Genomic DNA, 71,603 nt, shown 5'->3' on the forward strand with positions numbered 1-71,603 from the left:
ATCTTGTTGATATGGGTAGTACATCAAATCCCATTAAAGCAATAATGGACAATATTATATAATTAGTAAAAATCAGCTTACTTTAGAGAACAAATGTATAATAGTGAATCACTAAAAAAAAGTTTTACAGAGTAATCAAATTAAATATCTAACTTCAGTAAAATTTAATTTCAATTTAGTAAAAATGACTTATTTCAGTAATTATAATCTAAGATTATTATAAAAATAATTTAAGAGCAGTAAACATCAGATAATTAAAGAGAACATGGCTGTAATGAGTGAAGTTGCTAGTGCCCGAAGCTAGCTAGAAATCTAGAATACACCATGACATATGGCGAATGGATGGTATGGGATGATGATGTGATGAATTTCCTCGAAAAAGAGAGAGATCTCCTCCCATTATCGCAATCCTTTTCTCACTAATTGGTCGACATAACACTTGCTCGGCCTTGTTTTTTTTATTCGAAAGCTACATACTTCTCTAATGAACTACTTGTGTTATATAGAAAGAGGTTATTGTCCTATCGTTCGAGTGTTCTATCTTTATGCAAAATTATACCAAAAACTTCATCATAGAGCTATATATATTTGTCCATACTATCCATATTACAAAAAGATCGGAGTATCGTTATTTTGTATTTTTAGTTAAATACTCAAATGTACGAATATTTGAAAGGTTTTTGTCTTTAACATATACTAACATGTATATATATATGTTGTGAGAACGAACAATGATAATAGTAGTCGGGAGCAATTAAACTAGAATTTGAGTTAGTTATTTTTTTCTAAAATAGTTAGAAAAAATGAGTGGAATCATAAATCTATTAGTGATGGCTTCAATGCCAATAGCAAAGGTGCTATTACTTGCGGCCATTGGTTCCTTTCTTGGTTTAGACCGTGTTAATATCTTGGGTGAAGATGCTCGTCACCATTTGAACCAAGTGAGTATAAATACTTCAGTTTACGTCGATTTGTTGTGTATGTGCATAATTTTTTTTATTTTTTATTTTTTTTTATGAAATTTGCTCTTTGTTTTGGTGTGTTTAGGTTGTGTTTTATGTATTCAATCCGGCACTTCTTGCTAGCACCTTGGCAAAGACAATAACCTTTGAAAGCTTTCTTACATTGTGAGTTTATGCATATGAAAGTTAGCTTAGATTTAGCAATTTTTTATACTACGTATGTATATAAAGTTTGTACTATGTATTTATTTGATTTGTTTATGTGGTTGATGAAGGTGGTTTATGCCAGTGAACATCTTTATTACATACCTTATTGGCTCAATACTTGGGTGGGTACTTATCAAAGTTACAAAAGCTCCAAGGCATCTCAAGGGCCTTATTATAGGAGCATGTTCAGCGGGTAAAATCTTTACATTATTTATGATTTATTCGCTTTTTTGTTTTGTACTAGTATATGTTAATTGCCCTTGCTAGTTGGCCCCGTTAAGTCCATGGAATAGTATCCAATCTTGGAGATCAAATCCCGTATATTTTGTCCTTTGTGGCTCTTATTACACCAATATAAAGGATTTACTAACGCATAAAAATAATTTTTTTTTTTAATGAGATCAGGTCACTATGTTACATATGATTTCATTGTTTGTGTTGGATTGATTTGCGATAGGTAACTTGGGGAAACTTCCCCTCATCATCGTCCCAGCAATGTGTAGAGAAAAAGGCAGCCCCTTTGGAGATGTTGATGTTTGCCAATCATATGGTTTGGCATACGCTTCACTTTCTATGGCGGTAATAAAGGCTTGTTTATTGTTGTTTTAATACGCCTTATTTTGATTAATAAGCTACACAATTTTGAAATCTTAAAACCAAATACTGAAAACTGACTATGCTAGCTATTACACATTGTATGTATTCCAGCTCGGAAATTTTTACATATGGTCATACACTTACAACATCATCCGAATATCTTCAAGGGAGATTGTAGATGTAGATGCAAATCACTCTGAAGTTGGAGATGAAACATATGGGAAGAACACAGAATTCTTACTTAAACCTGCTGATTATTCTCTAATGACTCCTAACAACAAGGTTAGAACTTAATAAACTTAATTTACCATCACTTCATCATATACTGTGAATTACTGAATATTGACTTTTTTTTGTTTGATGATGATATATAATATTGGCAGATTCCAATGTCATTAAAGTTTCAGCAAATGTTATCCACATTCTCAGGAAAGATCAATCTCAAGCCATTGTTTTCACCTTCTACTATTGGTGTGGTACGCTTGGTTCCTTTTTGCTCTTTACTCTAAGTAGGTCTATAACCAGTAATCAATGCAACCAATTAGTGTTTAATCCAAATACTTGTGTTAGATAGGATAGTTTTAAGTACAAGTCCTTTTTCGACGTTGGGTAGGTTCAAGTACTGGTGGTACCACTAAAAATGAAAAGATTTGTACTTTGTACCCTTCTATACAAGTACTTGATTTTATTTTCCTTCGGGTTTTTAAAGATGGGCTCGACCCGATTTTGGTCAAGCTATGGATATAAATTTCGGTTTGAAGTCGAGTCCGGATCAACCTCAATTTCTTTTTGGCAGGCCAAGGACAAGTATTTTAAATATTTCTAGTTTTTCTTTTTCATTTGCCCAGCCCAAAATGGTTGGAAAGCCCGATTGGTCCGGTCAAAATTTACAGGTTTTGGGCAAGGTCTGAACCTTGGCCCGACTACCCAACTTAATAGGTTGATTCTTTAGCCTTTGGCCCAACCAAAAGCCAGTTAACTTTGGCCGACGTCTTTTTAGATATATAGTTTATTGACTTTAATATGATAAGATGTAAGTGGGGTAATTGAGGTATCAAAAAATCATAACAAATTATAGTGGAGTTAATAGTGTAATGAAAAGTAAAAAATGTATAAGGGGAAAAAATAATATGTAGTAATAAAATACAAAGTATAAAAGGGTAAAATTGTTGAAGAGATATAATATGAAAATGTAGTAATTTGCCAAATTAAAAAAGGTGTAACTCTAAATCGATCTAATCGTCATCACTTACCTCATCAAATGTGTCTTTTTAAAATAAATGACAACATTATTTTATATTCATTCTATGCTCATCATTCATTAATTATGATTTCTTGATTATACAGATAGTTGGATTTATGATTGGTTTAATTCCTCCACTGCGAAAGTTGCTGATTGGTAATGATGCACCACTCCATGTCATTGAAGATTCAGCCTATTTGCTTGGGTACCAACTTAATTAACTACTAACGCTCTCTACTCATCTTAATCCCCTTTACCATAATATATGTTGCTTAGGTTATTTTTAACTCGAATACTCCATCTGTTCGGAATTAATACAGGGATGCAGCAATCCCAACCATCACGTTAATCCTCGGAGCAAACCTGCTTCTAGGTACTTTTAAAAACTCCAATTCAGTTACCAATCAATATGTTTTGAGAATCCACACGCTTTGATAAATTGGATGATTTTTTATATTCAGGTTTGAAGGGATCCATAATTCAGTTTAGAATTGTAATTGGCATAGTAGCCATACGTTACATTTTACTTCCCCTACTCGGCATTCTTATAATCAGGGGAGCTATTCGCGGTGGTATTTTAAAATGTGACCCATTATTTCAGTTTATTTTGCTACTTCAATATGCAGTCCCGCCTGCAATGAACATAAGTACGTTATCTAACTATTGAATTTTTTTTCTTAAATACGTGCATTTGATCAACATACACCAATATAATTTTCTAGGTTACTCTAATCATGGTCGATATTATTTCTAATAGTAATACATACACGCATTTCACTATTTAACCCAAAACCCATTCATACTTCCCTATAAGTCCTAGAGAGGGTGAAATAAAGTTTCCCATAAGCCTTTAAGTGACACTTTTAATTTAAGGTCTTTTTTGAAGTTTGTCTAATGAGTATTAGCTCATGTTAAGTTTAATTGCAATTTTTTTTGATGACTGAAAACCTACATAAATTATAATTTAAGTAAATTTAAAAGGGAAATTATTTGTATTTAAGACCCTAAATAATATATTCAATTATTCACAACAAAAGTTAGGGTTCTTCAAATTTAGATTAGGGTTTATAGATTCAAATAAATTTGTACTCGTATTAAGGAAAAAAAATAAATATATATTACTGTATGAAACTGAAACAACACGGAGTATAATTTATGATCCTTAATTAATTACCCACCTAATAATTTGTCGTGTATATATAATAATCCTTGAGGTCCTTGACTGCCTAATAGTTTATCGTACGTGTATCACCTACCAAATGTTTGTTAGTACTACGTACGAGTAACTTCTAAATTTTGATGATGAGCTGTGAAAAATGACAGGCACAATGACTGAGCTATTTGGAAATGGTCAAAGTGAATATTCGGTGATATTGTTGTGGACGTATGGTCTAGCTGCGGTTGCACTCACTCTTTGGTCCACTATCTTTTTGTGGCTTGTGGCTTCTTAGTTACTCTTCATTTTGAACTACTTTCCCGCTCACTAATCACATATAGTACTACAACTCTACGGTTCGCATGTGAGAGGGGCAGAGGGCACTTAGAAGATCGAAGTCCCTTACAAGTAGGGGCGAAATTGAAGATCCCTCTAACAAGTCCTGAAAGGGAGAGCGTTGACCATTCGGCCAGCTTTTGGTTCTTTCTTTTACAAGTAAAATGTATACTATCAAATGCTATACTTTTAGTGTAATATACAGATGAATTATACACGTACAAGAGTACTCTGCAAATATAGTGCAATGAAGTAAATTTGTATCTTCAAGTTTTATAGAGATGTATCTAGACTAAATGCTAGCTACCTAGTTGGTTTTGTCTGTTGTATTCAAGATTTAGGATTAAATTTCATTGTATTATTTGTTGTTTGTGACTTTACGCACACACATACTGAACCAATTCTTTTGTGTGAAATTAATACTCCCCATGTTCCAGAATAACCGACATACTTAAATTTTGCATACATGTCGATGCACTATTTTGACTTATTTTTACATAAGTAAATGCCAATGAAAATTATATATATATATATATATATATATATATATATATATATAAAAGTTATATTATGAAACTTTATATTAGTACCTATCTAGCAACATAATTTATAATAAAATATGTTGTTATTATGTTAATAATAATAACTTATATATTAGAATTTTTTTTTGAAAGTTTAATGTTTTTAACTTTATGTATTAAAAATAATAAAAATACAAGTATATTTCAAACCAAATGTAATTAAGAAACCCAACAAAAAAATATAAAAGTGACTAGATTTTAGATTAGTAAAGGTATGTTTTGTTCATTTTATTTTCATTAATATCAGAGCTCATAAATTCAGATTAGTTCAGAAAAATTTAGGTAAGATAAGTCGAGGAAAAATAAGTCTTGATACTTCCTTTGTGATTTTTTAAGTGAAATGTTTTGGCTTTTTGCACTATTTACTACATTATCCACTTTGGATGATGTTAGTGATTTATTGCGTAGTAGTTGGAATCATTTCGATTATTAATATTCAATTGTTTTAATTTTAATTTATTGTTAATCAAAGATATTATTGGTCAAAGTTCTACATCGACATACTCACATACGTGCACAGGAGAATTATTGTTTCACGTAAAAAAATATGGAGGGAGTCTAGGTTAGTAAGAGTTATCCAAGTACATATTACAACTACGATAAATTTTATTAAGGTGTATTAATTTAAGTCTAGATAAGTTATGTTAGGTTGACTTAAATGAAAATTAGGTGAATAAAACATAGTACCCTAAGGCCTTGTTCTTTTGAGCTTCTAGGCAGAGAAGCCCGTAGACCTGGCAATCTTGACCCAGACCCGAAGACCCGACCCATGACCCGAAATCGACCTGAAAACAGTAACCCGAAATTGACCCGAAATCCGAAATCAACCCGACTCGACCCATACCCGACCCAAATGACCCGACTCGAAGTTGACCCGATACCCGAAGTGACCGGACTCGAAGTTGACCCGATACCCGAATTGACCCGACCTTAATTTAACTTGAATTAATTGACCTTAATAGACCCGAAACCCGAAGTGACTAGAACTAAAATTACCTTATACTTGAAATGCAGAATCAATTTAAGCCAAAGACTTGACCCGAGCAAACCGAAACAGAAAATAACCGCAATCAAACTGACTTATTTTTTTTTTTATTATTTTAATTTGTAATGTGTAACAGTGTAAGTAATTTACATATTTTGAGTGTTACTTTTCTCGACTTCTTCGGCTTTTTCTCTATTGAGTTATAAGTTATTAAAATTCGTAAAAACATTGAAAATTAACGTCTATTCTACGGAGTTTGTCCATAAGATTAAGAAAAAATTTACTAAAGCTTGAAATAAAAGTCACAATTCTCACAAGTCAGGAAAAAAAATAGTACAATAATAATGCGTACATAACATAATGTTCAATACCAAATGAAATAACAAGGTCTGATAGGCAAAGATAGCTACCGACCCGAATATGACCGACCCGAAATTTGGACCCGAAAATTGATCTGACTCGAACTCAACCCGACCCGACCCGACCCAATTATCCGTTGACCCGAAATCAATCCGAAACCCGAAATGACCCGACCCGAACTTGACCCGATAACTTATTGACCCGAACCGAAATGACCCGACCCATACCCGTCCCGAATGACCCATTTGCCAGAGTAGAGCAGAGCAGATTTCAGTAGAGCAGAGCAAAGCAAAACAACTCAAAAGAATATGGCATAGCTAATTCATTTCAAATGGAGGAAAATAGGGGATATGTAAAGCTAAAAATCACGTGCGTGGACTTAAGTATCCAAATACGCTGCAGTTTATATACTATGATTAATCATTTTTATGGACAATAATTGAGTAACTACGGTGTTATGTATCTTAGCTTCTTCAGTACACTTTCTGATTTTCTCTTGTATAAAGCTTCTTCTAAGTATATAGAATAGTCATAAGCTAGTTGGAAAAATGAGTACAATGAATCTATTTGTGATGGCTTCGATGCCAATCTTGAAGGTGCTTTTGATAACTGCCATTGGTTCATTTCTTGCGTTAGATCGTGTTAATATACTTGGCGAGAATGCTCGAAAGCATTTAAACAAAGTAAGTACTTCGTATACACTTAAAGATCATATCATATAATATCGTTTATTATTCGTCTTTCAATTTAAGGAATGATATTCATGTGTTTTGTAACTCATGTTGATCCATGGAGTTTTGAGTTATTATGACTTGTTTGTGGTGTGTTTAGGTTGTGTTTTTCGTATTTGGTCCGGCGCTTGTAGCTAGTAACTTGGCAAAGGCCGTCACCTTTGAAACCTTTCTCACTTTGTGAGTTTCTAAGCATCTCTCCTTATCTCCATTAGCTATTATCTCTATTTGATTGATTGACTCTGTACGTAATAGTTAATATATAGCCGTTGTTACACTTGTGTTTTTACTGTCTTTGATGTACAACTTTGATTATAATTGCATATTCTCTCCATATTAATTAGACCCTACATGATAATACGGGTGACAAACTTCAGCCTAAAATTTCAATATTTGACCTCATAAAGTCATATTCCAAACGAATGACCACTTTAGTAATTTTTTGTCTAATTAATTTTTTTTATTTGCATAGTTAATTACGGTTGTTTTTGTTTGTACAACTATAGGTGGTTTATGCCAATAAACATCTTCATTACATATCTAATTGGTTCAATTACTTGGGTGGATACTTGCCAAAGTTACAAAAGCTCCAAAGCATTTCAAAGGCCTAATAATAGGATCATGTTCTGCAGGTAAATCTTTACGTATACGTGTAGAATTGAAAATTGTACATATATCTAACAGATGATCATGAGATTAATGTATGCATAACATGCTCGTTTGTTGTGGGTAAACTAAGTTTTTCCGATTGCGGTGTTCTAATAGGGAGTTTGGGGAAACTGCCCATCATAATTGTCCCAGCAATGTGTAACGAGAAAGGCAGTCCCTTTGGTGCAGTTGATGTTTGCCATTCTTATGCTATGGCTTACGCTTCACTTTCAATGGCGGTATGATTATTAAACCCTACAGGCCAGCAATACTGTTGTTTGGAATTTGATCAAATTTACCATAATATCATTCGTCCTTGTACCAATATACAGGCTCACAATGTCATAATATTAGTATCATAAAACGTTGGAGTTAATGAGAGATTTTGGGACGATATGACAAGTATTAATAAATGGAGAGAGTACCATACTATGTAACTAGTGATTATGTTTACGAGTACTTATGTGGTTCTGTGGTTGAATTTCAGTTAAATGGTATATTTATCTGGTCGTACACATACAATATCATCCGGATATCATCAAAGGAGATTGTAGAAGAAGTAGATCAAACATCACCAAACAGAGAACCTCTGCTTCCATCACAGAACAGCCAGGTTAAATTAGAGCTTCACACCCTTAATTAATTAATTTTCTTGGAACATCCCTAATTTTGACATTTTCGTGTTTAATGGTATATATGTTGACGTGCAGACTCCATTATCATCTAAATTACAACAATTCTTAACTACATTCCCAAGAAAGATCAATTTCAAGGCATTTTTGGCACCTTCTGCTATAGGAGTGGTATTACTTAAACCCCTCAATTTTATGTTTTATCCAAAATCTAAACTCGAGTTTAAATTGGTGTGACGTAGTAGTCCCAAGCCAAGCTTCCCTAAACTCGAGTTTGGCTTGACTCATTAGTCAATCAACTACATTTTGATTTTCTTACAGATAATTGGATTTATGATTGGAATGATTTCACCACTGCGAAATCTGCTGATTGGTAATGATGCTCCTCTCCATGTTGTACAAGATTCAGCTTATATGCTTGGGTATAGACTTTAACCAATTAACGCTTTCAACTTTGCTAATTGCGTGCGTACGAGTAATTTTTAAACAAAATGATTAATTTACACATAACAATTCCATAATGCAGAGATGCCGCCATTCCAGCCATCACATTGATTCTAGGAGCAAATCTTCTACCAGGTAAGGTACTTAATATAACTCCGGTTTTAACAACCAAAAAGGCATTATATTCTATTAATTCACACAATTAAGTTAATGCTTTTCTTCAGGTCTAAAGGGATCTCAAATACAAGTTAGAACTATTATATGCATAGCAGTTGTTCGCTACATACTGCTTCCTCTGCTAGGCCTTGTTATAGTCAGGGGCGCGGTTCATGTTGGTATTCTACACGTCGATCCCTTATTTCAATTCATTCTGCTGCTTCAATATGCCCTCCCGCCTGCTATGAGCATAAGTACGTACCTTCACTATAGCATTTTATCTACACTATATGTAAAATTATTTAGGTGGTCATAAATGATTATTTAAGTGCATGAACGAACATAAGTGATAAATGTAACCATCAATTTTTTTTAAAGGACCGTTTAAAAGCTTGATGGTCCTCAACTACCCAATAATTTAGCGTGATTCAATTTGTCATATGTTATAATTAGTCGTGTCCTGTGATATTTGCAGGGACAATGACTCAGGTGTTTGGAAGTGGCCAAAGTGAATACTCGGTAATTTTGTTGTGGACATATGGTCTAGCAGCGGTTTCACTTACTCTTTGGTCCACGTTCTTTTTATGGCTTGTGGTTTCTTAATTCCGTATTTCTGTTCAATAGTCACTATATATTGTATTCCTACAATCCTACTCCATAAAATTGTGTACGGTCATGAACTAAATTATTATTGAATGTGTGAGTGTTATCTATGCCAATGTTGTTGGATTAGTTTCAATGTACATAATATTTCGTAACTTTCGCAATTAAAAAATATCATTGGGCAAGGTTGCTTTGACATTCTAAATAGGAAGTATAAAATGTTAGTGGGACATCTAAAGGAATGGAGTTTTTTGTCTTCCCCTTCCTACTTCCTACTTCCTAACCCTACTACATTCTATGGTACTACGTATATTTTAACTTCTGTGTACATAGACAAACTGTAGCGTCTGATTAGTCCTTTTTTTTTTTTTTTTTTTTTGACAATCAGAAGAAGAGATTTTATTGGATATTATCCTTGTCACCAAGGATAGTAGGCAAAACATCAGGAGTACAATTCTCCATTAAGACTCGTAACTCACTGTGGTCCAAAGAGGACTTAGCAATGAGATGAGCAGCCTTGTTACATATTCTAGGACAAAAAGCAAAACTACAATACTCAAAAATACTAGTCAGACTTATAGCATCAAGGACAGTAAGTTGGGCTGCAGATTTCTCTCGTACACTTCCTTGGAGCATCTTCACAAGCTGAAGGCAATCAGATTCCACCTCTAACCTTCTCAGACCAGCATCATACGCCAGAGTGAGACCAAACATAATAGCCTGAGCTTCAGCTTCTAATGGGGAGCACTCAATAGAGATACCCATACTTGCAGTCATCATGATATCCCTAACATCATCTCTGACGATCATCCCAACTCCAATCATATACCACTTTAGGGATCCTTATCTTTGCAATAGCTGCCACTTCAAACTCAGAGAGTAAATCTCTGAGGTCTTGAACTTGATGTAATTCTGTTTCCAGGGAGCAGGGGTATCCATTTGTCACCCCACAAGCGGACACTGCTCCCATTGCCAATAAGCCATCTTGAACCCTCAATAATCAGATCCCTTGCAGAGACAATAGAGCGCCAGGTGTAGCTTGCGTATGGGGATATTTTTGCATCCCAAAGTGTTTGAGCGCTGAAAGTATTTCCCTTTCAGAACCCGTGCTGCAAGAGAGTCTGGATTAGTGGCAATTCTCCAAAATTGTTTAGCAAGAAGGGCACTATTAAAAGATCTAAGGTCCCTAAAGCCAATCCCACCTTCCTTCTTAGATTTACAGCTCCCAAGATATCAGGGCCAATTTTCGCTCACTGCCTTTCTGACCCCACCAGAAATTCCTTCATAATGAAGTGATGTTTGCAAGGACAGATTCCGGAAGCTTGAAACATTGCATGGCGTACGTGGGTATTGCTTGTGCTATGGATTTTAGCAGCACCTCTCTACCAGCTCTGGATAAATATCTATTTCTCTTTCCACCCTTTCACCTTCTTCCATACACGGTCTTGAATAGCCTGAAAAACAGTTTTCTTGGATCTCCCAAGGTAAGTGGGGAGACCAAGGTACTTCTCGTGTCCTTCGACTCTCGTAAAGTTCAACTTAAACTGAAGAATTTCCTGCAAATTTGCACTAACATTACGACTGAAGGATACTTCCGATTTTTCAAGGTTAATTTTTTGACCCGAAGCTAGCTCATAGGTGGACAAGATATCAATAATCGCCTTTGCATCAGACTCACTGGCTCTTGTAAATAAGAGACTATCGTCTGCAAAAAAATAGATGTGAGATAGTAGGCACATATCTTCCCAGCTGCACTTCCTAGCTTCTGCATTACGAAGAAGGGCAGAGAACCCCTCAGCGCAAATCAAGAAGAGGAACGGTGAAATTGGATCTCTTTGGCGGAGACCTCTAGTAGGAACAAATCTGCCAGACGGAAAGCCATTGACCAGTAGGGAATAAGACACAGACGATAGGCATCGCATTATAAGGGCAACAAAATTCACATCAAACCCCAATTTCATCATCATCCCCTCAATAAAATTCCACTCCACCCTATAGTATGCCTTGCTCATATCGAGCTTTAAGGTCATATACCCTTTTATTCCACTTTTCGTTTTTTTCTCAAGTAGTGGAACAATTCATAAGCAACGAGGACATTGTCAGTTATACGCCTACCACTCTACCAGGGACAAAGGCGCTTTGAGGTTCACTAATCACACCTAGGGCTGGAAAAAGCTGACCCGACTCGACAGCCCGACCCGAACCCACCCGAAATAAATGGGTTTTGACAGAGAATTTCAACCCGTTTATGTAATTGGGTCAACCCGAACCCAACCTGAAGTTAAACAGGTCGGGTTCAGGTTGGAAATCCCAACCTGAAACCAACCCGCCTAAACCCATTTATTTAATTGGGTCGGTTTCAGGTCGGGTCAACCCGAACCCAACCCGCCTAAACCTGTTTACCACTCTGTTTTTACAACCTAATTTTTAAATATGGGCCAATTAAGCCCAAACTATCTAATGAAAAACCCTAAAAAAAAAATCATACCTCACGCCGCTTTTCATTCAATATTTACTCATTCTCTTTCTCTCTCCTCTCTCTTCTCTAGTTCTCTCTCTTTACCCTCTTGTTTTTAATTCTTTTCCATTAAAATTGTTGATTGAAGCTTAGCTTGCTGAATATTCATATCAACATTCCCAAGGTCATTTACTTGTTAATTTCATTCTCTTTACTTAATTTTTTTGTGTTTTGATACGTTTTTTTCGTCAATTTCAGCAATTTACATGTTATTATGCGTTTTGTTTCTTCTATTTCAATAATTTACTTGTTTTAATCTGATTAAAGTTTGTTTGTTTATGGGTTTATTTGTTTATGCTATTTTTTCATCACTTTGATTATGCGATTTTATTTGATTTTTTATCATCTATTTATGCGATTTACTTTGATTTTTTATGAGTTTATGAGAATATTTCAGCTTGTTCATGAGTTGATTTTTTCATCATGAGTTGGAAGCTTGGAATGGTGTGAATGTTGTTAACTAATTTTTTGCATTTTTTGTGATTTCTCTCTGCATTTGGCTTAATTATTTATTTAATTTATTTTTAATCAACCGATTGTTGACAACCTCATTCCTTCTGAACCCATTGAACATGCGAATCCGAATAAGATGATAAAGATACTGAATTATGTCGAACGCAGCAGCACCTGTTTTGATTTTATTGCCTAATTATTTATTATTTATTTGATAATACCCAGCCAGTTTATCATATTTAATTTTATTGTTGTAGGATTGTATGAAGTGTAATGGAATTATAATGGATTTATGTTTGCTTTGAATTTGTATTTTATGTTATTTGAATGATACATGTATAAATACATGTTAAACAAATTACAAGGGTATTTTTAAAATAAAATAAAAAAACAGGTTTAGAGGGGTCGGGTTCAGGTCGACCCGTTTAAAACCAGGTCGGGTTCAGGTTGATTTATTTAACCTGTTTAAGTAAATAGGTCGGGTTCAGGTTGGGGGGTCCTAACCTGTTTATGTAAACAGGTCGACCTGAACCCGACCCGACCCGACCTGTTTGTCAGCCCTAATCACACCCGGGAGCGTGAAAATACTTTTACATGCTAAAAAAAATCTTTAAATGAGAAAATTAACGTGATACCATCATTTAATAATTCTAAAAAAAAAGAAAAGAGATACTATGTGCTTCATTTAAACTAGGGCGTATGCACCATAGCTGGCTATATTTGGGAGCTCTCTTGGTTTGGCCTTATGCCATAAATTTAGTTTTCGACAGTTTATTAATGAGAAAAAATATATATAAATAAATATTTTTTAGGGTATAAATGTCCGCAAATTATTGATAAGACTTAAAAAAAAATATACATTAACATTAATGAGGTCAAATACGTAAACAAACATTTTTAGGAAAAATATCTCTAAAAATGTATTTATCTCTAATATCCCTAAAAACATTTTTAGGAAAAGTATCCCTATAAACTTTTATATCCCTAAAAATATTTATATACCTATTTCCCCTCGGTGATGTTTTTCCTAAAAATATCCATAAAAACATTTATACCCAAGCGCGTTTTTTGTGTGGCTGGCCACACCGTGTGGCCGAGGCTACTCGGTTGGCCAGCGGTCGGCCAAGGGTTATTTGGTCAGGGTTACTTGGTTAGTGATTACTTGGTCGGTCAGAGGTTACTTGATCGGTCAGGGGTTACTCGATCATTCAGGGGTACGGTTATATATCCCTAATAAGTAACCCCGGTCATACGGTGTGGCTAACCACATATAAAACTTTGTATATATAATAATTATTATTATTATTTGATTTAATTCGAAATAATCACATTAAATTTTACTAAAAAGTTGAGGTGAAAACGACCTTAAACATAGAAAATTTTGACTTTTACCACTTCTAAAAAATCATTATTTATTGGCTTTTACCACCTACATAAAAAAAAAGTTTTATTTTACCACCACATAAAAAAAATAAAAGTTGGCTTTTACCACCAATCACCTCCAATTGACGGATTCCATCCATAAATCCGTTAGTGGGGCCTACCAGGCTACCATGTACACGTGTCACTTTATTATTGGGTAAATTTTAAAAAAAATAAAAAAACTTTAAAAAATTAAATAATGTAAAATAAAATAAAAACGCAACCACCAACCAGCTCCCAGCCACTGCCGGGTCGGCTACCAGCCCCACCACCAACTCGACACACAACAACTACCGCGCCGCACAATGCACAAGCCAGAACCACGGATTCCGACCCCATTTCCACCAATTTGCAACCTTAAAACCCTAGCCATCGAATTTTGACCACCCATAAAGCCCCCTCCTACCGAATTCCAACCATTCCTAAAACCCTAGCCACCACCAAATTTCGCACTCCTAAAACCCTAGCCACCACCTAAGCTAATTCCGACCTCCTCCTTAGCCAACACTAAATTCTGACCTCTCCCTAGCCCCACCCGAAATTCTGACCAACCGAGGTGAGTTGATTTCGTTGCCGGCTGGTTGACATGGAAGATTGGGGGAGATGAAGAAGAAACGTCAAAAGGTGGGCCCTACTAACGGATTCATGGACGGAATCCGTTAGTTGGTGGTGAAATCCAATTTTCGGAAATTTTGTTGGTGGTAAAATAAAACTTTTTTTTATTTAGGTGATAAAAGTCAATAAATGGTTTTTTGAAGGTGGTAAAAGTCAAAATTTCCTTTAACATATTTTAAAATAACCCATGCCAACAATTGTACAATTATCAATATAAATTCATCATCATCATAAGCTAAATAATCGAAGTAAAAATAAACTACGTACAACAGTACAAATGCAACCCCACCGTGCATAAGTAATGGAAAATTATAACAGTAAAATAACTTCCTCCAATACATTTTAAAGCTTTTGAGATGTAGCTTCAATGTCTCACCAGTCGGGCGAATATTTAGCTATACAAAAGGAACGTGTAACTGTAAACAATCGGGCGACTGTTTATCTGCATGCTTTTATGTAAATTATAAAAGCAATAATTTTACCTGAACAAAGAAAATCAAACTATTATTAATTAGCCATTCATATCATAGACTTTTAAGACTTTAAAACAATTAAATTATTACAAATTAAAGGGAGCGAAGAAAGAATTTAATTTGTTGATTTCACAAAAGTTGGGGGAAAAAAGGAAGATAAAATGGGATTAATAGATTTGTTTGTGGTAGCATCATTACCGGTTGTGAAGGTTCTATTAATCACTGCCCTAGGCTTGTTTCTTGCTTTGGACCGTGTTGATATCTTGGGTGAAAATGCTCGACATCACTTAAACAAGGTTGGTATTGCCTATTGGTTCATTTATTTTTGTTATAGCTAGATTTTCAATTTTTGAAAAAACGAAGATTTATTCAAGGAAATGTTTCATTTCAACAAACGATCGAATAACATTATTATTATGCTGCTGACAATTGTTAAAATATCACTCAGGTTAAATTTGGCTAGTTTTGATGGTTTTTAGGTTGTGTTTTACGTTTTCAACCCGTCCTAGTTGCCAGTAACTTGGCTAAAACCGTCACTCTTAAAAAGTTTCTTACCTTGTAAGTTTTTATTTTTATCCCAAGTTTACGATTCGTTTAAACATAAATGATTTGTTTTAGATTTCTTAGGATTTATTTATTTATTTACTACTCCGTAGTAATTATTTATTTTTGATGTAGGTGGTTTATGCCAGTGAACGTATTGATAACGTTTATTATACATGATTCAATTCCACTTTATTTTTGGGATAACTAGTTTAAACAAGTCATATAAGTTCAATTTACAAAGTTCAATAATTAAATTCAAGTTTTGATGAGAACATATATAAGTGAAAATAAGGTAGATTGAACACACTAAGCTAGCCATTTCGGTCTAATCTCATCTCAATATGCATGAAATTTGATAAATTTGTATCAAATTCAATATACATGAAATTTGATCTAGCTAGAGAAAAAATGAATAATTGTGTAACGGAGAAAGTAGTGTTTTGGTTATTATATTGACAATAGCTGATTGAATTTCCTAATACAATTTCAGTTAGGGGCGGTATACTTGTGGTTGTATGTATACAACGTTGTACGAGTCACGGCTTGTGAGGTGGCGGGAGAAACTGATACAAATTATGAAGCCCTTCTTCCTTCCACCACTGATATAAGCTCTTCATCGGTGAAGTTCTTGCATTGTTACTTAAATGGTATTCTTCTTATTTATTTTTGCATTAGTAACTTGGATTTTTTTTTCTTTTTTATTTTATTTTTGGTGAAATGTAATTTGTGAATTTGATTGACTATATTTCGAATAAACTTGGACAGATTTCTTTTACAGGCAGGTTAAAACAATACGTCAGAATTCTGTTACAAAAGATCAATGCCAAAGCAATATTCGCAGCATCAACTATTGCAGTGGTACCCTCTTAACACTTTAATTTTTGTTACAACTTGGTCTCATTTATATTTTCGGTTTTGATTTATATATGCAACCTGGCCTACCCTTAAACCCCATTTGGTGTACTTAAACTTGGTCCTTTGAAGATTAATCATTATATTTGTATTTAGCCTTTATCAATTCATTTATCATATGATCCAAAAATTGTCATATATAGCAAATTGGTAAGGCAAACCATAAATCTATTAACTTGTAGTATTGAATGTAAGTACTTGGGTTTGCCATCGGAATGATGTCTCCAATCAGATATTTGATGATTGACGACAATGATGCTCCACTCCACGTTATCATGGACTCGGCTTTATTACTTGGGTATGCCATTTCCAAATTATATGCTAATAAAGGGGTCGATATTAGCGAGAATTGTAATTAGATTGTTTAAGTCGTACATCACACAGGTACTAACCTAGTTCAATTCATAATATATAGAGATGCAGCTATCCCTACGGTTACCCTAATACTTGGAGCCAATCTCCTACAAGGTTATCTCTTTTGCCTTCCAATCTTTTAAATCGTACAATCTACAATCAATATAACCCGGCCAATATACAAATTACGAAGTATAGGACTTGATTTTTTTCAATGTATTTTGTTTATTTTGTTGTCAGGTTTAAAGGATTCGAGTATTCAACCTAGAGTTGTTATTAGGATAGTTGTATCTCGTTACATAATTCTTCCTCTGCTGGGCATTCTTATTGTTAAGGGTGCGATCCAAGTTGGTTTTGTTCCATTCAACAATATATTATTTGTGTTTGTTCTTTTAGTTCAATATACCCTGCCACCACCAATTAATTTAGGTACGTACTTTTATACTACGTATATATTTCTCACTTAGTACCCCTTCATGTTTATTTTAATTTTTAGGTTTATTAATTTACACAACTTTAACTATTAATGATATATATATAATTATAAGTAAAAAATTACGTTTTATAAATAAAGTTGATACATGTTTTTTTTAAAAAAAAAAAAAAGTTGATACATGGATAATATACATTGAGAAAGATCATATATTCATATGAAGTACTATTTGAATATTATCATTTATTTTATATACAAAATATAATCAAAATAAATATACAGAGTATGTATGAATGACGTTAAAAGTCCCGAAGCAATTTAAAAAATTATATAATAACGGAGTAGTGATAGAGTATATACACTGATCCTGAGCTTCAAGTCTTCAACCATCAACTTAAGTTTTTGGTTGAGATGGTCTTCTAACATGCTATCAAGAGCTAGCGTGACACATATATTACGGGTTCAAATCTCATCCACCCTTCATTTTAAAGTGGAATATTAAATACTAGGTATGGTGGGCTCATACTAACCGATTATTAGTTTCAACCATCAACTTTAAATTTTAGTTGAGTTGGTCATCAAACAAGCAGAAACGTAACATTACCATAAATTATAATCAAACAATGCTTGCTTTTATATATTCTGATGTTTATCTTACCCGATGATTATGCTAGGAACGATGATGCAATTATTTGGAGCTGGCCAGAGTGAGTGTTCAGTAATTATGTTATGGACTTATTCTTTGGCATCTGTTTCTCTCACCCTCTGGTCCACATTATTTCTATGGATTGTCACTTGATTATATTCATACCTTGTAAGTTTCTACCAATCCGAAAAAAACTGATTTTTTTAATTGTTAAGAAATTTGTCCCATACTAACTTTGAATTTTTTCTCCTCGTTCATACGATGTGACATATATGGTACACAAAGTTAGTTTTAGGCTAAATCGGCCTCAAACCAACAAGATCAACGTCCAAATATGGATCAGAAATTTCTATAATTTTTTTTTAATTTTTTTTCGACATTGATTAGCCATTAGTTGATTTTGTATTACAAGGCAGAAATCAAGAAACGTGCATACTCCATTTAATTTTGTGAAGGACATCGATGATCGATCTAAAAGATGCAAATTTAATTTTGTGACAAATAAACTTTGATAGCCTACTTGGTTAGTGTATTTTTTAGATCGGAAACGGATTCGATTAAACTGATACTGTTATCGAGTGTTTGGTTAGAAGGTTTGGTAACTATTACCATTACCTAGGAGTAATGGTTACCTCTCATTTGTTACCACTAAAAAATGTAGGATAACAAATACCCTTACCCTCCTCAAAGTCTCAAACACAAATAAAGAGAGTAAAGTTTAACTAATTTCTTTCCATAGTTAAACCAAACAAATAAAAAGGTAATAGTTAAATGATTCCTCCCCCCTCTCTTATTTGTTTTCTTTCCATTCCGTTTTCATTATCCGAACCAAACGTCCCCTATACCCGAAGATGGAAGAATAGGCTTTGCCAACATTTAGTTCACGAAGTTCCGGAACTCTACTCTAGTAGTCACTAGACTCACTATACTAAACTCTAAAAAAAGCCTGATAGTTTCAGGGTGATGAAACAGTGGCAGTGTGGCTCCATTTGAATGAATTTGGGAGGCATATGTACTTTGGGAGATGAGTGAAATTTCTAGGAAATTATTTGAGTGATGTTTTTATTTTTGGACTTGTAACTTGTATTTTTTTTGTCCCTTATTTTTGTCCCATTTGACTTTTTACGGTTTTCAAGACACATTTTGAAATGTATATATCTCCATTTTTATACACACAAAAATTATTAATTAAAACTTGATATTAATAAAATATATAATGATACGATTCCAATAAAACCCCACATGAATATATTATCATTTATAGATTAACAAGACTTTAGGGTCAAACTTTTAAAAGTTTGAACCAAAATTATGCAATAAGACAAAAAATAAGGGACGGAGGGAGTAACAACTAACAAGGTAGTACTGAGATAATTTTAAGATACTCTTCACTCTAAGTTTGAATAAGAATGAGACAAGCTTGTCATTTTAATGTACATTTTTTTTTTTTTTTTGAAAGCAAGCTAGGAGGGAATTATATCAAATCAAGCCTCGCCAAAATTATGATACTTTGGGGGAAATCGGACATACAAACACGCTCAATCAAGCACGAAGTTTACCATCTAACAACACTATGGGCAACAATATTGCCTCCACGCTTAACATGAAATTAAAAGATCTACTGTCATTAACTCATTTTAATGTACACATATATCGAATTTGTACAGAATGATAATCTTTGATAGCAAAAGGAGTTTCTGGATATAAGATTTTTAATGATACACATGTTAATTACATGTTCAAAACTTCAAACCTTTGTAAGAACTTTTTGTTTATCACGCGTCTCCATATGATGTGATATTACTCGTACTTGTATTCGCCACTTAACCAGCTCTACTCCCAACAAAACAAATATACTCCTCCGGCTTCATTTGGACTGCATGTTTGCAATATAATATTTTGACCATAAATATTGTTAGTTGCTTACTAATAAAAAATATAACACTTGAATATTAATAATCTATTCATTGAGACGAATTAAAATAAAACTCAATATGACTATATTATGTTTTGTATATTAAGAGAAATTTAAAAAATTCTCCCACCTGATTAATAGCGTCACAATTACAAATAGAAAAATCAAATGGAGATGGCGGGAGTAGTAGTCTCGAACATAATTACCTGTAAACTTAATTCTGCTATCTATACGTTAGCATTGTTCAAACTTCGTGTAAAGTAATGAGCACAAATTTCAGTAATGCAGAATACAAGGAAAGCAATCAAAACTCCACAAATTCTGTAATCTTTTAGACTCAATCACATAGGATTCACATGTCTAATCTTAGTTGTCATTCTCAATATCTCTTCTCTTCTCCCTTATTATTCTCCATTCTCTCCTTCTCCAAATTCAAGAGAAAAATCAAAGGGAAAAATTATTAATCCCCCCCCAAAAAATGGGTTTTATACATCTATTAGTAGTAGCATCACTACCAGTTGCGAAAGTGCTATTGGTAACAGCCGTAGGAATGTTTCTAGCATTAGAGCGTATTGATTTATTGGGTGAAAATGCTCGCAATCATTTAAACAAGATTGTGTTTTATGTTTTCAGCCCTTCTCTTATCGCGGCTAACTTGGCTAAAACCGTCACCTTTCAAAGTTTTCTTAGTTTGTAAGTTGAATTTAATACGGAGTAATTTTTTATAAATATTAAATATTTGTATTAAATTTATTGTTTTTAATTAATTAATTATTATTTTGATTATAGGTGGTTTATGCCAATAAACATATTGGTTGCGTTTATAATAGGGGCTATATTAGGATGGTTACTTGTTAAAATTACAAGACCACCTAAGCATCTCAAGGGACTCATAATTGGAACTTGTTCTGCTGGTAATTTATCTTTTTCTTCTTCCATTTTTTTTAATTATATTCTCAGTAATTATAATTTGGATCGTGGAATTATTGGTGGTTAAGTCTGGCTTTAACATTTAATTTTCTTAATGTGTCCTTGTTTTCCTGGTGTTTTCACTTTATATTGTGCTTTATTCTTAACTAGTTTTCTGGCTCGTGTAATGCATGGATTGTTTATAGGTATACAATGCACAAATTGTTTATAGGTAGTAATATGTTTTTATTGGAAAATGAATAGTTTACTAAAGGAGAAGAAGGAGTAAAAATTGAATGTAGTTGTAGAATATATTAAGTTAGGGGAAAGTGAACCAAACAACATTATTCATACATGTATTGAATTAAAGGTAGGGTTTATTTTATTTTATTTTTATTATTAAAAAATAAGAAAGGGGATTAAAAAAAGAAAGGTTAAATGAGCTGACATGTGTCATTGGTTAAAAATAAAGTTTACATGTCGTGGCATGATGAGTATGATGATTTGTGTTTTTAAATGCTAAAGTATAGATTTATGTGGACTTGTTATTGATTTTTTTTTTAAACAGTTGTCTAAAGTTGTTTGTAACTTTCTTTTAAAAAAAGTTCTTTGTAACTGCAAATGAGAGGAAAGGTTTTTTTTTTTTTTTTTTTTTTTTTGTTTTTGTGGTGAAATGGAAAAGTTAGTATACTAGATTACCCCCGGGCGATGCACGATTTTAATAAAAAAATTATAGTATAGAACTTGTATATACAATGAATCTTTTCAATTTTGTATTAAATTTATTGGAAGGAGATTTCTTAAAATAAATACAATTTGAATATTTTAGGAATTTTTTAGACATTTGAATATTAGTGTTAAAGAATGGAGGAGAGAGAATGATATATCTTTAAATCAAAAGAAAGGAATACATTTGCTATTCAATTTACTATACTTCTGTTTTCTAGATTAAAGATCTTGAAACTTAATTAGCTTGTTTACGAAGTATCACACAAAAGAAAAAAAAAACTATCACAAAAAAATGACATCATCAATGGTTTTAGGCGGGAAAAAATTTCATAAGAAAGCGACACATATACAATTTTGAGGAGAGATGATGTCAACAATGTTTTGTTTTAGTAATAGTTAATAGATTATTTAATTTGCTTTTGGTTGAAAGAAAAAATTTAATGATAGAGCAAAAATGGTTGGACCAAAAATAATGGGTGTGAATTGTGATACTTGTGAGAATAAATGTGTGGTTCTTACATTAGGCTGTTAAAAACTAAGGAGAATCTAATGATTTGGCTTGATTTGAAAATCGATCTGGTGATCTTATCCAAAATTCCAAATGATCAACCCTAACCCAATGTTTTTGGGTTTGGGTTAACATTATTTTATTTAATTTATTTTTGGCTTTTTAACAGAAATATACTTTTTCTGTTTTTTTAGTTAACAACTTTTGACTTATGCACTATTTACAAACTACTCTTTGACTAGCTTTTGTGATTTATAGCTACGATAAAATATAGTCATGCGGATTTTGTTTAAATTGCCTCAATGTATATTTTATTAAATCCACTTTTTATAATTTTACAATGTCGATAATTAGAGATATTAACCATTAAAATAGTGCACTATGACAAGCATGATAATAGAAAAATGTCATGCTTGCCATAGTGATTTTACAATTGTCAATGTATATTTTATTAAATTCACTTTTTATAACTTTACAATATCGATAATTAGAGATATTAACCATTAAAATAGTGCACTATGGCAAGCATGATAATAGAAAAATATCAACTAAAAAAACTAAGGAAGTATGATTTTTCAAGCTTTTTTGCGTTTTATTTTTCATTTTGTTATTCGAACATATTCTCCAATATAATATTTAGCCATTACATTTCTACTTCATAATTTAAATTGTTACCAATATGAAAATAAAATAAAAAAAGAAAACTTGTAAAGATTACAAAATTAAAGAAAAAGGCCAACATTAAATGATTAAATATATGGAGAATAATATCTAAATATCACTTAATTTTCTTTTCAAAATCTTATATTTGACAATAGTAATACTTAAGTCTATATAACCCTTTTGATTATCTCTCCTTTACTTAATGTTACATCATCTTCACTGACTATCTTTGTAATATATACTCCGAATTATGCAAAGTTTATCGATGCAATTCAATACATCTCATTTTTAACTTACAAAATAATGATATAGTGTACAAAATGTTGGCTATATATATAGAACTCAAAGTAAACATCTTCTAACAGTGGTCGGTGGTGGTTGGTGGCGCAGTATGGGTTATGCGGATGCAATTGGTGCGGGTCTATAGGTTGGTTTTAATCCGAGAGAAAGATAGACGAGAGAGAAATGAATGTCAAATGGTGGATAGATGATCAAACTCATCAATCAAAAAACAAGTTTTCATTTATTAATAAATGTATTTTTTTTTTTAAAAAAAAAAAAAAAACTTCAAAAAAATGGGTTGGCGGGGCAGGTTGAGTTTCATCCGTAAATTTACAAGTTAAACGGATTTGGGAACTCATAGCCTTATTAATCCAAATACATTTGATTTGTTTTAAGCTAAAAAGAAAAAGAACATAGTTTTTTTCTTGTCATGTAACTAGAATTGAAGAGAGACAAAAGTGAAGTATTAAACTATCTTAAAGGTGTAATTAAGGCTTAGGCGCTACTTATCCAATAAAAGCGTAATACTTTTGCATATATTAATGTACTCCCTACATACATGTTTAAGATTATTTACACACTTGTCTCATTATAAATATCTTGCATATAAGAATGACACAAGTTTAATCATAAACAGGGAATATGGGAATCTTCCCTATCATTTTAATTCCTGCAATATGCAAGGAGAAGGGCAGTCCATTTGGAGCCATTGATGTTTGTGAGACGTATGCTCTATCCTATTCTTCGCTTTCCTTGGCGGTATGATTTCGAAATCCGATCATCTATTTGTTTTTCACTCATCAATCATGTTGTACAAAATTCTCCGAAACAAAAAACAATGCCATAAACTTAAGTCTTATATGATCAAACGGGTATACTAAGATAACCTGATTATTCATTTATCGCACCCACTTGCCATCCCTACATATATACAATAATACGACTCATAAGTAAGTTGTTAATATTTGATTAATGAATTGTTGTTATCAGATAGGGGCAGTATACATATGGTCACTTGTTTACAACATTGTGAGAATGTCTGCTGAGGAAATAGCAAGAGATAAAGAGGCAATTAATAGCTCAGGCATCCCCATTCAGGAACCCCTCCTTCCTTGCAGTGAAAATCATTGTCTCGCAGCTTCTCATCATCAGGTCATCATAAACTCTTCCTAGCTCTTGTAAAACTAATTACGTCCTCATTAGTATCAAAATACTTGCAACAATTTGACTTTAAATCATACACTATTTGAAAGTTTTTTTTTTTTTTAATACACTGATTATATATTTTGTATCACTGGCATTGACCACATTTTCTTACTAGCATATGAAAAATCAAATGTTGTTGTTGTGTAATACACTAATACATCATTAGGTTGGTTTTAGTGTATATTATTTTACAATGATATTTTTTTATTTACTAATCTATAACCGCATATGATCAAACTTATGCATTGACCTATTAAAAGGTGAGATTTTAAAATAGTTGAGTGTCCTTAAAGTTAGACAAATCTCAAGGTATTATTCTACTAATTTAATAACATTTGCTCGTTTTAATATATTCAAATGATCAAACAAGTTAACATTAAGATTTTTCTTGAGCAGGTTTCATTGTCAGTCAAGATAAACTACTGTATAAGAACTTTCTTAGGAAAGGCCAACCTCAAAGTAGTGTTCGCACCATCAACTATTGCAGCGGTATCCTCTAAACTCTAGCTCTTTATTTTGCCAATTTCAATCATAATATTCAATATTTCAATAAATACAAATTCTTAGGAAGTACCATTTAGTAGTAAAACTTTGTGCATTTCAATAGAAATTAATTAATTTTGAAGGAACACATTTTTCATAGTTATCCAATGTTTATATATACAAAAAAATTATTATAGTAATTTTATGTGCATTTCCTAGTACTACTATGAGTAGTATTTTGAAGTAATAATAGCGCCATTCTTGACATGATTTTAGATATTTGGTTTTGCAATTGGAATGATTTCTCCGATCCAAAAATTGATGATCGGCAATGAAGCTCCACTCCATGTTGTCACAGACTCGGCCTTCATGCTAGGGTACCCTTTACACTCTCTATCTCTCTTTCTCTCTCTCTTTTTTTTTTCTATAAAAAAGTTATGTTCATTCTATTACCAATTGCATTAAGAAAAATAAGTTCTAATAAGGTTTAATTTATAGTAAGATAAATTTATGAAACTAAATTATGCTAAGGGCTAAAAGGGTTAAATTTAAATCAAACATTTTGTTTAATAATAAGGCCTAACTAGTAAGTAAATTTCATATGAATAAAACGCACCTTTAGTTTTGTCATACATAATGCTCCATTGCTACCTCTCTCGGCTCATAACCCCCAGCAGACCCTATCACTATGGTGTTGTTTGTTTGATATGAGAATTTACTTCCCATGGGAATTTGTATTTCATGGGAATTAAATACCTACATCCAATTTCCAGGAATTGTCTAAACTTGTTTGGTTGAGATGAAGGAAGTTGACTTACCTAGGGGGGGTTAAGTAATTAACTTCCCATGTTTTGTGGGAAATCTCAATTCCCATATTTACACTTTTTATTATCAACCAAACAACTCATCCATTTTCAAATTCCCATGATTTTCTACTTCCACCATTTTCTTTGTGCAACCAAACAAGCCCTATAATTCTATAAAACAGGGGAAAACATCGTAACATTCAATCTAATCTATAACATGTATCCCAAATATACAGAGAAGCAGCCATTCCAGTTCTCACCATAATACTCGGAGCCAACCTCCTTCAAGGTATAATCTCATCTCCTTCCGATACAACCAATTAATCATACAAATTCAAACTTTGAATAACTTCCTAAATCTTCAATTCCAATCTTATGATGGTCAGGATTAAAGGGTACCGGCATTCAACTAAGAGTTATTCTTGGCATAGTTGTAACTCGCTACGTACTTCTTCCTCTATTCGGAATTCTCATTGTTAAGGGTGCACTCCAACTTCGTCTTGTTCCGTCCAACAATAAATTGTTCGTATTTCTTCTTCTTCTTCAATATTCCATGCCACCAGCAATAAACCTAGGTATGTAATAAACACCATTCTACTATCAATCTTGTTAATTATTTTTTACATGCCATTCTTCAATTTTGTTCCTTTACATGAGTCTAATGTCGTATTGTGTTTACGTAGTACATGAGTAACACGATGGAAGTGTATTATGTATCTCAAATGTTACAAACTTATAATATTCAGTGTCACAAAAGTTTTACTATCTCGGTCTCAAAAATATATTACCTCCTCAAAACCCTTTTCAGTTAAAAAGCCTCTATATAAATTATCTTACTATTATGCATCATACTTGTAACTAGATTATTGAGGGATCGACGTATAATTATTCACATTTTATTTATTAATGGTGTCTTATGTTTATGCCAGGCACAATGACACAACTGTTTGGAGCAGGCCGAAGTGAGTGTTCGGTAATTATGCTATGGACTTACGCTTTGGCCTCTGTATTTCTTACTCTTTGGTCCACTTTTTTCCTTTGGATTGTTACATGAAAAAAAAAAAAATTCATTCTCTTCGACCGAATTTAATAGTCACATTATTATAATTTAATTAAATTTTCACTATATTGGATATTGAAATTTTTGTAAGATACTCGCTCTACACCAATTATTTTTTATTTCTATGCAATACAAATATTTGTTGAGAAACTTGTTATTGAATGAAATCTCCTAGCGCTATGGACTTGTAACTTGTAAGTGGAATGAACTCTACTACTCCTTATTATGGTTGCTCAAGCCCGTTCCATATTCTCTCAAATTTTGTACTATAATTTTGTTGGTGACTTTGTGGAGAGGGAATTATAAAAAGTAAATGATTTGATTTCACGTTTTAGATACCATTTTTAAACATTTTAACCAATAAATTATATTAGCATCAACATAATATGTGGAGTTAAGTAAAAATCAATAAAAATATAACCAAGGAAGAGAGAGAAGAAAGAATTTGTTGATTTCACCAAAGTTGTTGGAATAAAACAAGATCAATAGATTTATTTTTGGAGATTGGTTTGTTCCATATATATATATATATATAGACATCAATCTATAGGATGCAATTTATTTTTGACAATTAAACTTTTATGGTCCACTAAAATGACTGGTAGTTGATTGTAGCCTTATGAAACTGTGGAAACATGTGAACGAAAATGGGAGGCATGCATGCTTTGCAGTATACGTATTACGTACTACATATGTAAGCGAGGTTTCTAGGAAATAGAGTGATGTATTTTTTTTTTTTTTTGTACTCGTAAAAGAATTAACAAGGTCCGGACAAAGAAGATATAGACAAGGATTGTGTTTTTTACTCTTGAAAGGTACTTTGTATATATATGTTCATATTTATTCCGTCTCTTTTTATAAGGTCACACCTCAATAAAGCAAATAGTTTGACACCAACCAATCCACTACTAAATATCCTGCTCGAAAGAAGGATTGGATGAAATTTAAACTCGTGACTTTTTTATCACGCTGACTTTGATATCATGTCAAAGGTCTAATTCAATCAACAACTTAAATAGTGGTTAACTTTAAATTGATTAATAGACGTATACTTTACACCAAACACTAATAAACAATACATTCGAAAAAAAAAACCACTAATAAACAAAATTCGGATGTCAAAACCTCAGCATCAATCGTTCACTCCATACACCATATAAAGTAACCATCCAAATTTTGACTAAAGACAGTATCCAAGGGATCTAATCACGGCTCCATAATATATGTACTATAATTGATTCATTCACTTTTCTAACCTTAGTATTTCAACCCAACTTTTCTTTCTCTGCTTCCTCTCTTATATATTTTCCTCCCCTTTACCAAATTCAAGAGAACAAGTTGTAAACTTTCCCAAAAAAAAAATTCCAAAAAAATGGGGTTTGTAGATTTATTAGTGGTGGCTTCAATACCAGTTGCGAAAGTGCTATTGGTAGCAATTGTAGGATTATTTCTGGCATTAGAGCGTATTGATTTATTGGGGGAAAACGCTCGTCATCATTTGAACAAGATTGTGTTCTATGTTTTAAGTCCTTCTCTAATTGTGGCTAACTTGGCTAAAACTGTCACCTTTCAAAGTTTTCTTACCTTGTAAGCTTATTTATTTACTTTTATAGTTATACGAAGTACATAAATTTTTAATTAGGATTGTTGATCGTCGTGAAATTGATAAAATGTCGAAGTAATTAATTATGATTTTGTTTATTGAAAATGTATAGGTGGTTTATGCCGATAAATATATTGATTACGTTTTTAATAGGAGCAATATTAGGATGGATGCTTGTTAAAGTTACAAGACCTCCTAAGCATCTCAAGGGCCTCATAATTGGAGCTTGTTCTGCTGGTATTTGCTTTTACTTTTATTTTTAGTAACTATAATTTGGATACTTGGTTTATGATCAAGCCTTTGACTTTGAGATTTTTATTAATGAACACTTGATCAGCAACATGTAATTTTCGTTAAATTGTCTTGTTTATCTGTCTTGTTACTTTAATTAAACTGGTACCGTAATGACATTGACTCCAACGGAGTAGTTACATGTAAGCTAGTGGTCATAATGATTTTAAAATAGTCATAAAAAGTTGTCACGACATTTCAAAATAAGTGTTCTTCAAACTAATTTAATTGTCTAAATTTATGAATGTATTTGAAATCATTGTAACTATTTTTGTATGAGCGAGATTATGTAATTGAGCTTATTTCATCAGTATTGATCACATCTAAAGTTTATTTTTCTAATCTTATCAAATTTAGATTTTACTTTGTAGTCCGTATTATATACGTAGTATATATCTTATGTGAATAATGTACTGCTTAAATTTGAATGCAATATCAAGTCATAATTACTAGAGTATGTAAATATGATAAATGGACAAATTGTCAAAGGGGAACTAAATAAAATGATAGATGAACAAACACTCCTGCCAATATGTTTGTTTATCCCCTTTGCGTTGAACATGTACAGTGTGTTTGGATAAAGAAAGAGGAAGGAAAAGAAGGGGAGAGAAGAATGGTGAGTTTTCCTTCCAAATCTATCCATTGTTGGAGGGATTATTTTCCTACAATTTAATCCCTCCATTTTTCTCCCCTCCAATTCCCTTCCTTCCTCATTTGTTATCCAAATGATAGATACTCCATCTCTCCGTTTCCCTTCCCTTCTTTTCCCTCCATTTCCTTCAATCCAAACACACCGGTAATTTTTGATTGTGTATGCACGCATAGTACTCTGAATATATTAATGTACTCCATAAAGCCATAATGGACTTAACGTTGGTTATAATTTTTTTTATAATGCCTTTTTCAACAGTGTTGATTCGTGTCCCTAATTAGCTTATTTATATAACAGAATGACACAATTTTTTAATAACAGGGAATATGGGTAACTTGCCTATCATCCTAGTTCCAGCGATGTGCAAAGAGAAGGGCAGTCCATTTGGAGCTACTGATGTTTGTGAGACTTATGCTTTGTCCTATGCGTCTCTTTCCATGGCGGTATGACTTTGGAATTCGACTAAAAAAATAATTTATCTTTTTCACCCACCAATCATGTTGTAAACTGATGTTTGTGACAATTTTCTGATACATATCCCTAAGAGCTATATTTATTATTTTCCTATAATTAACTAAAATGTTTTCAGATAGGGGCAGTTTACTTGTGGTCATTTGTATACAACGTTGTGAGAATTTCTGCTGAGGAAGTAGCAAGAGATAAAGAGGCAATTAATTACTCAAGCATCAATATTGAGGAGTCCAATCAGGAACCCCTCCTTCCTTGCAGTGAAGATCATTTGGTTATAGACTCTCACTCTAAATCATTGGCAAACTTACTCTTTCTAATTCAAATTATTTGCTACATTAATTTGACTGTTGCACTACGCCACTACTTATACATTAACTTTGACCACATCCTCATATACATATGTCTTAAACCACCTTTATACATATCTGCATATATTTATGGTCAAACATGTGCATTGACAACTGTCAAATGTGTTGGTCAATGATTGATACAGTACGTTGATAAAATAACTAGCTACTTCTAAAATTATTATTATAGTTAAATATATACATCGATATTGAAATAATTCTAAAGTGTCGAGATTTTATTGGACAGGTTTCATTACCAGTCAAGATACACCAATGCATAAGAACTTTCTTAGAAAAGGCCAACCTCAAAGCAGTGTTCGCACCATCAACTATTGCAGCGGTATCCACTAAACAAATCTACTTTAATTTGCTAGTTTCAATCATTTATATTCAATTTATCAATTAATCATATGAAATAAATGTAATATATAAATCACAAATTTAATTATCGTATCCTAGTTTAATAGAAAGAACAACTTTTAGAGATAGTTTGCATATATATTTGTATTTATTTTATTGGACTTCATCCCATGATAAATTATGAGCCTAATTATAGCGCGATTCTTGATGTAGATACTTGGGTTTACAATTGGAATGATACCTCCGATCCAAAAATTGATGATTGGCAATGATGCTCCACTTCATGTTGTCACGGACTCGGCCTTCATAATTGGGTAATCACCCTTCTATACAAAAAAAATTTATTACAGTTTTTGACTTTTATGTTGTAGACTTTTAAAATTTGCAAAATCTAACAAAATTAGCTTTCTTAATGCTCTATTGTAATAATCTAAAACTAGCTACTTCAACAAGTTGTTGGACTGCATGAAAATAACCTCATAATAGAATATCAACTAACCTTCAATCAGTTGGACAAACAAAACACTAAGTGTACTATAGTGTCTACTATATCAATTAATTTTGCCGAACATAATTTTATCATTAATTATGGTCACTAATCCCTATCCGACTCCAATCCACTCTAAAAATAAAATTTAAAAAGGGCAACATCGTAACATATGTATCCCTAATATACAGAGAAGCAGCCATCCCAGCTCGCACTATAATACTTGGAGCCAACCTCCTTAAAGGTATATATAATCTCATCTCTTCCTAATTTATTCAAACATTTAATAAATTAAACTTTGTTCAATAATCTTTTGGACTTTTGATGGTCAGGTTTGAAGGGTACAAGTATTCAACTAAGAGTTATTCTTGGGATAGTTGTAACTCGCTACGTAATTCTTCCTCTGCTCGGAATTTTCATAGTTAAGGGTGCACTCCTAGTTGGCCTTGTTCCGTCTGAAGATAAATTGTTCGTATTTATTCTTCTTATTCAATATGCCATGCCACCAGCAATGAACATAGGTATGTAAACATGCACCATTCTTTATTCTAATGCCATTCATGAATTCTTTAATGGTCTGATTTTCATATTGCTTGATTTTTAGTTGAAATTGTATCCAGAGAAGCAAATGTGATTAAGTAATTTCTGATTGTTAATCCTATTGTGCATAATCATATAATTTGGATTATACAGAGTAATTAACATTTTTCTTGTGTTTTATGGGCTTATGACTATGGCAGGTACAATGACACAATTATTTGGATCAGGCCAAAGTGAGTGTTCGGTAATTATGCTATGGGCTTATTCTTTGGCCATTGTGGCTCTTACTCTTTGGTCTATTTTTTTTCTTTGGATTGTTACATGATAAAATCATACGAGTACTACAATATCATTTTCTTTTACCGGAATTAATAGTCACATTGTAGTTTGTTTTATATAAGACCATAATCGAAATGAAATTTAATAGTAACAAGTATTGATATGGATACACAGAGTACATTTCTTTTAAAGGTAAGGTACATGGGGAGGTCCCCCCACCCTATCACAGGAATGGGAGGATGAGGAGTCGAACATCCTTGGATATACAGAAAGCCAAGTTGCAAACACTCAACGACCAAAAATGTACTATTTCAATACTCGTAGTATATTTTGTTGTGAAGAAAAAGCTACAAAAGGGATTTAATCTCATGTATTTTGTACAAGCCACTTCCATAAATATTACCAACTATACTAATGGAATTCGCTGGAAATGTACCTTAATGGAGCTGAGTAGCTTCTGGTAAAAAAAAACTTCTGGTCATGATTTTTCCTTTATAATTTAAGTGGTAAAAAGCAAGGAATTTGATAGCAATTAGGCAAATTACAGGCTATCTTTTTATTCTCAATTATTATTACAGAGTATTAATTTTATCTTTCAAATTATATTCAGTCAATATTTGCTATCATTGCTATGAGTCAAGATTTGATCATATGTTGATGACTCTTAAATCATCACTTTTTAACTTTTTTGTTATAAGAGTATAAGAATTCTGGAATGTGTTGTCATCAAATGAAATTAATTACTTGATTCTTCTCCAAAATTTTTTTTTTAATGTAATTACTTGATCCTAAATTCTCCCTTTTTTTTTTTTTCGGAACCAAATTAAGTATACTCAATTAGCATATTATAGAATGATTTAAGTTGTGTATATGTATGGGCAGTATGGTATACTATTTCAGAATGTTTGTAAAAATATTTCATATTTCTTACAGAGTTGTGCGGACAATAATGTTTCTAGTGGTTTTTATTGGACTAGTTCTTAATATTCCCCCTTTTAAATTATTTCTGCTCATTCAAGATTGATGTTTAATAATCTTATAATCAAATAATCATTTCATCAAAATAACCAATGTTAGTCAAAGTTATAAATCTCAAAGATGAGAAACTTTTTTTTTTGTGCTATCAATTGTCACTTCACACCTAATCTATTACATATACAAGTATATGAACATATTACATATGTATATATACATTACATGAGATTTACAACATGATATAAATGCTTTATTCCAAATATTTTGGTCACATAACTTCATTGTCTGCCCAATGGGTAGGGTATATAATCTCAGATCAGAAAGTGAGCTACTAGAATAAAGCATCAAAGCATCCCAATTCCAAAAAAAAGGTCGACAAATGCAATAATTTAGTGTAAGACACTGAGACTACAAGTTAGTCCCAAAAAGAGTAATAAGTTCGGAAGAAGAAATTCACTCGATCTCACAATAAATTACTATTATAAGATCGTCTCTCATCATACAAATTTTTAAATTAGTAAGTCATTACGTTAGCATGGGCATGGATTAACACCTCTAATCAAGTATTAATTAATCTACAATTGTAAACCCAAAGAAGGAAATAAGACAAAGTATATTCCAACTTCCCTACACCTCACACAATGTTGGACGAAAGAATATATAATTCAGTGCAAAGTACCAGATTCTATTGAAATTAAAAACATGAACTAATTGACATTATATGTTTATTACTTGATGGTTGTTAGTGCATGACAACATTAGATTTGACATTTTGACATGACAATAGATAAACAGTTTTAGCAACTTTAATTTATGCCATCTTTAATTTGGGTTCTTTCATTTCGTGCTATGACATCGTTGGGTTTTGATCTTTAGCTCAATCGGGTAAGTAGATTTTGGAATTTTATTGATTTCGAGTTGAAAATTGTAATTAGTACTTAAAGTTATTGATGATGTTTCAACTCGTTTGTCTGGTTAACCTCTATATTTTCTCTAATTATATACGAAGTATTTCGATCTTTCTTCCCAAATTACTTGCTAATGAAGTAATTTTATTCACTTATTAAGAGAAAAATTAGTTAAGGAGACCAACTTTAGAGAAATTAAAAAATGTGTTGAAAAACTACAAGTAGACAGTAGAAATTGTTTGTAAGTAGCAATTGTAACATCCAAACCCCAACACTTCTTCTGGCACCTTCAATCTCTTCATTGAGATTTTCTGTAATTAGCTATCCTTTACTGGTATGAGTTACGAAGTATTACAATAAATTTTCTGTAATATAAAAATTAAAAAGACACGTAAAAAATTGTTAATTATTTGACGACAAACCCACTAGTATTAGACCCTAAACCAATGATGTTAGTGACTACAATTTTACATAAAATATTATTAATAAAAGGACTTTTTGTCCTAAACTACCTCATAAAGCTAGATTTTGTGACAAACTACCTAATAAAAAAAATGTTGTGAGAAACTACTTAATAAAAGGTACTCCCTCCGTCCCTTAATTAGATGACTACTTCTCTTTATTATGTGAGTAATAAATGCTAGAAATAGGCATCTAATAAAGGGACGGAGGGAGTGAAATGTTATAAGAATCTACCTAATAAAAGTTAAAAATGTGTTGTAAAATACTACCTCTATTGGATTTCCACCGTTGACCCACCTCAAAACATCCCCGAAACCACCGCTTTCATCCCCAAAACCAACACAACTTGCTTGAAATTGTCTCCACCACACCGAAACCACCCTCCAACCCCAAAACCACCACCTCTAACCCCAAAAACCACCATTCCAAAGCACAAACTACCATCGATCACCAACTCGGAATATCCTCCAACTACCCCGAAATAACCTTACCACCTTGAAAACCAACCCTCGCACTAGTTTCGGGGGTGTTTTGAGGTGGATGAACGCCGTAAAATTAGGTCACTAGTGAAAATTCGGTCAAAATAGTATCGAACAACATTTTAACTTTTATTAGCTAGTTTCTTACAACATTTTTTTTATTGGATAGTTTCTCACAAAATTTAGATTTTATTAATTACGTAGTTTCTAATAAAAAAATACTTAATAATATGTGCTTAAAGTTACAGAGTAGTATATAAATGGTGCAATTAGTATGTCCAAACAACAATACATGTATTCAGAAATAGAAGAAGCGTAAAAGACAGATCTAACATCAACTTTTTTTTGATGTAATCAACATGAGCGGCTGAGCACACAACAGAACGCCGCAACATGAAGTTGAAAGAAAACTTTATAGGTGTGATTCTGTTTCTTAACCCCAACATTACAATTCATTCAAGCACTAATAAAATTTCCGTCTTAGCTTAGCTTAGCTTAGCTTTCTACCACTTGATATAAGAACAAGGCCCCTCTCTAGATGCTTCTGCCAATTGCCATACAAAGTGGAGTAGTTAGTGATTATATACTTGCATTGTATACTTGAATTAATTATGTAGCACTTTACAAAAGCTTTTGCCAAAAGATTGCACTATTTTTGCCTATATATATGTACGCAAGTGCATGCATGCTTTATAATTTTGTAGTTAACAATTTCTCTAACACTTAGCTAACTTAACTTTTTTTATTTTCAAGAAAAAAAGAAAACAATGGGGTCTTTGTTTGATCTGTTTTTTGTTGCATCAATGCCTATTTTGAAGGTTCTTTTGATCACTGCCTTAGGCTTGTTTCTTGCCATTAATCGTATCGACATCTTGGGAGAGACGGCTACACATCATCTTAACAAAGTTGTTCATCAAGCATTTCTTCCCTCTTCCTCTTTTATAATTATATAATTTTAGAGTTAAATTAAAGTATTAATTTTAAAATGTTTAACTGATGAAGTCATAGGTCCTTTGCTTTTCTGTTTGCCTAGGTTGTGTTCTTTGTTTTTGGTCCTGCACTAGTCGGTAGCAACTTGGCCAAGACAGTCACCATCAAAACCTTTCTTACTTTGTGAGTAATTTTCTCTTCTTGTTCAAGCCATGATACTAGTTTTGTTATTTCTCGTTTACACCTTATAAAAAATTATTTTTAACAGTATTACTAACGTGTGCATGTGTGTGCACTCGTTTATACCTTATAAAAGATTATTTTTAACAGTATTACTAACGTGTGCATATGTGTGCACACACGTTACGAATGTAATTAATGAATTTATTTTCGTTTCATGTTTTATGACAGATGGTTTATGCTAGTAAACATCCTCCTTACATTTATATTGGGATCAGCAATGGGTTGGGTACTTGCTAAGTTTACGAAAGCTCCAAAGCACGTCAAAGGCCTCATTTTGGCATCTTGTTCTGCTGGTAATTTTCGTTATTCTTCCCATCTCATTGCTTTAGTAGTTGTGTCATCGTTGTTCCATTCATCTTTTGGCCTTATATTACCTTTCTTAACTATCTCAGCTCGACAATAAATGAAATGAACGAATAAAATCAGCTTCTTCAATGAGCTATTATAAAGTATCATTACTATGGCGGAGTCGGATTATAATAAAACCTGCCTAATTTTCCTTCAAAATAAAAGTTAAAGAGTTATTACACAGGAGCTAATTTGAGTTAATTAGCATTGTACTAGTATTTGTTAACGATGCTTCTCCTTTCTTATTTTGATGGTTTAGGCTCATATGTTGCACGATTTATTTATTTATGTATTTTTTTTTTTTGAAGTGGATATGTATTCTATTTTATTTAGAAAACATGTAGGTATAATTACATTGTTATTATTGTTATTTTTTTTTAAAAAAAAAATATTCTTAAATTAGGAAAAAAAAACTAATAAAGTCATAAATAGTTTAGACTGAGAAAATTTTCATAATATGTTTACACATGTTCATCAATGACGCCATCAATAACTTGTTTTGATAATAGACAATGAGTTATAGTTTTTTTTTTTTTTTTTTTTTTTTTTTTTTTTTTTTTTTTTTTTTTTTTTTTTCTTTCGCTATGCAACGAATTGACAATTGTGATATGGAAACTTTTTGTTAACATAATTTTATAGATTTTTATAGGTTGTAATTTGAGTCTCTTTTTTCTCCACTATGTATAGGGTGTTAAATATTGAATATTGAATATTGAATATTGAATAATTAATCACCTTGATGATCAAGCATATATGTAACTTCTTTTCATTCTTGAAAGATTCTTGCTATTTAAAAATGACAATAGATGATGGCATTGTGCATTCAAAATGTTTAGCATTGTATATATATATTCAATTTTAAAATAAAAATAATTGTTAACCCACTGCAATTGCCCAACTTATGAAATTAATATATGCATTAGAGTATGCATCACTTACAAATGTCTCAAAAAGCAAGTTTCATTCTACTTACGACCATCTAGTCATATTACTTTAATTTCCCATGAGAAAACATGCGGTATACCGTATACTATTTTACTTTTTATTTGCTCCATTGAATACATATGAAGTACAAAGTACTAAAAGTTGTGTCAAACTTATCTAAAGAGATAGGAGAATTTACTAGTATTTCCTACAACTCACATATTCTTATGATTCTACTCCTAGATTAGCTAATAAGCTTTATTTATTAGAACAAATTTGTCTTTAAGTTTAACAATTGCATACTTAGAATCTTCTGTTTATTTTTATTTGACATGTTTATTTAAACATGTTTGCTAATTAACAATTAGAATAATATATATATAACGACGTAAATTTTCATATTGTAAAATATATTAACTTATTAAGACATACTCGGTATTTTATATTTAACAACACTCCAATATGAATATGTTTATTTTTTAGTGTAATTTAAAAAGAAAATCAAAATAATTTATTTAAATAGTTTTTAAAATTAAAATGTGTTAATTAAAAAGAAACGAAAGGAAACTTCTTTGCATATAGATTTTGGCCTAGAAATCAAAGTGACAATAGACCAAAATTAAGCTTTAACTATTTACTGTACTACCTTTGCCACCGGACCCACAACCTTGTTGTGGCCACTGCTTCTTTCACCCTGTCCCCCACTGTCTAGCTATTCATTAGCTGTAATTACCAATTAGTAGCCACATTCTCCTAATTTAATTGTGAGTTAATTGTAATTATTGTTGCTAATGACGCTAACCCTTTAGCTCAACATTGACTAACAAAATCCATTATTTAAAAGCTATATGCAAGCATGCAATTTTTTATTTATTTATTTTTTTTTATTGTTTTTTTTGGGTAGGTAAAGAGAAAGTTCTACTGGATTAGAACATCTCACAATATTGGGACTATTTATGGGTAATTCAGCTCTAATTACTACTACTTCATGTGTCTTGAATAACTTAGACTATGACTTTTATAATAGATTAATAGGTGTGAAAAAAAATGAACGAAACATATAATCATACATAGATTTACCATAAGTGGTTCACTAAGGCTCCGCCCCTGTTACTAACAATGTGTTAGGTACGTCTACAAACAATGAGAGTAAGTTTTATTAATTACTCTTGAGGATAGTACAGATCATTTACAATATAGGTAGGAGTGAGCAAAAATTCTAAGTACCCGAAATTGGAACCGGAACCGGCAGGTCCGGAACCGGAATTGGATCCGGTGGTTCCAATTTCGGGTAATAAATTAAGGAATCGGTTGCAACCAGTTCCAATTTCAATTCTCGATTTTTTGGACCGGCCCGGATCGGTTGGTTACCCGGTTGTCCAACATGTGTTACACTAAATAAGTTTTTAAAAATAAAATTAGGTTAAATGTATCTAGTTAATAAAATAAAAAAAAAATACTATTAATACCCAACATAAATAAAACAGCTTAATGTATATATAAATACAAGTGTTAAACGCTAAAAATGAAAATAAACTAAAATAAGTATTATAATTTATATTATATTTTAACAATTATATACATAAGTGGGTACCCGAAACCGGAACCGTTACCCGGTGATTCCAATTCCAAGTCCTAAATTTTAAGTCCCAGTTGAACAATTTCAATTCCGGTTCCGGATTTTAGGACCCGGTCCCAACCAATTCCGGGTCCGAGTCCTAAAATTTTGACCGGGTACCCGATTTGCTACCCCTAAAAATAGGGTAATTAATAACTAAAGAGTTATTATAGTACTCGGTACTTCACTACTTCTGAAAGGATACAAGTACATAATAAGCCCAAATATAGGCCAAAACTAAAAACTTAACCTACATGGAGTAACAAATATTGTAATAAGTATGCATTTTAAGGCATATTCTAACAATGACGATGAGAAAATATATCCTTTTCGTGTGCATCCGATGCATCAGATCACATGCTTAATTCCATGCATACCATGTTGTTAATATTCGTATTGGATTTTATTGCACGAATAAATGCTATCGAAATGTTGTGCATTACTACGCAAGCAAGTAATTTAAGAGGAAGTTCCATGCAAGTAAATATTACTGTCGATTGTGGAAACAGGAAATCTAGGGAATATGCCTATCATCATCCTCCCTGCAATGTGCAAAGAGAAAGGCAGTCCTTTTGGAGCACCCGATGATTGCGAGCGCTATGGTCTAGCTTATGCTTCACTGTCCATGGCGGTAATTTGCTACATTTAGCTTATTATTACTTCTATTTCTTTAAAATTACTATAAACTATAGCGACTTATGAAATACAGAGAGTGTATAAACTAAATATAAATAAGAAAATAAAGTTGCAGGGAAGGAAATAGCTAGAAAGTGTAAAAATGAAAAACGAACAAATTTACATTTAAGTATAAAACTGTTTCATGTGGTTTATTTGAATCATGTTTAGTTCATACGAAATATTGTACAATATCTGGTAACGAGTCATTCAAATTGTATCACATACGTATTAGTATCAAATGGACTCTGATCAATATTTGACGTGTTAGTATCCAGATTGGGTTTTAGGCTAATCGTCTATGTAAATTTTATAAAATTTCAGATAGGAACTATATACTTTTGGCTATATGCCTACAACATAGTTCGAATTTCTTCAAAGGAGGCAATAGCAAGTGCAGGTGTAATTGATGAAACAGTGATGAATGTGCAACCACAAGGAGAACCACCCTTACATTCTTCAGATAATTACGCTCTTGAAGATCCGGGCCTCTCCAACTCCTCTTCTAAATCAATGGTAATATTCAGACTAATTTTTCTCTCCTTCATTCAAATTTTTATGTACAATTAACATATGTTCTTAATCGCCATACCAAATTCGTGTTAGAGGTTAATATAAGACGGTTTTGTGTACTGTTAACAGGTTAAATCATCTTCCAGGGTAAAGCAATGCTTAAGGATTATCTCCAAAGAGTTCAACCTCAAGGCAATTTTGGCACCTTCAACTATTGGAGCGGTATCAACGTCAAACAATAACCATTTTTATAAACTAATATTATATCCTACTGAATATACTGAAGAAGTAACCCTTTTTTAATTTATTCATCCCCTTTTATTTTGATTTAGATGGTTGGATTTTTTATTGGGACGATTTCTCCACTTCGTAAGCTGCTCATGGACAACACTCTTCATGTTGTTGGAGACACAAGTTTCATGATTGGGTATGTATTAAGCTACATATAAAAATAACGCATCCTCAATTCTTTAATAATCGCTACAATTTGACTTTCACATTGCTACTTTAGCCAGTGGTTAAAGACTAATCTACATCCTAGTCATTAGCTTAGCATAAGTCCTACAGTTAAGTTTTAACTGTATGTCATTTCAATTGTGTTGCAATACTCACAGAGATGCAGCCATCCCCTGTTCAATATTGATACTCGGCGCCAACCTCCTAAGAGGTACTAATACTTGCACATCTCTTTTGCTTCACCACTGCACAATCTAGCTTGCTGGTAAGATTTTGATTAAAAGAAAAATTAATGGGTATCTTTATATATCAGGTTTAAAGGGATCAGGAATTCGAGTTACAACAATTATAGGAATAATAGCAGTTCGGTACATATTCTTACCCTTGTTGGGTATTCTTGTTGTTAAAGGCGCTGTTCTAGCTGGGTTTGTGCAATCTCATGATATATTCCTTCAGTTTGTTCTTCTGCTTCAGTTTGCCCTTCCTCCAGCAGTAAGCATCAGTAAGTATTCTACAGTATCATAATCATCCTACCAAACTATTCTGTGGATTTAATTTTTACAGAATCAATTAATACAACACGATTATGATTGTTTTATGTTAGTTTTCAGCATTTTTTGATTCAGTAACTAAAGAATGGTTTTGATGCTCATAACAGGTACAGTGACAGAGCTGTTTGGAGCAGGTCAGAATGAATGTTCAGTTATCATGCTTTGGACTAATGTTTTGGCTCCGATAACACTCACTCTTTGGTGCACATTCTTTCTCTGGCTTCTGGCTTAACGGGTCCGACCGCTTCTTAGAACCAAATCTTTCTCACTAGACAACATCAGTGAATGGCTAACAATGGAATTATGCAGACATGAAGACGTCGTCTTCAGAACTACATTGTTTGTACTTGTACAGTAGGCAATTTATCTTTAGAAGATCAGATTTATTAGAACATAGATAGAAATTTGAAGAGAACTCCAGGTCTCCTACAAACATTCTGGTTTTTACTTCACTATTTTGATGTAATTCCTTCATAAGTCCATTTGATCTTGTTTAACTGTCTTACTAGGAAAAATTTAAGACCAGAGGAATGATAATTAGGTTTGTTAAAAATATTGTCTCCACAACCTTTTTTTATTCCCATTTCAAGTTCATCTGTCTTCAAAAGTTCTTCCCAATTAAAATCTTAACACTATTCATAAGGTAAAAGAATTTAAAAATTTAGTCTCAGTATATGAATTATAACATATTCATGTTGGAGTTTATTTGATTCGTTTGATCTTAATGAGTAATTTACTCCGTATTCAATTATTTGATTCGTCTCAATGAATAGATTATAAGTATTCAATTATTCGATTTGTCTCAATAAGTAGATTATTAATATATTAATTAACTCAAGCACTAACAAATTTGCCATCTGACCGTTCTTCCACTTGATATAAGAACAAGGCCCCTCAATAGATGTCATTTCCAATTACCATATAAAGTAGTTATAAAATACTTTCATTGTATACTTAAATATCCCATATTCCCATTACCAATAGCTTTTGCCAAAAGACTACACTATTTTTGCTTCTATTACCTATATTATTATCATTGCTAACAAGTGCATGCTTTACTTATAATTTTGTAGTTAGCAAGAGTTAGAGAGGAAATATTCTAGCACTCTTAGCTAACAACCTTTTGTTCAAAAAAAAACAATGAGGTCTTTGTTTGATCTGTTTATTGTTGCTTCAATGCCTATTTTGAAGGTTCTTTTGATCACTGCCTTAGGCTCATTTCTTGCCATTAATGAATCGACATCTTGGGAAAGACAGCCACACATCATCTGAACAAAGTTGTTCATCTTTCATCTAAAGCATTTCTTTCCTCGATCTTCCTCCTTCATACATATATGTTAGGTTTTAGAGATGAACTCATAGCTCCTTTTCTTTTGTGTTTGCATAGCTTGTGTTTTTTGTTTTTGGACCTGCACTAGTCGGTAGCAACTTGGCCAAGACAGTCACTATCAAAAACTTCCTTACTCTGTGAGTAATTTTCTCTCCTTGTTCCACAATTTTTGCTATTTCTCCGTTTACATCTATAAAAAGATTATTTATGAACAGATAGAGCTATCGATTAACAACAGTACTTATGTGTGCATGTTGTGATTTTTTTTTCGTTTCGGGTTATATGCATGGTAACAGATGGTTCATGGTAGTAAACATCTTGCTTACATTTCTATTGGGGTCAGCAATGGGTTGGGTACTTGCTAAATTAACGAAAGCTCCAAAGCACATCAAAGGCCTCATTTTGGCATCTTGTTCTGCTGGTAATTTTTATAATTCGTCGCATCTCATTACTTCCATTTATTTATTTTTATTTATGAAAGAATTTATTTTTATGCAATTGATAGATGTAATAGTGGCGAGTAGCTACTGCTTTAGTAGTTGTGTAGTCGCACGGACTTTTATCTAGTTTAATTTATTTAGAGAAAGTCTAATTAATCCTGAGGATAATAAAGAATGTTTGATTTAAAAAATACAAGAAAAATGTGCATCGCACTTGCTTTTATCTAGTTTTGCTGTAAAACCAGGAAATCTTGGGAATACCATCATCATTCTCCCTGCAATGTGCAAAGAGAAAGGTAGTCCATTTGGAGCACCTGATGTTTGCGAGCGTTATGGTCTGGCTTATGCTTCACTTTCAATGGCGGTATATTACTACGTCTAGCTTCTTTCACCCTCTACCATATTCCCCCTAATTCATAGTGAATGCTCTCCTTTCCATTTTGGTATTTCTTAATTTAATCCAAAATTATTGTTTTATTTATTTATTCAATACTACATATCACTACTCCCTTTTATTTTAACTATTGCGATTAGTAGAATAAAGGGAGTATATAAATGAAGACAAATACAAACTATTGCGACTAATGGAATAGAGAGTATATATAAACTGAGACAAAATAAGAAAAACATAAATAGTAAGCACTTTTGGCTAGTTAAATTTTTTTTTTTTTTTTTTTTTATTTTATTGTAATTAATTTTCACATAATTTCAGATTGGAACCGTATACTTTTGGCTATATACCTACAACATAGTTCGGATCTCTTCGAAGGAGGAAACATCAAGCACAGGTGTAATTGATGAAACATTGGTGAATGTACAACCACAAGAAGAACCACCCTTACATTCTTCAGATAACTATGCTCTTGAAGATCCACCTCTCTCCAACTCTTCTATAACAATGGTAAGATTCAGATGATAATTTAAAGTTTATATGCGTAGTTCTTTGTATACATTTAACATATGTTCTTAATCTCCTTGGCAAATTCGTGTTAAAAGTTAATTATAAGACGGGTTTATGTTAACAGGTTAAATTGTCTTCCAGGTAGGGGTGAGCAAAAATCCAGGGTGCCCGGGACCGGGTCCAAAATTAAGAACCCGGTTGTAATCGGTTCCGGTTCCAAATCCTAAAATTTTGGACCCGGTACCCGGTTGTATATGATATAGTATGTGGATTGTTTGTGTTTTTAAGAAACTAAAGAGTTATGTACAACCCATTTTAATTTCTAAGCTCAATTGCTTATAAAACTCTCAACCCACTATCAAACAAAACCTTAAAACTTCTAGATTTTTCTCTCCGCTCTACTACACCGGTTACCCAACATATATTGTACAAAATATATTTTAAAAAACAAAAATATGTTGAACGTAACTAATTAGTAAAATAAAAAAATATATATTAATATTTAATATAATTAAAATAGCTTAATGTATATAAAAATATAAGTATTAAACACTAAAAGTAAAAATATACCAAAAAAAATATTATGATTTGTATTATATTTCAACACTTATATATATAAGTGGGTACCCGGAATCGGATCGGTACCCGGTGGAACCAATTCCAATTCCTAAATTTTAGGACCCGATTGTACCGGTTCCAATTCCGGTTTCAAATTTTAGGACCCGGTCCCAACCAATTCCGGGTCCGGATCCTAAAATTTTGACCGGGTACCCGGTTTGCTCACCCCTACTTCCAGGATAAAGCAGTGGTCAAGGATTATCTCCAAAGAGTTCAACCTTAAGGCAGTCTTGGCACCTTCAACTATTGGAGTGGTAATTTCATCAAATAATAACCATTTATGTAAGATAACTTATATCCTAATGAATATAATGCTGAGAAATTATTGCTATCTATTCCCTTTATTTTGGTGTAGATGGTTGGATTTTTTATTGGGACGATTTCTCCACTTCGTAAGCTGCTCATGGACAATACTCTTCATGCTATTGGAGACACAAGTTTCATGATTGGGTATGTTATAAGCTATGAATTCTCATTTCATCAGTCTATAATAAAAACGCATCCTCAATTCTTTAATAATCGCTAAAGTTTGACTTCGACATTGCCACTTTAGCCATTGGTTACAGACTAATTTGACTTTCAAATTGGCTTAGCATAGTTTTTAACAATTAAGCTTTATCAGTATCTAGATTTGAAACTCAATCTTTTCAATTATTTTGTATTCGATTCACAGTGATGCAGCCATCCCCTGTAAAACCTTGATACTCGGCGCCAACCTACTAAGAGGTACCTATTACTTAAACATCTCTTTTGCTTCATTGCTGTATATTTTAGGTTACTGGTATGTTTTTGACGGAATTCTAATTTTCAGGTTTAAGGGGATCAGGAATTCAACTTACAACAATTATGGGAATAGTAGCAGTTCGGTATCTATTCCTTCCTCTGCTGGGTGTTCTTATTGTTAAGGGTGCTGTTCTAGCTGGGTTTGTTCAATCACACGATATATTCTTTCAGTTTGTTCTTCTGCTTCAATACACCATGCCTCCAGCAGCTAGCATCAGTATGTATTAGTGCCATCATTATCCAACCAAACTGCCCTTTGGAGTTAATTATTACAGATTCAATTAATACAACAAAATTATGATGGTCTGTTAGTTTTCAACATTTCTTTTTTCTTGTTCATGTAGTTATATTTTTCGGTAACTAATGAATAATTTTGATTTGATGCTCATAACAGGTACAGTGACAGAGCTGTTTAAAGCAGGGCAGAATGAATGTTCAGTTATCATGCTTTGGACTAATGTTTTGGCTCCGATAACACTCACTCTTTTGTGCACATTCTTCCTCTGGCTTCTGGCTTAACGGCGTCAAACGCTTCTTAGATCCAAATCTTTCTCAGTAGACAACATTAGTGACTGGCTAACAATGGGATTATGTAGACATGAAAACATCATCTTCAGTTTTACGTTGTATGTGTAGTACGGTAAGCAATTTATCTTAGAAAATGGGGATCAGATTTATCAGAATATAGATAGAAATTTGAAGAAACATTTTGGTTTTACTTCACTATTTTGATGGTTTCCTGCAAATATTTTGGTTTTATTTCAGTATTTTGATGTAATTCCTTCATAAGTATTCCCTTTGATCTTGTTGACTGTCTTACTAAGAAAATTTTTAGACCAGAAAATGGAAATTACAATCATTTTGTTTAAAAAAAAACAAAAACATTGTCTTTGCAACTTATTCACCTTTTAACCAGTTATAATATGTAAATGTCATTTGGAATTTAGTACTACTGAAAGTTTGACAATTGCTGTGAGCTTTTTACTTTCAAAAAATACTTCTAAAAAAAAATTAAAAAAAAAATTAAAAACTTTCTTGACAGGAGTAAACAACACATCTATTAATAATGGCTTTAGCACAAATTAATGATACAATTATGGCATAATTTTAAAGGGCTGAAGATTACAACATCGGGACATTTTTTTGGCGTGTAATGTAATGTGTATATACAGCACAATCAAAGGACTTAAAGAATTCTCAATTGGAGTTTGGCATGGCCAACCCTTTCTTTGTGCCTTTCAAACAAGTCTTGAAGCGCCTCAACGTACTGGCTATGAATTTCCAAAATCTACCAAAATGTGGAAGAAACAATCTGTTAAAAAAGGGTGAAATCCACAAAGGAAATCCACATTTTAATAGCCAATCGCTTAGGACCAGGCACGTAAAGGGACCAGAGTGACTAAGGAAGAGCTATTACAGAACTCAGGCTACTGACCATTACAATAGTACTAAGTATTACTCGTACTTATTAGCGACTACATTTGTTCATTGCTTTGTATTACTGTTATTTGGATTTAACATGTGTGATTGTGTCGGAGATGCAAGCTAAAATTCAATATCAATCCAATGTGTTACCTAGCAAAGAGAGATTGCTTGGTGGGGGGGAACGTTTTTATAATGGCTACGGTGAACAAAAGAAATTAAAAAAAAAAAAAAAAAAAAAAAACTGATGATTTTGGAATGCAATAGAACCCATACCTCTTCTGCAGTGGGCTGTGGATTTTGTTTAACATCAATTGGTCGACCAACCACCACATGCATTGGAACCCGATAAGGTAGAGGAGAACTGCAAGTACAATTAAAACTTGATTATGAGAAAGCAGAGCAAAATGTTACACAGTGATAGATTTGAATATCAGCCAAATGTCCACAAGAAGATATTAAGCAATAAACTACATAATAATTCATCATAGCTAGATCCTTCCTAAAAAATATAGACGTATCAGATTCTCGACTAAGGCCTTGTACTTTCCATTATCCTTACACCATTCCTAATTATAGTTCTCCTTTTGCACAGTTATCAAGATTGAATTCTAGCTGATACTTAACCATCCCTAACCATCAACATTGTCACATAATCCAGAAAGAAGCTGATATATTTCTTTGTTTCATATCCCCAAAACATTATAGTTTTTGGGATTCTAGTAGAACATTTTCCAGAGCTGTTATCCCAGATTTGAAACATGCTACTATGCTAAATTGCTAGTCTGCAAGTGATACTATCCCAGGTCAACCAGCATAACTCTTAACAAACTTATATCTGTTCCACATCACTTATTCGGACTTATCATTCTCCGCTGTCACTAAAAGAAGCAAACAACATTTGACTTAAACTTGGGGATGTAGGTCCCCCTAATCCGTCTTTCATCATCGAGAATGCTGGGAAGTATAGATAATAGGGTGCTGGTTTCCCACATAGAATTTCGTTCTATAGCTACAAAAGCAACCAAGGACACTTGCAGAAATTGTGAATCTGCAATGGAAGGAGACAAGAAGTGCAACCCTGAACCACTTATAATTCCCTTTTGGAGCCCAGGTAAGGGCCATTGACCAGAGAATTTTATCAATGTATACACAAATTTTCCATTAAACAAAGAAAATAAACAAAATTTAGAACTTACCCAAAAAGTCCCCAGAAAAATATAGGAGTGAACCTTATAGCTCTGGAGAATTGCAAGAACAATACTCCACTGGGCTTCCACCATTTATAGACTTCTGACTGCGAAAAAATGTAGACAATACATTACTACTTTATAACTCATTATAGACCATAAAATAATGTTCTTTCTTATAAAACTTCAGCTGTAAATTTTAGCAGAGTACACAGTTAGTGAACAACACAGCACCTGACCAAAGCTGAAAACTGGAACCACTGGGGAGCCCATTTCCAAAGCTAGGCGAACAAATCCTTTCCTGTTCTTAAGAAAAATGACCTGAAACAACGAAAGTAGCCAAAGCTAAGCTATCACTAAAATCTAGCAAGCAACGATTGAGCCGGAAATGAAAAGGAGCAATACGAAGCTCGTCAAGTTACTATAAGGAGAGAGTCCCCCTCCAACAGACTTTGGGCATGACAACCACAAAACCAATATCACAATTAACAATCACAGAATACGTAGCATGCAGAACAATACCTCAGAACCATGTTCCATATGAAATGTCTCTTGTACTCCACCAGGCACTATGATGCAACTATAACCTGAAGACAGGCAAGCTTTAAAATTCTTTCTAGTTGCCGGAGATAGGCCCAACCATGTCCATATATGCCTCAAAAATGGAGTGTAGAAAACCTACAGCATAGAACGAGATAAGACTGCTGAAAGGAAAAGGCACAATTAGGTGACAAAGTCAGAGGTGGAGGACTTACAGCAGAACTAGCAAGGACCTTAATTTTTGAGAAAGGCATAAAACCCGTGAGATCAGCAAGCGCAACAACACCAATCGGCAAAACCGAGTGTGGCTCATAGCCAAAAACTGCATATAGCATACCACATAACATTAAGTTTGATGACTTAAAAGGGAGAACTTTGTTGCACAAGCAATTGAACTGGGTCCAACAATACACAGCAAACAATGTGTCATAACAACCATAATCATTGAAAGTCAAAACTTTCTCTTTTTTATATGAATTCCAATATCTATGTCATGCTTTTCAATTCTACAAAATAACTAAAACCGGATAAGTTCATCATCACCTTGATTCTCAACATTTACAACAACCAAAAACAAAATCAGACATACAATTCCTAACTCCCTTAAACAACTAGTATAGCACACAGACACACTATCCTATTTCGATACACGAATTTCCTTAATTAAACTATAATGATTAAATCCAAAATTAGTAAAACTTTGACAAAATTGGAAACATAATTTCTAAGCAGAAAATAAAACATATCTCCTTACTCACTCAATAAATCTCATACAAACTCCACTTATTCCATACAATTAACTATAAATTTCCAAATTTAATTAGCAAAGTACGTTTAACTGTCAACTAATTCGCTCAATTAATGAGAAAATAGCATAAAAATGAAGTTACCATAAGCTCGATTACGATCAAAGGCATTATAATCTTCAACATGAAGTGTGATCGGAAAATAACCACAAGCATGTTTACATATAAACCTGCAAAATGACCAAAAAATCATCAAACTCAACAACAATTTCAGCTCAAAATCTCGAATCTCAAATTGAATCAAAAATTAGCAATTTACCTAGCCAATTTCCGCCCAAATTTGTCCTTCTCATTGATCGGAATAACGATCAATATCAATAACACACAACAAACCCTACATATTCACAAAAAAACAAACACAAAATCAATCATAAATCAACTTCAAATTAATAAATAAATAAAAAAAAAATCAAAATGAAGATAAGAGTAGAATACGAACGTTAAGGCTTTAGAAAGAGAGAGAAAGAGGAAAGAAGATAAAACAATGGCGACGTTGAAATGAATAGCACCAAGCCAAATTGCGACGGCGAGAAACGTGTGAAACGTGGAGTCGCTTTTTCCGGTGAACGTCGTAATTTCCGACGGAGATGATGAGGTGGGTAGTTTCTCTCTCTTCGTCTCTGACACCTCCATTATTACTCTCTTACTTGCAGAGTACAACTTTGATTTCTCTCTAATTAAATATATATATATATATATATATATATATATATATATATATATATAGGGGAGGGATCCGATAAGAACCCACATCTATGTAAGAACCCAACCTTATATAAGAACTAATATCAACCGTAGGATTAGATTGAAATAAAAGGTTAAGATTATTAGAGATTATATTAGAGAGTAATGGCATTCTTGTAAATATCAAAACATTCCACCTATATAACATAATCCCTAATTTTCTCTCTTCAAAATCCCTAAAACTATGAGAAAATACGAAACTTTCTCTCTCCTACTCCTAGAAATCTTCATTTTTGCTGCAATTTGAAAGAAATTTTTATGATTTTCGGTCAAATTCTCTTGCAGTTTGTCAAATTAAGGTATGATTTGTTTGATTATTTTTGTTTGTTCGAAATTTTTTTTACCATTCGACTTTTTGTCCGTAAAATTTTCCAGATGGATGCAATTATAGTGAAATGTAGTTAACTAGTTATTATCAGATCGAATTTTGTTTGTTTGTTCGATTTTTATGAAAATTTGAGAAAAATATTTAGATTATGGTATAATGGCATTGCTCTTGGGGAGAAGGAATGAAGGATGGAAAGTTAAGGTTTCCTATTTTTTGCAATGGAAAATGAAGTTCATTTGTGGCCGTGGGAAAATAAAATGAATTAAGTATGAGTGTTGGAGAAGTTGTACAAGCCATAAATAAATTTTTGAGTAAGGAGATAATTACATATTTACAATAGCTAAGCCATGTGGAAGCTAGAAGGTTTTTTTTAGATTTTAGAACATAAGTAAAAGAATCTTAGAACACAGGGATCGGAGAAAAAATTTAGAATATTGGAAAAAAAAAATTAGAACATAAGTAGACTAAATTTATAACATAGGAAAATATACTTTAGAACATAAGTAGACTAATTTAGAACATAGGAAAATAAACTTTAGAACATAAGTAGACTAAAAAAAATTAGAACATAGCAAAATAAATTTAGAACATAGACAAAAGAATTTAGAACATAGGTAAAAGAATATTTAGATTTTAGAACATAGGAAAAAATTTAGAACATATGGAGAAAAAATTTAGAACATTGGAAAAAAAAAACTTTAGAAAATAAGTAGACTAAATTTAGAACATAGGAAAATATACTTCAGAACATAAGTAGACTAATTTAGAACATAGGAAAATAAACTTTAGAACATAAGTAGACTAAAAAAAATTAGAACATTGGAAAATAAATTTAGAACATAGACAAAAGAATATTTAGATATAGAACATAGGAAAAAAAAAAAACTTTAGAACATAGGGAGAAAAACTTTAGAACATTGGAAAAAAAAAAACTTTAGAACATATGTAGACTAAATTTAGAACATAGGAAAATAAACTTTAGAACATAAGTAGACTAAATTTAGGACATAGGAAAATAAACTTTAGAACATAAGTAGACTAAATTTAGAACATAGGAGAAAACTCAAAGTATAAGAATAAAATTTAGAACATAAAGAAAGCTCACAGTATAAGAATAAAATTTAGAACATAAGTTGAAAAAAAAATAAGAACATAGTAAAAACATAGGGGAAATTAGAACATAGGATAAATCATAGAAAAATGAGATTAAAAAGGTTTAAATCATAGGAAGTAGGTGATAAAAACATAAGTGAAAAAACTTTCGCACATAGGTAGAAGAAATTTAGAATATTAGAAAAATAAAATTAGAACATTAGTTAAGAACATAGGATAAAAATTTAACACATATGAAGAAAATAAAAATTTAGAACTTAGTAAATAATTAGAACATAAAAAAAAATTAGAACATAGACACAAAAAACTTAGAACATAAAGAAAAAAATTAAAACATAGGCAGAAAAAATTTAGAACATAGAAAAAATATTAGAACATAAGAAAATTTAGAACATAAGAAAAATTTAGAATATGAAAAACAAATTAAGAACATAAGAAAAATTTAGAACATCCAAAAAAAATTTAGAACATACAGAAAAATTTAGAACATATAAGAAAAAAATTTAGAACATAGAGAAAAAAACTTAGAACATAAGAAAAATTTAGAACATGGGAAAAAAAATTTAGAACATGAGAAAAATTTTAGAACATATAGAAAAAAAAAGTTAAAACATATAAATTTGGAACATAGAAAAAAAATTTAGAACATAGGCTGAAAAATTTAGAATGTAAGAAAAAAGATTTCGAACATAGGAAAAAAAATTTAGAACATAAGAAAATTTTTAAATCATAGGTTTAGTTCATAGGGAACATAAAATTGGAGTATCTGTTTAGAACAGAGAAAATAATTTAGACATAATATAAAAATTTAGAACATAGACAAAAAATAATTAGAACATAGGAAAAAAAAAATAAACATATTTTAGAACATAGGAAGAGAATTTAAAGCATAGTATAGGTTAAATTTCAAATTGGAGTACTCTATTTTTTTTTTTACAATGTATGGTAAAACCTATTAGCTCAAGTGGTAGAGCATTATGCAAATGCATAAGGGATGTAGGTTCGATTCCTACATAGGTTGTGTCTCTAAAAAAAAAAAGAAATCAAATTAGCACTAAGTATCCAAAAAAAATTAAACATTGGGTTAAATGATCAATTACTATGGAAATTACGTTACAACTAAACTTTTGTGCAAAACTCACGTCGTTACATTAGACAAATGAGCCTACGTGGGATTCGAACCCACATCTTTTGTGCATTTGCACAATGCTCTCTCATTGAGCTAGTAGGCTAATGTATATAAAACATTCGAACTTAAAAAATTAGTAAACAAGTGAGCAAAGCATTTGTACTATGTTGCTCTACAAAGCTATTTGAGACTACATACAAGCCAAAGTGAGGGATTTGTAGTTTCATACCCTTAAGCATGAAGCAACACATTCTCTGCAGTTAGATTTGACCACAATGCAAGTTTAACCTTGTAGGGATACTAAGTAGTACATACAAATGCACAATTCTTTAACAAATATAAGATTCATATACATACGCAAACCAAAGGGTGGAGAGATTTCATAGGTGCTACTTTGCATCCTAATTCATAAAAATATTGACATTTGTTTTAATGATCAAAAGATGAATGAAGGATCATTTTCCTTGTCTTGGTGATTTGAGGGAGCTTTAACACAGTGTGCTCAATGTGCTGTGGTGAACTTAACTGGTGCTTACCTGATACATATTCAAATCTGTAAAATATTATATGCAATCACTTAAAAGGATATATGCAACTAATGACTTTCTTGGACTATAGCCTACAAAGAAACTCAAGCTTTGTGAGAACAGGTTACTAGCATATGACTTCCCTCTAGTGACTCAAAGAAACAGTTCTTAGTTCTAACTATACTCCAAAATTCCTTCTAATCAAAGCTTAAGAAGTCAAGACTATTGTCATCAGTAGCACATCATTATCTCTTTGATGCAAGACACACTAGGAACCAAGTTGGTAAATTACAACAAAACTCACATAGAGAAGATACAAGTTAATGATATATATATAGGGATTGAATGAAGGTACAACTTGAGGATTTTTAAGACTATTATCTTTAGAAAAACAAGCTTATTGTTCATTATTCACAACACCAAATATAATAGAACATGAATAACTTTAGAACATTTGCGTAATAGTTTAGAACATGTGCACAAATATTTAGAACATGATCAATTATAGTTCAAAAAAATATGAAATGAAGGGTCATACATTTAACCAACGAGCTAGAAATTAACTTGATTGAAGAACATTGATGAAGAAGATGCCTATATTTGATTAACTTTAGGATCCAAAATAAGATATGATAAACTTGAAATTCAAAATAAACACACTTAGTCACACGATCAATAAAATGTAGAAAATTAGACTCAAAATTCAATCAAACGTAGAAAAATTAGACTTGATAATTCGATAAATGCAACATAATCATTAAAATATCATCAACACTATTGTACTACGTAGTCCTTGTTATAAAATGCTTAACAACCACAAAGCTAGATAACTCTTTAGAACATAAAGATCAAACTTTTGAACATGGAGAGAACATTAAGAACATACATAATAAACTTTGAAACATACATGTACAGTTACATTCCTCAGACACAAAGAAAACAAGAGCCGAGAACAAACTAGCATCAAAATCGCTTCAAAATCGAAAAAGAAAATCGAACAAAATAAAATCAAAATTAGAGCAGAAAAATTGAACAATCAAACTGATAAATAATCGAACAAAATAAATAGAAATCACCAAAAAAAAAAAAATCGAACCTATAATCGCCAAAACAAAATTCTTTAGAAATCGCAAAAATATTGACGAGAACCTTAATTTATGAAGAATTGGCACAAAATTCGAGAGTTCAAGCAAATTCAAATGAACAATTTGATGAATCTTGCTTTAAAAACTTTAAATAATTGCACAAGAGTTGCAAAATTGGGTAAGAACTTTAGAGAGAGAAATTGGGGAAGAACTTTAGAGAGAGAAAAATGTTGCACCAAAGAGAGAGAAAGAGCTGACTTATTTTATAAAGTTTCTATTATACCATAAAAATTTCATTAATTACAATACTGCCATTATTTTGATCCGGGTTAATGTAGAGCGTTAGATCTCAATAGATCTAATGGCTGAAAATAGTTCTTATATATAATGAGTTCTTATATAGAGGAGGGTTCTTACATGAGCCCCTCTCTCTCTCTCTCTCTATATATATATATATATATATATATATATATATATATAATATGAAAATGAAAAAATGTTAAACTTTTTGGAAAAAATTGATTATAAAATGTAGATGTAGAAAGTTCTGGGGAAGTAAAAATGAAAGGGAAAAGATAGGTGTTTGTTTGTATTTATAGCATTTGATGAGACGCAAACTAGTTCAGAATTTATTCACGATCGATTCATGGATATGCCACGTTTTTGTTTTGTTTGGATTTTATTATACGGGACGTCTTTGCTCATCTGAATGACTGAAACACATTACGTAGTATTAAAATAAAGTTTACGATAGTTTCTAAGTGTTTTATCGGACTCATATCCTACACTGATTATCCGACTCAACCTAGCAAGGTGGGTTTCTTAAGAAATGAGGATATGGAGAAAGTAAGAAACCAATTAATTAACTGTTGGTGCAGGGGTGATTGGAATTGTATTTGATAGGGACACGTGTATAATCTCTCGCAGTAATAATTAGGAGGGGATTGAAACCTAACGAGACATTTTAAAGGGAGAAAAGTTATGTATCTATTGGTACATGATAGGGGCATATGGTAACTTAGTACAACAAAAAGGTGATGGGACCACATATTATCATTTTAATTTTTAGGTTTTAATTGTACTACTATAATCATTTTAATACCATTACAACTACTATTATACAATTACACTCCAATGGCATAATTTCACAACCTAGTGGTGCATATATTAGCTTCAAAAGTATATCATTGTAACAGTCTTTAGTGTAATTTTAACTATTATCATTACAATTGTAATAACCATGATACATTTCACATCTCAATGATACTAATGTTAATTTTTAAAATATTTACGAATTGTCATGTTATGTACCAACAAATACATAACATTCCTCTATTTCTACTTTCTCAGAACCTAACCATCTAAAACTAAGCCATAAATCTGAATTAGGCCAAAGGGTAAATTAGGTGAGAGCAAAAAAAAAAACAAAAATAAAAAAAAAAACCCACCCTTAACTCCTTGAGGACTTAACAAATGTTAAGGTATATACCCTATATGATTCTTTTGAGATTTTACCTAATCAGCTAGTGAGCTACTTACTCCGTTTTTTTTTAATTGATATCGTTTAACTTTTACACTATTCATAAACTACACTTTGACTAGTTTTTGTGATTTATAACTATGATAAAGTGAACTGTTAAACATCGCCCGCAAATTCCTACATAAAGCCCACAAAATAAGAGTGAAATTACACTTTTGCCCTCATACTAAAAAACACACAATTTCTCTCTCTACTCTCTACTTCCACTTTCTCTCTCTAAATTATTTCCAGAGCTATGTCGAGGCGGCCCGGCAAGGAAGTGGCGGCACCGGCGGTGGGCGGAAGGCGGTTTGCCGGCCAGAAGGTAATTTTTTTAATTTTTATAATTTTTTTTTTTAAAAAAAAACCTCCGGCGACGGTGGGGCGCCAAGGCGAGACGCCACCACCACGGAGGAAGCGCCTAGGCAAGACGCCCGTATGGTGGTGGCGGCGCCTAGCCCAGACGCCACTACCACGGCGGCGGCGCAGAGGCTAGGCGCCACGGCCGTGGTATTGGCGTCTGGGCTAGGCGCCGCCACCACCGTACGGGCGTCTTGCCTAGGCGCCTCCTTCCTTTTTATTTTTTTTAATTTTTTTGTTTTTTTTTAATTTTAAATTTTTTTTTCGAATTTTTTTTTTTTTTTTTTTTTTAAAATTTGTTTTTCTTTTTTTTAAATTGTATGTTCCCTTTTTTTTTTTATCTTTTTTTTTTAAATTTTGTTTTTTTATTTGTTTTAATTTTATGTTCTATTTTTTTTGTTAAAAAAAAAAATTGTATCTGGTTTTAATTTTTAATTTTATGTTCCTATGTATTTTTTTTTTTTTTGAATTATATTTTTGTATGTAAAAAAATTATAAGTTCCCTTTTTTTTTTTATAAATTTTCTTTAAAATTTTGATGTTCTTCTTTTTTTAAGTTTTTGCAATTTTAAAATTTTTAAGTTTTGTTAGTTTTTTGTTTTTGGTTTTTTCTTTGCATTTTTGATTTTTTGTTTTTGTTTATGTTTTTCATTTTTTAGTTTGTTGTTTATATTTTTTGTTTTTGGTTATATATTTTGTTTTTGGTATATTGTTTTGTTCATATTTATATTTTGTTTTTATGTTTATATGTATATTGTCTTGTATATATTTATATTTTTTATGTTTATAATTTTATTTCCGTGACTTGTTTATTTGCTTTTGTGTTTATTTTCGACTTTTTTTAATTTGTTTTCGTTATTATGTTTCGTTATTTACTTGGAGTTAGGCATCGCAATTTAGACCTGGTGCGGGGAAGAGTATTGACGTCGTGAGGAGTACGATCTACTCAATGGAGAGCTCGGGGCCCAGACACGTTAGATCCCGTGGTATTTCGGCCTCGGCCCGCAGAGAACGGGTGCACTGTTCTGCGGACGATCAAGATGATGATGATGATGATGAGGAGGAGGAGGAGGAGGTCGAGGAGGAGGAGGTCGAGGAGGAGGATGATGCAGATGAGGATGTCGACGATCAGAGTGGACCATATGATGATTACGGTCCATTCAGTCAGAGGCTTGATGATACGTATGAGACGCATAGGGTAGATGTGCGTAAGGGTCGAGATGGTAGGTTTGTTAGTAGATCTGGCACATCATCTGCGTCCACTGTGTCTGCGGGTAGCAGAAAACGGTCGAGGGCCGTTAATGATTCTTGGATGGTGAGGGGTGAGGTGGCCGGGGGACCTATAGACGGGAGTGTGATTCCTAGCTTTTTAGGACACATCGCTACCCGTATTTGGGAGGACCAGGAGAGGGCTTTGGATACAGGCATTTTGAAATGCCAAACCCGGGAAAAGACTTGTAGGTTTTTGTGTAGCTGGGCTGATGCTTGGCCGGAGGAGAGCGAGATGGTCGGGCGATTGAGGGCCACTAGAGTGAGTCACCTTCCTGCCACCATGCACGACAGGATTGACTGGACGCTGATCACGGCTTTCGTTGAGCGATGGCAGCCGGATACGAACTCGTTCCACCTTCCGTTCGGTGAGATGACGATCATGTTGCATGACGTCGAGGCCATCCTTGGGATTCCCGTGGAGGGAAACCGAGCATCTGTCGTCACTGATGCGGATCAGGCAGATTTACTAGCGGAGCTGTTGGCGGTGGATAGGGCTGCGCTGTACACATCGGCACTTGGTGTGTGGGATCACGGCGGCGTTAAGATCGCAGCCGTCTTGCAGCGATGTTTGCACCCTACGGCACGTAGGACGCAGGACACACAGCTGGCTGCATATGTTTTTCTTCTTCTCGGGTGTACCTTGTTTCCGGATAAGAGCGGGAACAAGCTCAGGCCACGCGACATAGTTGACGCGTGTGAGCCCGACAGAGTAGGCCAGTTTTCTTGGGGGTCGGCTACGCTGGCGTATCTGTATCGCCAGTTAGGATTCTCGAGCTGGGCTGATGCAGCAGGTATCACTGGATGTCTGACGTTGTTACAGACCTGGATATACGAGTATTTTCCTGCGTTTCGACCACACCGCGACCCGGTTCCCATTGGTGATGGCCAGCCACGTGCCTGTGCGTGGAGTCCGCGTGTCGAGAAGAAGTCCGTTGACCGCCTGCGCTCCATACGGTTATCGCTTGACAGGATGTCCCCCTTAGAGGTACAGTGATTAAATTATTTCTACTTTTACAATCTGATGCTTTATTTTATGACTGTTACTGATTTTAAATAATGTGCAGGTGAACTGGATGCCTTTCGCCCAGAACCCTAGTAATAGGGTACCCAGGACCCTCTACACTGGACTGATTCAGTATCGCGAGATCGTAGAGGCGTACATGCCGCAGCGCTGTCTTCGCCAGCTTGGATTTGTCCAAGTTGTCCCACCTCCACCGGCATGGCCCAGTAAGGCGGTACGATCTGCGTCGTCGAAGGAGTACGTCGTCCAATGGCCGTCAAACATGATATCCATGTGGGAGCAGTTTCCGATGGTTGCCCGCCTATGGACGGCGGAGCTGCAGCGGCCGCCAAGTGGGGTGACTGCCATGTGTGACCAGCACTACATGGAATGGTACATCCGGCACTCGCACCCGAGGTTGATCAAAGACATCGACGACGCAGATGATGACGATGTGCCACCTGCCACTGCCTCTTATGCGGTACGTCTCATCTTTTATTTGTTGTTCTCTTATTTTAATATATATATGTATAATACGTCGTTTCATGTTTTTTGTTTTGTGTAGTGGATGGGCAAGATTATGTAGTTGGGACACCGACTTTTTGAGGAAAGGGACTGCATGACGAGTGCATCAGGCAGAGCTGTTATTGACGATCTGGAACGGACCCTTGAGCAGTGGCAGTGGGCGTCACAGAGGGATTACTGATATTTGAAATTAGACATTATCTTTTTAGTTTGTAATATTTGAAATTATTGTTCTTAGTTTTTAAAATTCAATATTATCTTTTTAGTTTGTAATATTTGAAATTATTGTTGTTAGTTTTTAAAATGAAACATTATCTTTTAAAAATGAACACATAGAAATGACATAGTATTGACAATACAAGGCCTCATAGTAAAAGGTAGGTGTACATCAACAAAAACTACATGGCAATTAAATTGTTCCACTGTTGCACGCGAGCATGGTACAAAGCATCCCAACCCTCCACGCTTGCTCTACGAATTTCATACCACTTCGGTATGATATTTGGGACTGGAAAATCGGGTGACATGTCTAATCGGATAAAATGTCTGTATGACGGCCCAAGAAATCCAATAGCAACGTCCCTTACCGGTCTGGTGACGGTCTCGCGCGAACACCAGGGCAGAACCGTTGTACATGGATAATAGGCTCGACTATGTAAACCAAGGCCGAAATGCATGACTGCACACTTGTAGATGTTTGCAACGGCAAAGAGATCAAGTGGCGCATCGAACCAATGATTTTGACCGCAAGGTCCCCCTCCCCACCGGATACGCTGCAGAGACCTATCCAAGTCCTCGCCGTACACATGGCCATACACATCTCGGTTTGATGCGATTTCACTATACATCAACTGCCGCACTAAACCGTAGTTGTCTTCACCCATTTGAAACACATCCGCCACAACCCGAAATCCGCAGTTACCATCTGCAATGACATCATTCCACCCGTCCAAGAATGGCATCATGATATTAGGGATCCTGTCCTTATATGGAAAATGTTCAATGTCCATTCTCCCTGTTACACACATCAATAAACACAATAAACAAGTCAACAGTAAACTAATCAAACAGTCAACAAAAGAAATTGAAGTCGAATGTCTTACCGGTGCCGGGCATATTCACCGACGACGATGATTGGCTGCCACTTGATGAGGATGTACGACCACGGCCACGGCCACGGCCACGACCGCGAATGTACTCAAACGCACTCTTGTTCCGCCGTGGTTGTCGACCCCTAGGTCGCTCGACCCCTTCCGGTTCCTCGGTATCCAAACACGATGTATTGAACATGTCATGAAGTATGTGTGTAGCACTACGAATGATCGAAGGGTGACTGGAGGACACTTGGTCAAACATCATCTGAAACTGCTCCAACTCCTCCTGTTCACGGTGAACCGTATGCGGAACAGCATGCTCTCCGATAACGAGCGTCCGCCAGAATGGATGAACCTGATCGACATGTAACGACGCCCTGTCTTGCGTAATTACGCGGTGAATGGTGCATGCACAAGGTAATCCATGAGTCATTGATATAGCACATCCGCACCGAATAGCCACTTCATCGCCCAACTCCCTCATCCTGGTATACTCGCTCAGAATCAACCCCAAACAGTGGTGTGACACACGACCGTGGAGAATCTTAAATATGAAATGGCCATACAACATGCCATGTCGTCGTCTGGAGTCCTCGAGATAGTTCTTGATGCCGTTCCTCTGAGTATCAATAGCCTTGTTTATTCTCTCGAACAGTGTATCCAGAGCAGCCGTGGAAGAATCAATCCAGTCCTTCAAAGCTCTATGAGCGCTCTCGACTCTGCATGTCGTAGTGTTCCCAAAATGAAGAACTTGGTTCGTCCAATATTTGACAAACTTTTCCCTCTGAGGTACCCACTGATGCATCACATAGTCTACGATTGGCGGGCACCACTTGTACGCATCCTTGAAGTTTTCCAAGGCTCGATCGTACTCTGCCTCTGTGGTAGCTTGCATGATCTTCCGCCACTTACCATTTACCAATGTCTCTGCTGTTACTAAATTCTTGTTGAAAAGATTGTAGGCTTTGACTTTCACGCAGTTGTTGATGTGCCATGTGCACAGTAAATGGCTCGACTCCGGAAACAGCTCCGCTATAGGGGCAAAAAGACCTCCCTCACAATCACTTACGATGGCCAATGGTTGTACATTTGGGCCGATGTAGTTTCTCAACTTTTCCAACACCCAACGGTAACTCGCAGCCGTCTCATCCTTCATGACTGCATAACCAATCAGAAAGTTCTGGTTCGTTGGAGCCATCCCAACCATCTCAACCAGTGGGAACTTGTACTTGTTTGTCTTGTACGTTGAATCGATCAAAATCACAGATGGCCAAGACGAAATCATATCAGCACAATCAGGATGGACAAGGAACAAATGAGTTACCTCCGATGTGTCTTCGTCAGATTCAAACCAGTAAAGGTAACCACGTGCTTGTGCCTGGTGCAGAAGCTGCTGTATAGGGTTCCTTCCCTCTGACCGTTCAAACCTCAATTTCTGTCTGACGTTGTAGATGTGTCTTCGGTTTGGCTGGTCTTCGGGGAATTTCTCTAACACAGACGCTAATATTTTAGCGGGCTTCACTTGAGCATCACTCATTTCTTTTACAACTAGTTTCGCAGCTGGACTTAGGCCGCTTAACTGCCGATGCCCCACTTTGTATGCTATCAGCTCATGGTTGTGATATCCCCATTTGCCGTAACCCTTCACTTCCCAACCGTCACGCCTTTGATGTTGTCGAACCTTAACTCGGAACTGACACCCACAACCTTTCCGCTTTGAGTCAAACCGAATCGCTTTACTGAAATCTCGTTCTTCTCTTTTGCGATAACGGTCGCATCTCAAAATGCGATCCATTCTACCATCCCGTTGAGATTTATGAGTTGCTACTACTAAACAAAAGCCTGATCTAATTGCAACCTGTTTTGCCCAATCAATCGCTTGTTGAGCATCTTCGAACAGGCCATCATGTACAAAAATCCCACTGTAATCATTTCCGTCTCCACCATAATCCTGTAACAATAACATATAACGTATAAATATAATTACATTAAGATTAAATTAACAAAAACAAACAAAAAAAAAAAAAAAGGGATTAAATTAAAAAAAAAAATAAAAAAAAATAAAAAAAAAAAATATTCCCCTACTGGCGCCTGGCCAGGACGCCGGAGCCACGGCCGGGGCGCCTGGTCAGGACGCCGCCGCCATGGTGGCGGCGTCCTGGCCAGGCGCCTTGGCCGTGGCTGCGGCGTCCTGGCCACGCGTCACTACTATGGTCGAGGCTTCTCCACCAGGCGCCGTGACCACGGTGGCGGCGTCCTGGCTAGGCGCCACAACCACGGCATGGCCTTTTGGCTAGGCGCCAGCCACCATTTCGTCCTTACGATGCGTTACGAACCTCGTTTTCCGATGACGACGGCGATTCTCCGGTGATCCTCGGCGATCCGGTGCTGCTCCACATTTTTTTAGTGCGAAAAATTTATCTTCGGTTAAAATTATAAAAAGGGCAAATTTGTCAAAAAATTATAAAATGTGGGCTTTATGTAGAGATTTGCGGGCGATGAATAACAAGTCCCATGATAAAACATAGTCAAGTGAGATGTTATTTAAATCGTCTCAATGTATATTTTATTAATATCCACTTTTTTATAATTTTATAATGTCAAGAGTTAAAGATATTAAATGTTAAAATAGTGCGTTGACAAGCGTGATAATAAAATGGTGTCAACTAAATAAAAATGAAGGTAGTATAAAAAGATCAATACCTCGCACAAGTTATCTTACTCAACTTAGCAAGGTACAGAATAGGTTTCTTAGGAGGAAAGAATAAGAGGGGAAACTAACACTTAAAATAATTCCTTATCCCCTATTGCTTTAATACGTTTTTAATTTTTTATCCATCTAACATTGATTGTTGATGGTTGTGTGTTTGTATCACGTATATATTTCCGCCTTTCTTTCTAATTGCTAGTTTGCAATATTTGAAAATTCACGCTATTCATCTACACTCATTTAATCGTAATTTGTGATTTAAAAATTGAAAAAAAAAAAAATTAATTATATAAAAATATTTAGATTAATCTCGATATCTACTTTTAAAATTATCAAGTTTTTATAAGTTTATTAAGATACTTATAAAATATGTATTGACAAATATAAATCTTCAATATTGTGATTAAAAAGAACGGATATAAAAACAAAATGAACAAATACGTAGTAAATTTTAGTAATAGACAAAAAATTGAGTAAAAACAAAAAAGATGCAGTACGAGACAATAATTAAAGATGCAGTGACGTAGTATAAAAAATAAAAATAAAAAATAAAAGTGGCTGGGACAATTACTCCATAGCTGTTATTGGCTGAAATGTGGGTGTCGGTTTCACAGGAGGAGTGACAGGGAGGTCGTAGAAATTGGGCCTTTACAATAGGTGATGTTGATGCCATTCTTTACAGTTACTGGTTAGGCCCATTATTCGACTTGTATGGTTTTGGTACAATCTTAGGATTTTATGGGACCTGGTGTTTTGCTCCACTTACTTCGATTTGGTAGTATTCTTGTTTTCAATTTTGCCTTAATCCTTTAGAATTGTCAAAATTCAAAAAGGCAATGCTAAGGTTATTTATTCAAAATGAAATAATTTCTTATTTATGGGATTTTAAACACAGATACATCTTCTAAAAATCAGAGACGATCTTATAACTTTATGTATTTATATAGACTAATTTCAAGTGATAAACTTTAATACATTTATGTAGTATGAAGCAATTTGTCAAATGAAATGAAATCTTTAACAAAATGAAAGTTCTATGTTTTAAAATAATTTTAACATCAAGGAATTACATATACTAGACATATAGACGATGTAGTAATAGTGCGTAATATATTATTACAAATACAACAAATATATTGTTAAAGTATGGATTAAATATTCAGTCATGTTGATTACATCATTAGATAAATGAAAATACCGTTTTAATTTAATGTCAAAATTGATTATTTGCCTAGGTATATATTCTAGGTCTTATATTATGAGCTTAAATTAAATTCTACATGCCAAACATAACATTAAGCTAAATTCTACGGAGTATAAAACAAACTCTACCAAATAAGATAATACATTATCATCAAAATCTGAGGAGGATCACAAAACTAACTAAACATTATTTAAGAAAAAATTGTAAAATTATGTTAATAATCGCAAACCGAAGCATTATAATAAGATCATGCCACCCTTCTAGAAAATCTTGAAAAATGCATGTATCATTTGGATCGCTTAATTACCTCTCATGCATTGCTTATGAAGAACACTATTATATTCATATTGTAAAATATATTAATGAATTTATAAACAGATAATGATGGACAGACATATTCACGTATACTTAGCTTTAAGCGAGGACATTAAAGCCTTATTATATTCCGTACTATATTCAACTTTCAGAATTTGTTAACACTTTGTTCTATTGCTAATAATTACGCTTTACAGGTTGGGTTGTTTTTTAATATGCGTGTAAATGGCCTGGATTAAACTAACACTTTATCATAAATTTTTATAAGGTGGTTGCTAACCACGTTATTTGGCTGTGATTCTAACGTATTATGAACTAATTTTATGCAATTTTTAACCCTAGCTAACATAATAGATATTTTGAGGCGTATTTAATGATGGCAAGCCTCTGAAATCTTCAATATGGCAACTTATTATACTACTCCTACCATTTCTAAATAATTGGATCGCTTTGACTTTTTCACTGTATATATACCGTATTAATTTTGACTTGATTTTTGTACTAATGAATATTTCGTACAAATAAATTAATGTTACTTAATACTCCCGGCCTCTAGCCGTTTTCAAATTAAGCGCTTGACTAACACAACCAAACTTTGACTAATAATTGATTAACAATAGATTTAAGCTATGAAAATTTGATATTTAGAAACTACACATTGAGACAATTCTAACAAATACACACATCACGATTTTTTTTTTTTTTTTGGTGTTTAGAAAGCCACAAGTACGGGTGATGAGAAACGATTCCAAGATCGCCTAGAACCAGGAGGGGAGCTCTAACCACTTGAGCTATCCCTCACTCACACATCACTATTAATCTTATGTACACTATACTTTGCATAAAGCATCATCATGATCAATAATGTTGTGTATGTTAATAGTGTAAAAGTCAAACTAAGCTAATTAAGACACTTACAAGTATTTTAAAATGGAGGAAAATTTATTTGAAAAATATTGTTGAGTAATCACAATGTAAGATCTCGTAAAATCAACTGTTTATGATATCTACTAAGATAAAAATTAAATATACAATTGAAACAGATAAAGTTATGCATTGATAACAAGTGATGTGCAAGTCAAATTGGAATATTTTTTCTAGAAAAAACATAACAAGTCAAAGTCAAACTAAAGACAATTTAGTGATCCTAAACTATGCAAAATTATCACACTTCATCACCTTAGGCTATGTGTTTAGTGACCTTATTTTTACTAATTTCAGAAAATAAAAACTAAAGAAAATTCAGTGATCTTTGTTTTATGTGCGATTTTTTTCCCATAAATATCTTTAATTTCGTAATGAAAAAAAATTGAAAATTACATAGTAATAAAATACACATAATTAGAATCTAACAAGACTCCACTTATATAATTTTTTTTCTTTATAAATTATCGTACACGTAAAGTCAAAGTTTGGTCATATTAGAAAATTAGATTAGACCAGATCATTTTAGAAAAACAAAATAAAGTGAACTAAACAATCCCTTAGTCATTACAAATAAAATAATTAAAGAAAATTGTATAAATTATAAAGATGAGGTATATACTTTACTAAAGCACATGTACTGTATTACGTAGTCAGTACTCGTATAAATGTAATGTGAATACACATTTTCGCAGACATAGCACCGAATCTCCACCTCAATCTTGGTTGGAATATTAACTTAGCTACACTTGTACTTACGTTAGATCCGAATTTACATAAGTTTCCTGAATTTTCTTAATGTTCTTTTGTTGGGTGTTTGTCGGGTGAGCGTATAATATAGCTACACGGATAGTATTTTGATGGTCCAAATATGAGAAGGAATAATGAATGAATACTATCATGTATATATATGTTGTGTATTTTTATATTTTTTTCAGATTCTATACACGAATAACACAAAATACCAAGTACATGTGACCATTAGCTGAATATCCGTCCATGGTAGCTAGCCGTTTGTGACGGTTGTGAGCCTAGATGGCTAAAGCTAAGGGTACGGTTTATTGCTTGATCTTGGCCTCACGGCGTGCAACATCTATCCTCGGACTAAGATGAACTTGTATTGTGAATTTGTGATAGTCAAATCATTATTATATACTTCTAACCGGAACCGTTAAATCCGACTGTTTCGAACCGATTCGAAAAGAAATTGAACCGAAAACCCATTTTTTGGAAATCAAAAACCGACCCTACGCAATTTTTTTCAACCCAAAACTGAACTGAACCGATTTTGTGCGAACTGTTACTAACCCGACCCGTTATCAAGCCCAATTGTTACAACCTGAAATTGAAAACAAACCAAATCGATTACGTCTGAACCTGATAGTAACCCTACCCATTTTAAATCGAAAACCATTTAAACCCGGGAAAAATCCGATAAACCTACCGTTCCAACGCGTAACCTGTTGTGACCAAACCATTTATAACCCGTAACCCGTTGTGACCGAACCGTTCTCAACCCGTAACCCGTTGAGACCGAACCGTTTACAACCCGTAACCCGTTGAGACCAAACCGTTCACGACCCGTAGCCCATAATGACTGAGTCGTTTATAACCTGTAACCCAATATGTTTATGATTTGATCCAATTCAACCCAGTACTTGATAAACCCAACTTATTTATGACTTAACTTGATTATAACATGACTTGTTCCTAGCTATTATCTGACTAACTCGACTCGATAATGATCCGACTTGATTTTAACCCGATATAATTTGAACTGAAACTCGCTTCAAATTGGGTAAACCCGTTTTCAAACTGACCAACTTCAATCCAAACTAATTATGACCTGAACCGATAATGACCAGACTCAATTTCACCCGATCTCTTTTGAACCGAAATCCATTTTCAAACCGACCCAATTTAACCCAAACTGATTATGACATGAACCGATTACCACACAACCCGATTAGGACCCAAACTGTTTTGAACCGAAACCCACTTTAAACTGGCTAAACCCGTTTTCAAACCGACCCGGTTCAACCCTAACTGATTATGACCCGAACCGACTACAACTTGACCTGATTAGGACCCGACCCGAATAGAAACCGCAATAAAAATAAATAAATAAATAAATAAACAAAAACAAACCAAACTGACTCGATAAATTTCAAAACCGACCCAAACCGATCTGCTAATCATTTCAACCCGTTATAAACCGACCTATTATTACCCGAAATGAGCTGATAAACCCAACCCAAACCTAAACTGTTTACCCGAATTAACACCCCTAACTATGTGTGTATATATTGCTGCAAGCTTTTTATTTGCCTCATGTATCTCTTGTGTTTCTCTATTCAAGATGGTACCATTAGTTTTCATTATTGGCTTACATTTTTAAAAATACTTCGTAGAAATTTACAAAGGTGGTTTTAACTTTTAAGAGGTGCAAAGTGCGCTACTGCACAAAACCCATCCAAAATTTAAGTCTCTCAAATTAGATACATTCTATTGTTTCGTCTATAATAATAACTACGGAGTATGAAACAAAATGCATCTAAGTTTTGAAATTAAGCCAAACTCGACCAAAGAATCTTATTATACGACATTTTTACGAGACAAAAACAATATTAAAATAATAGAGATGGAAGGAATAATTCACTAATATTGAATTATGTAATAAAGGTCCAATAATAAGAATCGAAACAAGATCTTATATGTCTTTGCCAATTATTTGCCCCACCTTTGACAATTTGATATACATTCACAAGTTTGACCATTTATAATTTGCATTCCAACTTGAGAAAGTATCAAGATTATTAGCGCACTTTGAATACTAAGTAAGCTCTACTATTATTAGTCTTGTGCTGTGTTTTCATGTAGATATTATTTGTATTATATCCCACGTACAACTGTATATTTGTATTATTGTACTTATATTTATAGCTTATTAACCAATCATATCATTATTATATCACTAATATATAAAACCGGTCTCGCAATTCAGGAGACAACGACACTTGGCATTCTAGTTTTTCGCCAAGTATTGCGCCACGTAGGCGAAAATTATGTATTATTGTGACACATATGATACTAAGTAAGCGATTTTTTGATAGATTTTTAAGATAAAATTGTTGTATAAATTTTTATTATCGATAGAACTCTAATATTTCATATATACAAAATTAATCATAACTTTTAATAAATATCCTATAAGTATGTTCTATTTCCATCATCAAATTCGTTTTAAGAAGTTCTTTAAAATAAGATCCATTTATAATATATATTTAATCTATCACAAACTTTTATACGTAGCTGGCCAAATCGTGTCACCAACTATTACAAAAGTTACTTCGTTAGTGCTATAAGGGTTACTTGGTCAGGTTATAGTGGTTACTCAATCAGTGTTATAGATAGGGGTTACTTAATTAGTCAGTGTTAGAGTTACTCACTTAGTATTACAGGGGTTACTCGGTCAGTTTTATAGCTGCATACAAAATGCGTTGTTATTTAACTTATTTAAGAAAATATTAAAGAATCAATAAAAATAAGTTTTAATCGGCAAAAAATAATTTTAATTTAATTTGGTGAAAATACTTTCAGTTCAGTGAAAATAATTTAAGTTCAATAAATATAATTTCAAGTTAATAATAACATAAAAGTACACAATTATATAAATATAAGACATACGATATTGTATGTTTAAATATCCTACATTATCCGAACGAATTATTTGATCGTATTTAACATAAAAAATATTATTTTAATATTTTATCAACCTGGGCATCGCCCGGGCACAAAGCTATCATATCATATCACTAATAAATAAAGCCGGTCTCGCAGCCAGCCCACGAGACAGCGACACTTAGCATTTCAATTTTCGCCAAGTGTTTAGCCACGTAGGCGACAAATATATATTAATTGTGATTAGATTAAATGCTACGTTAGATTAGATTGGATAGATATGTTAGGATAAAAAAACGTATACATAAAATAATTTATAATTCTTTTGAAATTTTTTTATCTTTTTATTAACAATAGAATTTTACTTATAACAACACACCATATATTATAATTAATATGAATATCCAATTAACAATAGAATTTTACTCCTATACGAATAACCACGTAATTATAATTATAAATATGGTCATGTATCACAATTTTTTTTTATTTTTTTAGTGTACCATTGATTACCTTCAAAACTTTTAAATCAGATATTTTTCATATTCGCTTGTAATATTTTTGTATATGTTTGTGATTTTGTTGATGAAAGTAAGGAAGTAAAAAAGTACTAAAATTAGGACACAACAGAATATACTATACAAGGAAATCTTGAAGTGAATTCAGATCAATATTAGCAAAGTCTTATAACTTTACAGATTTTACAAAGCCTCCGTCACCCATTTACCAGCCATATATTACAAATGGTCCAATTAGGCCAATAATATAATCTATTGATTTTACGTGTTGGAAAAATTTTAACTTTATATATATATATATTTTACCGACACACTCTTCTATTCACAAAATTGTCACTACAAGAAAACAGCTGAATTCCGAGGGACTTTTTCCGTCGGAAACAGGGGAAATTCCGTCGGAAAACGGCTTTCCGACGGAATTCCGTCGGAAACTGTCTCTCGGAACAGCCCTTGTCGGAAATTCGACGTTTTCCGAGGGAAATTCCGTCGGAAGCCACTTTTTCGACGGAATGCATTCTGTCGAAGCTGGTTTTGACCTTAACCGAAATTCCGTCGCAAAGTTCCGACGGAATTTTCCGTCGGAGGTGAAGTGGATTCCGACGGAATATTCCGTCGGAAAAGGTATATTCCGACGGAAATTTCAATAAAAAAAAAACGCCGCCTCCCCACCAGCCCCTTACCACCAGCCAAACCACCACCCACCCCTGACCAAGTGACCAGACCCCCACCCTTCCCCACCATGTCGAGCCACCACCACCCACCCTGTCCTGTCCAAACCTCCACCACCCCCCACCCACCCTGTCCAAACCTTCACCACCCCACCCACCCACCCCTGACCAGACCACCACCACCCCACCTAACCCACCCACCCAGAAAAACGAAAAAAATAAAAAAAATCCAAAACAAATCCAAAACACAAATTCCCACAAAAACAAGATCTAAACCAAGATCTAATAAAATTACTAATCTGAATTTCAATAATAATTCGAAACAAAAACAACCCATAATAATTCGAAACAAAAAAAAACTAGAAATAATTCGAAACCAACAAATCCAGAAGTAGATCTTGCAAAAACCAGAAATTTCAAAACAAAAATTTCAAAAAAAACAAAAATAATTAAAATCACGAAACTTACCTCAAAATTTGAAATAAGTTCGAACTTCACCTCAAACTTGGTTAATAAGGCCAATTTCGACCAAGAAAACTGTAGATTTAGAGTTTTCTTGGTCGAAATTGACCTTAAAAACCTTTAAAAATGACAATGGCGGACCTTAATGGCGGCTTCGTTTTTGGGCTGGTGGTAGTTGTGGCTGATGAGAGAAAAGAGAAAAGGAGGAGGAGAAGGAGAAGGGGAAGGAGAAGGAGAAGGAGAAGAGATCAGAGGAGGAAGGAGGAGAGAGAATAAGGGGAGAACGAAGAAGGAGGAAGGAGAAGAGATTACGGGGAGAACGAAGAAGGAGGAAGGAGAAGAGGAGGAGAGGAGAGAGAAAGGGAAAAGCGGCAGAAGAGCGGAGAGAGAAAAGAGAAATGAAAGGGGAGGGGGATTAGGGTTTTCGAGTTTTTAAAAAAAAATTAAATTATTTCCATCGGAAATTTTCGACGGAATAATAATCCGTCGGAATGTTTGGGATTTCCGAGGGAATATTCCGTCGGAAAATTCCGACAGATTTTAATTCCGCCGGAAAATTAATATTCCAACGGAAATTTCCGTCGGAAAGTTCTGACGGATTTTAATTCTGCCGGAAAATAATATTCTGACAGAAAATTCCGTCGGAAAGCCCATGTATTCCAACGGGTTTAAATTCCGTAGGAAATCCGTCGGAAATATCCGACGGATTTATATTCCGTCGGAATATACGGGATTTCCGACGGAATATCTTGTCCGTCGGAAATAAGCCTATTTCTTGTAGTGTGTACTCCTCTATTATTTTAGTGTCCCATTGAAATATATATATATGTGTGTGTGTGTGTGTGTGTGTGTGCGCACGCGCGCGCGCGTGTATATATGTGTGTGTGAGAATATATATATAATTCACAAACATTGCTCGAAGTAGAATAAGTGAATATAGTGCAACTTACAAAAATAGAAAATAATAATAGACGCTCAAAAAGAATAATAGGTAGTGTTTCTACTCTCTTTTTTTATCTAACGTTTGAAATAAAATATAAATACTACTAATAATAATTATTATTATTGTTATTATTATAATTATGATACAAAACATGCCTACAACTACGTACACTCTTTAAAATGGGTTCCAGGGCAATGCGCGGGGCACGTACTAGTAATTGTTTAAACGTATCTGAACTTATTGGATACGTAGTATCGAATTGGGATAACTATTAACACGCATAAAAACTTATGACATCTCATTTTCGGTTGGGCTTATCTTATCTGGATTATCATAACTCAAGTGAAATATCTCGTGAATTAAAACTTAATTGAGTAGTTTTCGTAATTAATGTTAAACACGTAAACTAATTCCTTATATGCGTTGATTAAAAAAATATTTTCCATTGTACCGACCACGTAGGATTGGTAAAAGTTTCTATTTTTGAAAATGTCCGAGCTTTAAACCTGCTAATAATAATGGTGGTCTTTTGATAACTGAGGAAAATGGATAAGTGCAATAAAATGAGTTCAAATAAATTTTGATGGGGATAAGTAAGTTAAGATAAGTGCAATATCAGACGATGAATAAAATGCACTTACTAAAATTCTATGAAAAATAAAATCTGAAAAACACAAACTCGTCACTAATAAATAAAGTCGGTTGATTAAGGGATTTTGCTCCCACCAATCGGAATGCGCCACGGGGGCCAATCAGGTCCTGCCAAG

At 33.4% G+C, this 71,603-nt stretch overlaps 8 protein-coding genes and 3 pseudogenes across 8 annotated transcripts; 8 read left to right on the top strand and 3 right to left on the bottom strand.

The window, feature by feature from the left end:
• Positions 1–214: 214 nt before the first annotated feature.
• On the top strand, positions 215–4,932 carry LOC110694748 (protein PIN-LIKES 3-like). Its single transcript, XM_021871924.1, has 10 exons — positions 215–941; positions 1,048–1,127; positions 1,238–1,362; positions 1,627–1,748; positions 1,878–2,048; positions 2,150–2,242; positions 3,114–3,214; positions 3,330–3,382; positions 3,471–3,656; positions 4,333–4,932. Exons 1-10 carry the CDS (start codon positions 804–806, stop codon positions 4,458–4,460), a joined length of 1,197 nt encoding a protein of 398 aa, XP_021727616.1. The 5' UTR covers positions 215–803; the 3' UTR covers positions 4,461–4,932.
• A 1,970-nt stretch (positions 4,933–6,902) lies between these two features.
• LOC110694750 lies at positions 6,903–9,832 on the top strand (annotated as a pseudogene).
• Positions 9,833–10,040: 208 nt separating this feature from the next.
• On the bottom strand, positions 10,041–10,466 carry LOC110694792. Its single transcript, XM_021871963.1, has one exon. The coding sequence runs from the start codon at positions 10,464–10,466 to the stop codon at positions 10,041–10,043; it is 426 nt and encodes a 141-aa protein (XP_021727655.1).
• Positions 10,467–15,278: 4,812 nt separating this feature from the next.
• On the top strand, positions 15,279–18,166 carry LOC110694793 (annotated as a pseudogene).
• Positions 18,167–20,406: 2,240 nt separating this feature from the next.
• On the top strand, positions 20,407–26,669 carry LOC110694794 (protein PIN-LIKES 1-like). Its single transcript, XM_021871964.1, has 9 exons — positions 20,407–20,621; positions 20,718–20,842; positions 23,657–23,778; positions 24,010–24,171; positions 24,622–24,714; positions 24,985–25,085; positions 25,751–25,803; positions 25,901–26,089; positions 26,444–26,669. Exons 1-9 carry the CDS (start codon positions 20,407–20,409, stop codon positions 26,566–26,568), a joined length of 1,185 nt encoding a protein of 394 aa, XP_021727656.1. The 3' UTR covers positions 26,569–26,669.
• A 546-nt stretch (positions 26,670–27,215) lies between these two features.
• On the top strand, positions 27,216–32,035 carry LOC110694751 (protein PIN-LIKES 1-like). The gene is made up of 9 exons (XM_021871925.1): positions 27,216–28,161; positions 28,290–28,414; positions 29,442–29,563; positions 29,710–29,862; positions 30,186–30,278; positions 30,512–30,612; positions 30,977–31,029; positions 31,118–31,306; positions 31,526–32,035. Exons 1-9 carry the CDS (start codon positions 27,947–27,949, stop codon positions 31,648–31,650), a joined length of 1,176 nt encoding a protein of 391 aa, XP_021727617.1. The 5' UTR covers positions 27,216–27,946; the 3' UTR covers positions 31,651–32,035.
• A 2,952-nt stretch (positions 32,036–34,987) lies between these two features.
• LOC110694752 (protein PIN-LIKES 3-like) lies at positions 34,988–41,299 on the top strand. The gene is made up of 10 exons (XM_021871926.1): positions 34,988–35,333; positions 35,462–35,541; positions 35,770–35,894; positions 39,001–39,122; positions 39,491–39,682; positions 39,809–39,901; positions 40,012–40,106; positions 40,294–40,346; positions 40,449–40,637; positions 40,794–41,299. The coding sequence occupies exons 1-10, from the start codon at positions 35,196–35,198 to the stop codon at positions 40,916–40,918; spliced, it is 1,212 nt and encodes a 403-aa protein (XP_021727618.1). The 5' UTR covers positions 34,988–35,195; the 3' UTR covers positions 40,919–41,299.
• A 359-nt stretch (positions 41,300–41,658) lies between these two features.
• On the top strand, positions 41,659–45,563 carry LOC110694754 (annotated as a pseudogene).
• Positions 45,564–45,796: 233 nt separating this feature from the next.
• On the bottom strand, positions 45,797–49,385 carry LOC110694753 (diacylglycerol O-acyltransferase 2D-like). Its single transcript, XM_021871928.1, has 9 exons — positions 49,156–49,385; positions 48,976–49,050; positions 48,801–48,886; positions 48,126–48,232; positions 47,893–48,048; positions 47,605–47,691; positions 47,380–47,477; positions 46,457–46,544; positions 45,797–46,046 (listed from the first exon to the last, which is right to left on the bottom strand). Exons 1-9 carry the CDS (start codon positions 49,347–49,349, stop codon positions 45,945–45,947), a joined length of 993 nt encoding a protein of 330 aa, XP_021727620.1. The 5' UTR covers positions 49,350–49,385; the 3' UTR covers positions 45,797–45,944.
• An 8,536-nt stretch (positions 49,386–57,921) lies between these two features.
• LOC110694755 lies at positions 57,922–58,820 on the top strand. The gene is made up of 2 exons (XM_021871929.1): positions 57,922–58,273; positions 58,358–58,820. The coding sequence occupies exons 1-2, from the start codon at positions 57,953–57,955 to the stop codon at positions 58,376–58,378; spliced, it is 342 nt and encodes a 113-aa protein (XP_021727621.1). The 5' UTR covers positions 57,922–57,952; the 3' UTR covers positions 58,379–58,820.
• On the bottom strand, positions 58,716–59,822 carry LOC110694796. The gene is made up of 2 exons (XM_021871965.1): positions 59,421–59,822; positions 58,716–59,332 (listed from the first exon to the last, which is right to left on the bottom strand). Exons 1-2 carry the CDS (start codon positions 59,674–59,676, stop codon positions 58,716–58,718), a joined length of 873 nt encoding a protein of 290 aa, XP_021727657.1. The 5' UTR covers positions 59,677–59,822.
• Positions 59,823–71,603: the final 11,781 nt, after the last annotated feature.

This window comes from Chenopodium quinoa, unplaced genomic scaffold, assembly GCF_001683475.1.
Source record: "Chenopodium quinoa cultivar QQ74 unplaced genomic scaffold, ASM168347v1, whole genome shotgun sequence".
NCBI lineage: Eukaryota > Viridiplantae > Streptophyta > Magnoliopsida > Caryophyllales > Amaranthaceae > Chenopodium > Chenopodium quinoa.

Coding starts and splice junctions, on each gene's coding strand:
- LOC110694753 (XM_021871928.1), bottom strand. CDS start 49,349: ATGGAGGTGTCAGAGACGAAGAGAGAGAAACTACCCACCTCATCATCT. Junction 49,051..49,155: donor TCTCTTTCTAAAGCCTTAAC/GTTCGTATTCTA, acceptor GTGAATATGTAG/GGTTTGTTGTGTGTTATTGA. Junction 47,478..47,604: donor CAGTTTTCAGCTTTGGTCAG/GTGCTGTGTTGT, acceptor ATTTTTTCGCAG/TCAGAAGTCTATAAATGGTG.
- LOC110694794 (XM_021871964.1), top strand. CDS start 20,407: ATGGGTTTTATACATCTATTAGTAGTAGCATCACTACCAGTTGCGAAA. Junction 20,843..23,656: donor AATTGGAACTTGTTCTGCTG/GTAATTTATCTT, acceptor AATCATAAACAG/GGAATATGGGAATCTTCCCT. Junction 24,172..24,621: donor TCGCAGCTTCTCATCATCAG/GTCATCATAAAC, acceptor TTTCTTGAGCAG/GTTTCATTGTCAGTCAAGAT.
- LOC110694752 (XM_021871926.1), top strand. CDS start 35,196: ATGGGGTCTTTGTTTGATCTGTTTTTTGTTGCATCAATGCCTATTTTG. Junction 35,895..39,000: donor TTTGGCATCTTGTTCTGCTG/GTAATTTTCGTT, acceptor TTGTGGAAACAG/GAAATCTAGGGAATATGCCT. Junction 39,683..39,808: donor ACTCCTCTTCTAAATCAATG/GTAATATTCAGA, acceptor TACTGTTAACAG/GTTAAATCATCTTCCAGGGT.
- LOC110694748 (XM_021871924.1), top strand. CDS start 804: ATGAGTGGAATCATAAATCTATTAGTGATGGCTTCAATGCCAATAGCA. Junction 2,243..3,113: donor CACCTTCTACTATTGGTGTG/GTACGCTTGGTT, acceptor TTGATTATACAG/ATAGTTGGATTTATGATTGG. Junction 3,383..3,470: donor CGGAGCAAACCTGCTTCTAG/GTACTTTTAAAA, acceptor TTTTATATTCAG/GTTTGAAGGGATCCATAATT.
- LOC110694792 (XM_021871963.1), bottom strand. CDS start 10,466: ATGATTGGAGTTGGGATGATCGTCAGAGATGATGTTAGGGATATCATG.
- LOC110694751 (XM_021871925.1), top strand. CDS start 27,947: ATGGGGTTTGTAGATTTATTAGTGGTGGCTTCAATACCAGTTGCGAAA. Junction 28,415..29,441: donor AATTGGAGCTTGTTCTGCTG/GTATTTGCTTTT, acceptor TTTTAATAACAG/GGAATATGGGTAACTTGCCT. Junction 30,613..30,976: donor GACTCGGCCTTCATAATTGG/GTAATCACCCTT, acceptor CCTAATATACAG/AGAAGCAGCCATCCCAGCTC.
- LOC110694755 (XM_021871929.1), top strand. CDS start 57,953: ATGCCGCAGCGCTGTCTTCGCCAGCTTGGATTTGTCCAAGTTGTCCCA. Junction 58,274..58,357: donor CTGCCACTGCCTCTTATGCG/GTACGTCTCATC, acceptor TGTTTTGTGTAG/TGGATGGGCAAGATTATGTA.
- LOC110694796 (XM_021871965.1), bottom strand. CDS start 59,676: ATGATGTTTGACCAAGTGTCCTCCAGTCACCCTTCGATCATTCGTAGT. Junction 59,333..59,420: donor GGTGAATATGCCCGGCACCG/GTAAGACATTCG, acceptor TGTGTGTAACAG/GGAGAATGGACATTGAACAT.